Here is a 72089-nt window from a genome sequence, read left to right as displayed (position 1 = left end):
ATTTCTTCAAGAAGAGTCAGTTTAACCAATGAATCTCACGAGAATAGATACCAATGTGGAGGAATCACAAAGAAGGATTAATTCATCAGAATAGGAGATGAAAATTTATAATAAGGACATAGGAAGCAGCTAAGACTAAAAAGATTGAAGGAATAAGAATGATGATCGCAGACTAATAAAGTCTGAGATCAGAGAAGGAATCTTCAGGCATCCAGAGTACGCAGTATGGCTCGTTGGATAACTCCATCACCTTGTAGAGAAAACAAACACACCAGTCTTGGGTTGCTTCGTCTAACAGATCCACAGTGTAATCATCACTTGGTCTATTGAACCATCGTGAAACTTGAGTCTACTCTTGGCCAACTTGTCTATAGCTTGAGCAGGATTGAATCGAGTTGAAACTACCATTGTCCCTTCCTTGTGGCATCAAGTTCTCCACGCGTTCGGGGCGTTCACTAGGTTGTGGAGCAAGTTCAATATCACCATCATGATCGCGTTAAATCCGGAAAACACCACGTCCATGTCCACCTTCCTTCATCTTCTTCGTCGGAGGAAATAAAAACAAAACATAGATTCAATGCTAGTCATTGATTTTGCAGGAACACATAAACTAACATTCAAGTCCTTATGGTTTCTACCCATCTCTCATTAAATCATTTATTTAGTCAAATCATTTATTAGGCATTTTCCTAAAGATCAATGTGTGAGCGTCGGGAGCAAATGATGCTCGATACCAACCGTAATCCCCTATAAAATCTAGTGCAAAACAGTGGCGGAAACACTGTCGAATGGGATTAAATACACAAAGAAAAAAGTTCTAATCATATAAATTGAGAATGTATAAAATTCTCAAGGATAAAATTAAATGGTTAAGTCTAAACAAATGCCACTTTTATAAAAAGGGCGAAAATAAAATTCCTCAAAAGTGTTAAAACTAAAAACCATAAAAGAAAGCAAAAAAGAGTAGGATCTCGCAAACTACTCGCTAGCTCACACAGAAAATCCCCAAAGCTAATACCTTGTCATGTTATAAACATAACGACCACAATCATGGGGAGTAACTCGACATTCTCCCGACCATATCACATGATATAAATGTTACAGATGCAAATAATATATCAAAGTAAATTGAAATGTTTATAAAACATAAGTATCAAAATATGATTACCAAATCACGTTAACCAACGTCTTTGCATGCTTAAAAGCAAAATATTCAAATGATAGAATGGAAATTATATAGTTCAGGCTAGATATTCACTTTAGCTATACTCCTTGACACCGCAAAGATCTTACACTAGTTTCGGGAACTCGGTGTCACGCAAAGGTGACCAACTCCAAGTTCGCTCACTAGACAACAAGCTATAATAGGACACGTCTTACCACGCAGTCGAAGTCCTAGTCTAAGTACATGTACATGACTCTACGACAATCTGCATGCCCCGCAGGATACCCAATCTTATAGCCGTATAAGAACCCGTATGCCTTAGTTTATTATTCTTTGCCTTTACTTTCATTATTCCAAACTTAAAAGTATTCCAAGTGATATAGTATATTATTCAAATGGTTCGTAAGTGAACTACACTTTTATTTTCTTCGAATTAGAAAACTTAAACTTAAAACCAAAAGTATAAAATTTATTTAAGGACTTTAAATAAATTAAGTTACTGAAATTAAACTTTAAAGACCATCCTTTGACTTAAGGTACTTTAGTAAAGACTTATTACTTAGGCTTTAATGAGACGGAGTTCTACATTAGTTTATAAAACTGAACAGCAGTATTGTAAAATTCATAATTAATTATAGAAAAATCGAAATGACGCAAGGCCAATTTTCATGGTTTCCTGTAGCTTTTATCTACAACTTTCATTTTTTGACAAACTTTAAATTACGAAAGTATCAGGGGTCTAAAAATTGATTTCTAAAAACTGTCAGAAAACGTCACCCATAATATTTCAGTTCATAAATCCACTTTTAGAAAACATTTTAAGGCAAGGCATAATTTTAAACATAATTAAACATGATAAATATTCATTGAGAAAAAGATTAGCTACTGTATCAAAAGCAAAATATCTTTTAAAAATGAATCTTTGAGAGAAGTCAGAAACGAGTTTTACAGGCGAGCTGTTCACAAATATTTAATTCTGACCAAACCGTAAGTCTAAATCTTATGAAAATTTTTATACAGATTCTACACTTTAAAATAACAGGAGTATATTCTTTACACTTTTGCAAATTCGAAATAAAAACAGGTGATATGAATTTTACAAACAGACGAACATATTTGACAGATTTAACAACGGTTTTCATCAAACTTGTAAAATACACCATAAATCGAAAATAATGATTGAAGACCTACAAATTTATACACAACCTAATACTCCATGTCTCTGCCATATACTAAAATATTGTAAATTTACAATTTTATTTAGTATTTTTAACATAATTAAAACCGAATGAAACGCTATAATCGCGAAGTGCGTCAATACTTTAAATTACGAAATAAATACTAAAACGCCAAAATAATTACCACAAAAATTCATGGCATCTTAAAATCAACTATTAATTCCAGAAAAATAATTTACATCTGTTTAAATTATAAAAACGAATTATTAAAACCCTAATATCAAAACAATCGATTTGATCATAAAACTTGTAAATCAACCAAAATAAGTTCCTATTGACAAAATAAAATTTATACATAGTCAAAATAGATTATGGATATCGAGAGATCAGAAAGTAAAGGTTTCGAAAATCATATGTATCAATAAATCTTTATAAAACCACAAAAAAAGCAATAATACATACAATTACAACAATTAATCAATGCAATACCGAGTAACGTCGTAGTTACCTTGTTACGAATCCGAATCCACATATGCTAGCCTTCAATATCTCCTCTACAAACCCTTAGAAAAAGATGAACGGATGATGAGGGAAGGTCGATCGAAATAAAGAAGCAAGAAGGCAAGCACGTACGTAGATTTTATTTGTAAACCGGAAATAAAGAAGCAAGAAGGTAAGCACGTACGTAAATTTTTTAGAAAGAATGAAACGTAGCAGCTGCTGCAGGAATATGATTTTTGTTTGAATGAAACCCTAATGAATAGGTAGGGTTTATAAGAGACTAAAATAAGAAATAAAGCTTTTTAAAAGTTTTAGGTTGATTGGCCAAAATGGGTGTTTAAACAACCAAAAATATCTTCCCATGTTAAATAAGAATAAATATTTTAAATAAGAATAAGCAAAAAGGAATGATGTAAATATTATCACATAAGTTTTAATAAATACAAAGTGTATAAAATGCTTTGTATTAAAATTACTATTAACATTATCCAAAAAGGTGATGAACCAGAATCATTTTCCCATTTTATAAAAATGTGACATATAATTAAAAGTCGGTCCATTTATAAAATAGGACTAAAATTAATAAAAATGGTGTTAAATAAAACATTAATCCAATATTAGAATAAAAAGAAATAAAAATAAACTTCTTTAACGAAAATCAAATAAATGAGATTTATTAAAATGGTGGGTGTTACACTCACATTCAAATAATATAAGGCATAACTCTTGCCATGAATGATATATGACAATATCTATAGCCAATCAAGACCTTTACTACTCATTAAATATAATTCCCCTGGTAGGACGACAATGATATGTTAGGATTCATTAATTCCATTAGTATACATATTCATATATGAATTAATTTATTTGGTCATAAAATAAATACAAGATCTTATGCATGCAAACATAAAACAAAGTAGAGAAGAAATCGACACTTCTTACATTGATGTTTCGGATTTTGGGCACCAACAAGATCTCCTACTTGTTAGTTCTTGAGCTTTCCAACAATGGAAGAATAAGATTCAAGTGGAGAATCTCTCCCAAGGAATTATACCCAAGGTAACCCCTTAATAATTTTCATTAATATGAGACTAGTATTAATTAAAACCTTAACTTAAAATTGACATAAAAATTGATTCTTGTTCTCCTCTATTTCGGTTAAGAGGAGAGGATATTATGAAGTTTTATTTCTCTAAAGTTTCACAAGTTGTAGAGAATTATTTTAGAACACTCTAAAAATATTTCACACATATTTTTGTGTGTTCTCATAGAAAAAAAATGAATAATAGGAAGAATGAGAACAATTCACATCATTAAGGGGGAAGGGGGAACCGGTTTTTGGAGGGAGGAAAAGGGTGTCAATGCATGCACATTTGCTTTTTAGGTTGTTCTATTCAAGGTGTAGGCATGCAACCCTATCATGTAGAGGTTAATCATGATGCCTTTCACTAAACAACTCAATTAAGGCACACTAACCCTTATCCCTCCATGTTCGGTCACCCATATAATATGGTGGTCTATTTTATTTTATTTTGTCATTTGTCAATTGTGACATATGTGACATGTTACATTATAATGCATTTTTAACACATTAAAAATCATCATATTTATAAAATATGTCACATACAAAAATAACAAGTAATTAATAATTACTTGTACCAAAATGGGTCATATGATTATAAACTACAACAACTTGTATTTATAATAAATTATTCATTCTATTTTTAATTGTTTCATAAACAATAAATTAATCAAAGTAATAAAACAATTTGATTACTTAGACCGTATCTTATTTAATCGAATTATAATGAGATACGTTAATTTTACTCGCAAAATCATCCGTCAATTTTAAGCAATTTAATTAACTCGTATCGGCATACGATTAATTAAATAATCAATTAAGAGTATTACCCTATAGGTATGACCTCAGGTTATCAACTGATCACCACCATCGCACGACAGTATTACTTTCCCTCATGTATTCTTAATATGAGATTTAAACATGTGATCATTATGATCGACAATTGTGATCGCATTATTGTCGGGGACACTTACTCCAACAATCTCCCACTTGTCCTCGACAAGTGTGCGTCACCAATTCTCTTGTCCTATTACTATCTCCCACTCAATGCAAGGTGTCTTTCGGGTCGTACTTGTAAGTGATCGTATCGAGAATGGTTTCCTCGATTTGGAGAATAACTGATTGACCGGAGTTATCTACCATAGATATCTTCCGAGCGTGGCCACGCATTTCCAGTTCATTACTCCTAGAGTGGCCCTGAGATATTGTTTTAACTCTGACAAGGGGTGGACAATTTCTATCGCACTATTCCCTTCGATTAGCCACAGCCATCATAACCCAAAATATGTCCATTTGACCCCATTTACGAAGGTCGTAGTAACATAAATCAAAGTTAATCTAAAACTGTGCCACCTTAGGCGAACAGTCTTTAGTGAAAAGAATCGACTCATTAGAATACTATAGTAGCTCTCGCCACGACCAGGCTATATAAATTTGCCAGAACTCTATAAGCGGTCATAAGGCCCGACAAAGTGTTCCTAACAGTCTGCCTATGTGATCGACTAGTCATCTCATATGACTCTATGGCACTTGAACTTGCCATCAATCGCATCACACTCTAGTCACTTCGAGACGTCACCTCATACAAGTGACTATGGGCAAATACCATGTTAATCCGGGTTCACTTTAACGGGGTTCAATATTGTCTCCACAACCCGTTTGGATGTAACAAAGTATAAAGGAGTTTTTAGATAAAAACTCGAACGACAAATGTGATTATCACATATGAATAGTCAATACCTGATTACTACTTCATATTCTTATAATCTAGTTTGATCATGTATGTAGTTGTTCATCTCAATCCAACTGAAATGACATGACTCATCATGTTAAGCCTATGAGAAGGCTTAGGTTAGTAGGTTTTTTCAACTTCTTGTACCTTACTCAACCTTACTGCATACTCGTTTTTCCTTTGTAATGTATACATTTGCATTACAAAACTTTCTGAGTACGTGTCTAGATCCAATCTAGACATAGGCTCTCTAGCCTTAGAATAGCTCCCACTGTTTTCACAGTGTGCGGGATCCATCCTCTTGCACATCTCATGACTGCAAGTGTACTCAATTTCCGTTGTATGCATCTCTCATTGTTCTTTATTGCCTAGAACGATTCTAGCAAATTCATTTCTTAAATAACATAGCCGCAATGGTTCTTTAACCATCTTTAGGTGTTTCGAATATGGTTTCGTCCGAAAACTTATGCAATCTCAACAGTCATTAGTGTAAGCCTTTACACAAATTAGTGAATTGCATCAAAACACTTAACTTTACACCCTTAATACTTCTACAAGCATTTAAGGATAATCTATATGGCTATTTGGTAATTATTACTTAAATTCGATTTTGAAACAATTCATCATACTCAAAGTATATGAAGTGTTATACATCATTACTTATTTAATTGATCCGGCAGCGGAAGCAAATGGAATCAATCAAATATGTTAAACTCGATTGAACTAATCATGAATCTTATCATCATAAGACTTCTTATTTGACGCTAATATCATGTAGATTTATCTTCATAAATCCGGATATTAAAGATGTATTATAATACTCTAAAAGTCTTAAATCATTCCCAATGATCAATATTTCATCCACATATAAGACTAATTAAAATTACCGTGACTCCCACTAAACTTCATGTATAAACACAACTTCTCGACCCATTGAGAAAAGTTTTATCACATGATCAAAATGTAGATTCCAACTCATTGATGTCCTACTTAAGACAATCTCTTAAGTTGCACATTATTTTAGGATTGCAAGAATCTACAAAACTCATGACATGTATTGAATACATTCCTTCTAATTGAAGAAGTGAGTTTTAGATTCACTCGCTATATATCATCATAATGAAATACAATCCCTAAGAAGATCTGAATAGTGCAAAACACTTTGCAACTAATCAAGTTTTAATATCTCTCTTTGATATCCAACAATTCCACTTGGAATTTATTTCGGATTTTTCATGGCTCTAAGCCTTGTATTGAGTTGTGACTTAAACACTCTCATGTAAGTCATATATTCATTACTTTCTAGAAGTAACTTAAATCAAACAATTTCTTTGTAAGTTGTAAGCTCTTTACTTTCTTAAAAGTAACATGAATTCATTATCTTCAACAAGTGATGAATTTAACCTCCTAGGTTTCGAAGAAACAACGTTACGTAGCCAAGAAAGACCAGTTTCTTGCGACATATAATTTTTGACACAATTCTTTTGTGGCTCTTGAATATTTTCTCCCACTCTGTCTTCTAGAAATAAACTTGTATTCTAGAATGACAGCTTCACGAGCCACAAACTTGTTATACTCGTGATTATTGGAAGGAAAAATGAGAATTTGTTTCTTGTGAAAACTTACAAGCATGGTACCCTACTTATTCATATTTCATATGAATCATTTTAGATTTAGTGGAAAAATAATTTAGGCAATATGATAGAATCCCCAAAATAAGATCAAGTAACTGAAAGTAACTTGATTAAAGTCCAAACCATATCGAATAGGGTTTGATTTCTTTATCCAAGCACACATTATCCCATAATGCGTGCTAAGAGAGATTAACTTGTGATACTATATCACATTTCCTTTGGCTTATATCAATGTCTTCTCTTCGATAATCCCATCACGACTAAATCGTGATTCCTGGAACTCTTTGAACTTCTTCAAAGATTTCTCTATGTACCTTATTAAGTGAACAGATTAGTGTCAACTTAAATCGTTGGTAAAAGAAAATGATCAACCTATTCTGAATCAATGATTTACAACCTCGATCTCCTTTTCAACCAAAAGGAATGAGGCATCTTGCTTTGAATACAAGATACACATATACCATAAGATTAACAATCTAATGGTTCCAAGAGTACTCGATAACTCTTTGCGTTCATCATTCCAGAAATTTAGGTTTAATCTTGGGTTACCAATTTGAGTCTTGCATCATCTACATGATATATCATTCTAGTTTGGTTTGGAATATAATCACCTTGATAATGGGCTAGCCATACATCAAATCATGGTGTATAGGGTCACAAAAGTGAAACCTCTTTTGTATCTTAACAAGTTTATATTCTTATTTAGAGTTTATTCACTTAATAGTCATAATTAAGGTATAAATATAAACCCAAAACTAGATTGAGTACACAATGACTCTATCTCTCGACATCATTGTTGTTAGTCTTCATATTCTAATCATCCTATGTATCAAATACAATGATGAAAACCACCACCGGTTTCTAATATTGACGAAGTAGTACTAGCAAAATTTATGTCAATCAAATAAACATTTAAAGAAGAAGGTCTCATTAGATGTCCTACAACTAACTTGCTGATTCTTCAATAATTTGGGGTAGTTTCCTTTCTAGCGTCCAACAATTAAGACAATGGAAACTTTATCGGTCGGGATTGATAGGTTTAGTATCGTTATTCTCAATAACTTTACTTTTACCATTACCATGTATCAATTCCATTCTAATTTTACTTCTTTAAACCTCATCCTTTTCTTAACGGTTTAAGAGAATGCTCCCACTCATTTCAATGAGTCTTTGCTAAGAGAAACAAAATTGAAATTCATGAAGACTACTCTTCATTCGTTTGTTTAGTCTTAAAACTTTCATTGAAGTGGCTGCGGTATTTTGGTCAATTACGATTTCCAACAAATCTAGTTACCAAAATGATTTAACGTTTCAGAGTACTTAACTTAATTAAGCACATGAGAAACAATTTATTGTAAGTAGATATGTTAGTCAAGAATCAAAAACCCTTTTGATCACGAATAACTTTTATCTATACTCTTCACAAGAGATCCTTCCAATAGATAACACGAGGTTTTAGAAGAAAATTCATATTTGTCTTTAGTTACGATGTTTTAATGGAGATGTGAATCGAAATGATATCGTATATAAATTGTGGTGAAGAAATAGAACAATATGATTAACGGAATAATGAAAACAAAACATTTATCGTTATAATAATACTTGTAAATAATTTAACAATTTAACAAGTAAAGCATTTACATAGTGACCTCTACCCAACTATGATAAATGATTCCAAGATCCAAATTCATATTAACTTGGGCACGCTTTGGCGATACAACCCTCATCAATATAACTCGGTGGATTAACTCTTTAATCGGTTCTACTTTTAGAACTCTTGGTCGATAAAATTACATTAATATTTATCTTTAGCCCAAAACACATCCGGCTATGGTCGAGAATACTTTTGTTGAGTTCAACCCAAATTTCGAATAAATGTGTCCATGATCCAAATTCACATTAACTTGGGCACGCTTTGGCGATACAACCCTCATCAACATGAATTCGGTGGATAGACATTTATCACCCACTTCCCCTACGTAACAAGGTTTGTACCCCGGTTTGGCCTAGCGCACTCCCTCACGAAATAGGTTTTCATGGTTTCTAATTTTTGGTAAGGCTAAGTCTCAATTGTTTATTTAGCGAGAGGTCATGTCAATTTATTATCTATCACGTTTTAAGTGAACTAAAGCGGTGAACTACGATAATTGTAATTGACACAGTCGATAAACTCGATTTAAAATGCATGTTTAGTTATGGCGATTTAGCGATGCATGCAACATATAAATAAAATGCAAAACATAAAAATAAAATCCTAGTATGGCCTTCCTAAAATAGTAAATCTAATAAACTATTACAAATTCGGAAACCAACTTCATTGGTTCCTTGAACTTCGGTCTTGGCACGCATCTCGAGGTAACACTTTCTTTGATGGACTGCCTTCTCGAATGGCACCGTCTTCAAGGAACTCCGGAATAATTAAATTACAAAATGAATTACATAATTACCTATTATACATTTGTAATTAAAATTTAAATCTATTAAATTACAAAACGGTGATACGAGATCATAATAATTACAACCGAATCGATATTCCCATACATTTCGGGTAATACCAATTAAAAAACTAAGGCCATACTAAGTAAAATTACATAATTCAAAAATTATATAAACTAAAAATATGACAATCATAAATAAAATGCAGCATTATAATATGTATGAACATGCTTAATTTTATGCTAAATCGCCTTTTAAGAGCCAATATCGTATAAGTTATTGGTTTTTATGGATTTGCGTGATTATAACTTGTTAAAATCACAATAATTACATAAATTCATATTTATGTACAAGTTAATTACCCTAACCATCTTAGGACTCAAAACTTAGTCTTCACTAACCTTATGACAATAATTCAACTTCATTTCTTAATATTGTTCATTATGGACTTAAAATTACAATTTTATAACATAAACTTCAAATCAAAATATAAAAATTTCAAATAATTTCAAAATTTGAAATTTAAAACTCATGAATATTCTGTAAAAAATACCATGACACTCATAATGTTCAAAAATTAAGTTAAAAATTTCGAAAAAATTTCGAGAAAAACAATGTTGCGGTTTATCGGTTTTAACAAATATGACCATTAAAATATGAGAAAATTTATTTTCATCAACTTTTCATTTTTAGATATGAAATATATGATAAAATGCAACATGTGATGTTTTTCTTTAGTCATGAAGTATGTTTTAGCATTATAACTAATTATAGTCACTATTTATGTGATTTTTCATCAAGAATTCATAAATCATGCAAAAAGACTTCACTATAGCCAAGAATTTTACACACATCTTGTAAAATTGCATGTGACAACATACTAAATTTACATAACCAGATTCGAAATATAACTCATATTAACCTATTTACCCATTTAAATACGATTTTAATTTATAAAATTCATATTTCGAGCAAAACAACTTATTTTAACATGAAAATTTACAGGCCATCAGTATGTATTACATGTGAAAACATATCCAAAAACCACTGGAAAATTCGAGGTTTAGCTATTTTTCGTCCAAAAATAACATTTTTCTCATAAAAATCATATTTTAATACCAATAATATATAAAATGAACAATAAAATCCATAAATGAACCAAAATATCCCAAATACATTTTAGGACTAGAAACTTTAACATGCAAAGTGATTTCTTGATATATCATAATAAACACAAAATTACAAGTTTTATTTGTTAATAAGATTAACTCGGAAAAAAATAAACTGATTTGCATGCAAACAACCTAAGGCTCTGATACCACTTGTTAGGATTCATTAATTCCATTAGTATACATATTCATATATGAATTAATTTATTTGGTCATAAAATAAATACAAGATCTTATGCATGCAAACATAAAACAAAGTAGAGAAGAAATCGTCACTTCTTACATTGATGTTTCGGATTTTGGGCAACAACAAGATCTCCTACTTGATAGTTCTTGAGCTTTCCAACAATGGAAGAATAAGATTCAAGTGGAGAATCTCTCCCAAGGAATTATACCCAAGGTAACCCTTTAATAATTTTAATTAATATGAGACTAGTATTAATTAAAACCTTAACTTAAAATTGACAAAAAAATTGATTCTTGTTCTCCTCTATTTCGGTTAAGAGGAGAGGATATTATGAGGTTTTATTTCTCTAAAGTTTCACAAGTTGTAGAGAATTATTTTAGAACACTCTAAAAATATTTCACACACATTTTTGTGTGTTCTCATAGAAAAAAATGAATAATAGGAAGAATGAGAACAATTCACATCATTAAGGGGGGAGGGGGAACCGGTTTTTGGAGGGAGAAAAAGGGTGTCAATGCATGCACATTTGCTTTTTAGGTTGTTCTATTCAAGGTGTAGGCATGCAACCCTATCATGTAGAGGTTAATCATGATGCCTTCCACTAAACAACTCAATTAAGGCACACTAACCCTTATCCCTTCATGTTCGGTCACCCATATAATATGGTGGTCCATTTTATTTTATTTTGTCATTTGTCAATTGTGACATATGTGACATGTTACATGACATGTTACATTATAATGCATTTTTAACACATTAAAAATCATCATATTTATAAAATATGTCACATACAAAAATAACAAGTAATTAATAATTACTTGTACCAAAATGGGTCATATGATTATAAACTACAACAACTTGTATTTATAATAAATTATTCATTCTATTTTTAATTGTTTCATAAACAATAAATTAATCTAAGTAATAAAACAATTTGATTACTTAGACCGTATCTTATTTAATCGAATTACAATGAGATATGTTAATTTTACTCACAAAATCATCCGTCAATTTTAAGCAATTTAATTAACTCGTATCGGCATACGATTAATTAAATAATCAATTAAGAGTATTACCTTATAGGTATGAACTCAGGGTATCAACTGATCACTACCGTCGCACGACAGTAATGTCAAACTCTAGTCAGACAATCATTACCGATATGTGTGGACCAGTTGACTGTAAAGTATTACTTTCCCTCATGTATTCTTAATATGAGATTTAAACATGTGATCATTATAATCGACAATTGTGATCGCATTATTGTCGGGGACACTTACTCCAACATGATAATCACAAAGACTCAGTCCTAGTCTAAATCTGGCCAGACTCTTGGGACAAGACAGTTCCCGATTCGACATGCGGCAGGATAGTTCGCATCCAAGACTCGAACGACAGATCGGAAGTCGAGTACCCACATTCGGCAGAACGGTCCGAAAGAGGCGGAAGAAATGAGATGAACCCATACTTGGCAGATCGGCACAAGTAGGGCATAAAGATAAGTCAAGCAGTAAGGTGTAGCATTATGGCATATCAAGAATATGACTCAACCAAATAAATATTCAAAATGGCATGATTCAATTTGGAAAGGGAAGAATAACGTAATGGGAAAATAATAATCCAAGTAGGGCATTCCAAACCAATTTATACTCATTAACATGAATTAGTGATTTATTTCTTAAATACGTGTCACTTGAATAAAAATGTAAATAAAAGGAATTGAACCATTTATAATGAGCAAAACAAGAATTGAATTATAAATGACTCAAATATAAGATAGATCATTTATTACTTACAAAGCATAAATGATTAAATTGGGCTCATATAAAAATGAAAGCACTATTGGAATATGTGTCCTCCGACAATAATTCAATCACAACTGTCGATCATGATGATCACATGTTTAAGTCTCATTTTAAGAATACATGTGGGAAGTAATATTTTACAGTCAACTGGTCCACACATATCGGTAATGATTTGCTGACTAGAGTTTGACATTACTGTCGTGCGACGGTGGTGATCAGTTGATCCCCTTAGGTCATACATAAAAGATAACACTCTTAATTGAATATTTAATTGATCGTATGACGATACGGGTTAATTAAATTACTTAAAATTGACAGACGATTTTGGAAGTAATATTTACGTATCTCATTATAATTTGATTAAATTAGATACGGTCTAAGTAATCGAATTGTTTTAATACTTGGATGAAATTATTGTTTACGGAAACAATTGAAACGGAATGAATGAATTATTATAAATACAGAATGTTGTAATTTATAATTTGAAAACGCTTTTTGGTACAAGTAATTATGAATTACTAGGTTGATTTTATAAGTGACATATTTTATTAATATGTTGATTTTTAATTGTTAAAAATTCATTTTATACACATAATGTCTTGGAACATGTTACATGTGACAAATTGACAAAATAATGTGTAAAATGGACTTTCCATTTTACACTATAAGTGCCGAAAAAAATGGAGGAGTGTAATGTTTAATTTGTGTTAATTATTTGAGTGGAAACAAAATGATTACTACACATACTAGCCATGCACACCTAGTTGCTTTTGTGAAGAGCATCTTAGTCATGCATTGGCCCTTGACACCCCCTATACCCGGTTTTCCTAGAGCAAGGCCAAGGGTTTTTGCTCTATATTTTCTAATATACACTTCAACATAATGGGTGTGTATTATTATTCATTCTTAACATCTAAAAACAATATAGTTTTAGAGAGAAACTTACTCCTTCTTCCCTCTTCTCTTGACCGAAAAAGCAAGAGACCAAAACAATATTTTGGGTCAATTTTATTAAGATTAGTATTATTCTAGTAATAATAATATTAGTCTTGAAGAGATTGTCTTGGGTATTCATCTTTGGGAGGGATTCTACCTTTGAATCCTTGTTCTTCCATTAGTAAGGAAAGCTCAAGAACAAGTGAGTAGGAGAACTCATTTGTGCCCATATATCCGAAAACTCAAATGTAAGAATGACGATTTCTTCACTTTTCTAATTATGTTTGCATGCATAAGATCTAAATTAATTTTATGACTAAATTAATTGAAACATATATGAATATGTTGTATAATAAGATCATTAATTTCTAACAAGCGGTATCATGAGCCTTAGGTTGTTTGCATGCAAATCGGTTATTGTTTTTCCGAGTTATACGATTAACAAACAAAACTTATAAATTTGTGTTTATTATGAAATATCACGAAATTTATTATGCATGTTAAAGTTTCTGGTCCTAAAATGTTTTAGGATATTTTGGTTTATTTTATGGATTTTATTGTTCATTTTATATAATAATAGCATTAAAATGTGATTTTTATGATAAAAATGTCATTTTTGGACTAAAATTAGCTAAACTTCGATTTTTCCAGTGGTTTTTGGATATATTTTCACATATATTATATACTAATGTCCTATAAATTTTCATAATAAAATGAGTTGATATACTCGAAATATGGATTTTTCATGTTAAAATCAAATTTAAATGGTTAAATAGGTTAATATGAGTTATATTTCGAATCTGGTCATAGAAATTTAGTATGTTGTCACATGAAATTTTACAAGATGTGTGTAAAATATTTGGCTGTAATGAAGTCTTTATGCATGATTTATGAATTTTTAATGAAAAATCACATAAATAGTGACTTTAATTAGTAAAAATTGCTAAAACATACTTCATGACTAAGGAAAAACGTCACATATTGCATTTTATCACATATTTCAGATCTAAATGTGAAAATTTAAGAAAAATAGTTTTTCTCATATTTTTATGGTAATAATTGATAAATCGGATAAACCGCAACATTGTTTTTCTCGATAAATTTTGAAATTTATAACCTAAGTTTTGAACATTATGAGTGTCATGGTATTTTTCCAGAATGTTCATGATTTTAAATTTCAAATTTCAAATTTATTTGAAATTTTTATGATTTATTTGAAGTTTATGACATAATATTGTAATTTTGAGTCCATTTATGAACAATTTTAAGAAATATAAGTTAATTATTGTCAATATGTTAGTGGAGACTAATTTTGAGTCCTAAGAAGGTTAGGGTAATTAACTTGTACATAAATATGAATTTATGTAATTATTGTGATTATAAAAGGTTAAATCACGCAAATCCGTAAAAACCGTTTAATATACGATATTGGCTCCTTAAAGGCGATTTAGCATAAAATTTGGCATGTTCATACATATTATAATGCTGCATTTTATTTATGATTGTCATAATTTTAATTTTGATTTTAATTTTATGTAATTTTGAATTATGTAATTTTACTTAGTATGGCCTTAGTTTTTTAATTGGTATTACCCGAAATGTATGGGAATATCGATTCGGTTGTAATTTATTGTGATCTCGTATCACCGTTTTGTAATTTAATAGATTTATTTTATTTTTAATTACAAATGTATAATAAGAAATTATGTAATTTGTTATGTAATTTATTTATTTCGGAGTTCCTTGAAGACGGTGTCACTCGAGAAGGCGATCCATTAAATAAATTGTTGCCTTGAAATGCGTGCCAAGACCAAAGTTCAAGGGACCAAAGGAGTTGGTTTCCGAATTTGTAATAGTTTATTAGATTTACTATTTTAGGAAGGCCATACTAGGATTTTATTTATGCTTTGCATTTTATTTATATGTTGCATGCATCGCTAAATCGCCATAACTAAAACATGCGTTATCATTAAATCGAGTTATTCGACCGTGAAAACCTATTTCGTGAGGGAGTGCGCTCGGCCCTACCGGGGTACAAACCTTGTTACGTGGGGAAGTGGGTGATAAATGTCTATCCACCGAATTCATGTTGATAAGGGATGAATCGGCCCTACCGTGCCCAAGTTGATGTGGATTTGTATCATGGACACATTTATTCGAAATTTGGATTGAGCTCAACGGAAGTATTCGTGACCGTAGTCGCATGTGTTCCGGGCTAAAGATAAATATTAATGTAATTTTATCAACCAAGAGTTCTAAAAGTAGAATCGATTAAAGCGTTAATCCACCGAGTTATATTGATAAGGGATGAATCGGCCCTACCGTGCCCAAGTTAATATGAATTTGGATCTTGGAATCATTTATCAAGTTGGGTAGAGGTCACTAGATAAATGTTCATATCTTGTTAAATTTGCAAGTATGATTTAAAAAGACAAATGTTTTATTCCTTCTATTTTCGTTTTGTAGACCACTTTAATTTCTCATAACAAATGGCCGCACCAAACACCAACGCCACACCTCTCACTAATGCTTCATGGCTCCGATCCTTCTGGATCGTTGTAAACTTGAAAAGAATGGGTCAAATTTCTCCGATTGGGATGCCCAACTCAAATTAGCCGCCCAAGGTGACGACAACCTTCGTTACCTCACCGAGGCCTCTCCACCCGAACCTAATCCTAGGTCGAGTGTGTAGGGTAATATCCGTATAAAACCCATAATTTGAAGGATTATAACGCAAATTTAATACGTGATTTATAGTCATAAACGAAAACAACAATGAAACGATAAAGATAAGAATTAACCTTCGGTCCTAGTGCAAATTGGCAATGAGAGATCAAAGTAGATCTTCTCCTAAATGATGCACCCAAGATCGTCCGAGAAATGCCCTTGTGCTAGAATGAATCCTCTAATTGCCTTGCAATATTGAGAGGATTGTTTTGTGAGTTTTCGTTGGATGAGAGATCCGAATTTTGAGAGGCAATTTTCTCAAAACCCTAAATTTTTGTGTAAAATGAATTAGGTTACAAAAGAGAGGAGAACCTCTCTTTTGTTCTCTCTCAACCGGCCGGCCATGGGCTCTCTTGGGAAGTGGGCTTCCACTTCCTTTTAGTTTTAGCTCATGGTCTGGTTCGCAAATCGCTAAAATGTATATGACGCGGTTTTGTTATAAATCGTCATCGGTTATCGGTTATTAAAGCATCAACTAATAATACGGATTAGTTGAAACATTAATACATGTCCGACAAAGACGATATTGTATAATTATATTCAATATACATTTAATTAAATATAAAACGCTTATATTCAATTTACGAATTAACTGCTTAATTCGCCTTAGCCATTATTATTTAATCCGTATTAAATAAAATATCTCAACATCACATTTTGACTAATTATTAGTCAAATAACTCAGACTAACTGGTTAGTCAAATTTGGCATCTACATGACTGTATTTTCATACCGTCACATCTCTCAAACGTATCCTATAGGTGTGACTTTTAGGGACCAGTTGATCACCGCCATCTGTATGACAATAACGTCAAACTTATCTAGCAAGCCAACCGTTATTGATAAACGTGGACCAATGATTATGATACAAAAGTATACCCTTTGATCCTTTTAGAGATTTATAAGTCCTTGCACTAACTGTAAAGGACACCAGCCCCAACAAGCTCCCACTTGTCCGTACAAGTGTATGTGCAATGACGTTATCCGCACTCACTGGAGGACACAGCTCCAACAAACTCCCACTTGTCCGTACAAGTGTATGTGCGATAACCGATTCTCATATTCATTTAAAATTTCTCCCACACAATGTAAAACAATTTGCAGATCCGGATCCGCAAAGGTCGTATTTGTAATACTCCGTATTTATAAGTCTTGGGGTACTCTATCGAGTAGGCCTTACTCTGTCAAGTAAGGGTAAGTTGCGTTTTAGAAAAGTTTCTGACCTGTAGGGTACTCTATCAAGTAGCCTTAGGTACTCGATAGAGTAAGGGGGTACTCTATCAAGTAGCCTTAGGTACTCGATAGAGTAAGGGGGTACTCTATCAAGTAGCCTTAGGTACTCGATAGAGTAAGGGGGTACTCTATCAAGTAGCCTTAGGCACTCGATCGAGTAAGGGGGTACTCGATCGAGTACCTTGGGTACTCGATCGAGTGTCCGGTTTTACGGGGAGTTTTCTCGGGTTTTGTTAATTATGCGATTAAGGTATTTATACATAATCGTCATTGTTTTAAATCACTTTTACAAAACCTAAAACCCTGTTTAAGAGAGAAAGCAACCAGTTCATCTTCCTAATCGCATTCTTAGCAATTCCCGGAGTTCAGACGGTCAGTTCTTGTCGTTGTGTATACCGTTGAGTTCCTTGCGTCAAGGGTAAGTCCTACATACCAATTTTATAGCGTTTGGTTGACTTTGTTTAAACCCTAATTTTGGGATTGGGGGTTTTTATGATTTGTTGTGTTGGTAGTGATTATGTGATTATGTGTATAGGAGAAGGGTTCGTAGAGGAAAGGTTTTGAGACAATTTTGCTAGATCGTCCTGGTGTTTGTGTTGCATTCCGGTAGGATTTCCTACTCGATTAGTCCCACAATGGGATGATTGTTGATGCGTTGAAATTGATTGTTTGATATAGTAATTATATTGTGACGGCTGTGATCGTGATTGTACACTGTTGATAAATTCAGACGGTTGTTGATATGATGATTATACTGTGTTTGTGGTTGTGATTGATGTTGATGGTTCTCGAGATGCGTTCTCGGCTGAGTGGGGTCACTTGCGGGAGTGACCTCACGCCCTAGTTTCGCCCTTCGTGGAACCCGCCACGGAAGGGGATGTGCACATTAATGGACAGGGTTATCGCTCGGTATGATGAGCGGGGCTTAGGTGGGAACGGCTGCGGTCCCCCATCGGCGGGTAGGGTCCAAAGGGACAATCGGGATTGAGATGATGGGAATTGGTGGTGTGTGTGTGTGTGATTCAAAATTCGTCTGCTTTATCTTGTTATTGTTGTCTATATTAATTGTGTGATTAGTATCGACCCGTTTAAATGTTTTAAAACTGTGGTGATCCATTCGGGGGTGGTGAGCAGTTATTGAGCAGGTATGATATGATGCGTATGGGATTGCTGGGATGAGTCATCACGTGGCAGTTAGAAGTCTTCTGCTGTGTCAGACGATGTTTCGTAGCTTTGATAGTTGTAGCAGTAGACCGTCTGAGAATGTTGTATTTCAGTTTAGCAGTTTTGGTTTTGATCATGTAATCACTTAAACTATATTTACTTTTAAAGTACGTTTCTTTATTGTCTTATGATTATCATTGCCTCGGGGAACCGAGATGGTAGTACTTCCATGCCTTAAGTGGTCCTGGTAAGGCACTTGGAGTATGGGGGTGTTACAAATGGTATCAGAGCGACGATCCTGAAACCTGTAACCAATTAATCCAATGAATATAGGGAGTCAATTAAAATGAACCCGGGGTAAAGGTTGTAGGAGCTAATGCAAAGACTTGGGAGACGTCCTAAAGTCGCGAACTCGCCCTACAATTTTGAACCGGTCACCATGGGATATGTGTCGGGATCGTTATGTGCATATTGTGTGCTGTGTGTATCTATGTAGTAGTATGTTGCATGAATTGATTATGATGACGTGAATTATATGTTGGTTGATTGTAAAGCATGAAAGTATAATGATGGATACATGTAATTTGGCATGTTATAGTTATGTAAGGAAAAGTGTTTTGTCTATATATATATATAAAGCGATGTGTAAGTATACATGTTGTTGTTGTCGTGTTGAGTAAAAGTACAGAAGGTTGGGAGTGTGAATTGAACAGTCTTTGGGTGAATGTGTTGAACGAATATGGTGGGTAAATATGTGGTATGATGGATGAATTAGTGGGAAAAGATGAATCATCGTGGTGTGATAACATGGTTCCTGATTAAGCATGTTATATAATGGAAGTTATTTTATAATGTTGTTATGCTAGTAACATGTGAATAGGGGACTTGATGTCGTGTATTTGTGATTTTGTTTACGAAAAGTGATAGAATAAAAACATGTGGGTAAGTCATAATTGGCAAGTTATATAAATTATGTGCATGATGAATGTTGTTGTTTGGCTTTTGAAAATAGTAACATATGATTATGAATACTGATTTTATGAGTTTTGTACTGGTTTTGTTTGCTTGGTTGTTGTTTAAGTTGTTTGGAAGTAAAATCAAATAGTTGTGTTTTTCGTTTATAAAGAGGTTGTCTTTAAACTGTTATAACTTGAGATGCATAAATGATTTTGATGTGATTCCAATTGGAGGTGATAGCTTGTTCTTTTACGATTCTAACGATAGGTCACACGCCCAAAACGACCAAGAAATGAGTGAGTTATGACTGTTTTACGAAAACTGGACAGTGCTGAGAATTGGGGTACTCGATCGAGTATCCTTGGTACTCGATCGAGTAAGGGGCACTCGATCGAGTACGTTAGTTACTCGATCGAGTAGCCCTGGTGATTTGTTTTACGTGCTTCTGATCTTCACCTACTCGATCGAGTAAGTCCCTTACTCGATCGAGTGGCCTGTACTCGATCTAGTGACCCTTGTTTTGGGTCATATGCTTATCTTTTGACTTCGTTGCATATTATGTTTAATTCAAAGGCGTTATTTTGCTTCTTTATGCATTGTTTTACATGTATGTTGGTCTTGACGCGTAAGTTACCCAATTTTGTGGTGTAAAGAGTGGCACCTATGATGAGTATGAGTTCGGTGGGGAGGACATGATTTATATGTGTTGGGATTGGTAAGACTTAATTGAGGCATAGAGCATGTTGTGTGAGACGAGATGAGTGACATGATTGTATGTTGAGTAATGAAAATGTAAGTGAATGTGGGCAAGGCATGATGTAAGTTTAAGGAACGTGAGAATGAAAAGATTGAAAGAAAGGATGTGGATAGTAGCAACCCGAGATGTATAATAAATTATGGAGGGAGATGGCTAGAAATAGTGTTGAGTAAGAACATATGTAATGAAAGGTCGTTTGGAAATAGTGGTATATAGCGAACTTAATGGGACATGTCGCGACGTGGATTTGCAGGTAGTGACTGAGTTTGGAAATTTGTGTTATCGAGAGACGAAACTATTGTGTGATTTCCTTGGGTAATTAACGGTATTAAATGAATTCGATTTCGGAGATGTAAAAAGGAGATGCAATTGTTTGAACATTAAACGTTGATTCTATGGATAGATTAGTGGCAAGTGTGAGTGATAGCATAATAAGAGAAGATCCATGGTAAGAAAGAGTGAGATGATGTCGATAGAAAATAATGGAATTTGAGTTTTGGAGCAACGAAGGGGTAACTGGATTTCTAAAGAGTTAGCTAGAAGGAATAAGGAGTTGAACTATTAATTGGTATTATTGAGTGTAAAGAGAAAAGAAGGATAAAAGTAAGCGGAGGAAAATATTCACCGGAGTTATGTGATATAAAGGTAAGGAATCATTGAAATGTGTGATAGCGTCACGAGGATGTTAGCTAAAGGTAATATAGGAGTTTCAGGACAACATGATTGATAATGAGTTTCGAGGAATTAAGGGAGCAAGAAGTTGGTGGAGTATTGGCACGATACGAGGTATTTGGTGGAGAGTTGGATGACAACACAAATAAGATAGTATTGGGAATAATGTTGAGGTAATTTTGTGGATGGGTTTGATGTTCGTTATTTGGAATGATAACCAAAGATAGGAGAAAAACCGTGTTATTTTGATATGAGTGTAAGAGGTTTGATATACGAGCAGTGGTGGTATTGTGGTGTTGTCACTAGTGGTTAAGAGTGATGGTATATTAGAAAGGTAGCAATTCTAAAGAGGTTGATTTGGTAGGGACCTGGTTGTTGTGTATGATTGTGAGAGGGTATAAGAGGTGGTTAGATGCGGCGGATGCTAATAGTTGAATAGTAAAGGTATGGTTATATTTGGCAGGAAGTGATGGTTGTGCGAATGGGGGAATATGTTATGAGGGGCTTATGAGTTAAACTCGGGCGACAGGTAACCTTTATCGAGTGGTAACTTACGTGGTCAGGATTGACTAGTTGGTTGTGATTACGGGTCTATGATATGTGTAAATGTTTGTGTGAGGTTCTGAACTCACAAGAAGTGGTATGGTGTGATAATTATAAAGTTGTTTTATGAATATTCTGTAATATATATGTTGGACACGGTAATTTAATTGAATGATATCAAAAAAGGTAATAATTTGATTAATTTGACATGGTTAGTTATAATTTTATGTGTATTAATAACACATGTGTATTCCGTGAAATGGTAGAGATGATGTTCATGAGATGCTTATCTGTTTATTCATATAATATGTTGCGTTGTGATTGAGTAAAGTGGATTTGAGTAAGTTTTCTTGTCCGAAAGGTTATTTCCGAGTCAGTATTTATGGAATTGTATGTAGTTGTGATGTCTATCGATGTGGTAGTGGTGCCTCGGGTGGTGATCCGGGCACGATATTTAGTGTTGTGATACGGGTATTTTCGCATCACGGTGTGGCTGTTGGTGGCGGTGTTGTGATGCCGTCACCGGTTGTGGTGGAGTAGGCGGGATGATTATGATACGAGTTTTCGAAAGTGCATACCAGTTATACATAGATTGTTGTTTTGTTTGCTGTTGTTCTTTGTGAGTTTTGGTTGAACATGTAGACAGTTGTCTTGCTTATTGATGTTCTCTTTACCAGGTTAAGTTAAGAATGAGGTAGAGTATGATATGAAATAGAGTTGAATATTTTTTCGTTGTTGTCATGGTATAGTGATGTTCTATTGATGGGACACGGTTGTGAGAGGTTGTTACAGTAATTTTGATCTTGTTTTCAGATGAGACATGGTAATGGAAAATGATTCGCGGAACATGTGTTGTAATGATCTGAAAGCGGCAGGTAGTTCATAATCTTTTGTTGAGACAATGAGTGTAGGGTGTTGGGGGAATTAGTGTCATGTTAATTTGTGTGTGAGTTTTGCGGTAATGAAAGGAAGAACTTGAGGATCTAGTGTTCGTGTACGTAACGAGTGCGGATCGTGAGTTATGCTTCTGGGAGATAAGTGCCTTACATAGAGAGGTATGTTGTTTGGCAGTAATAATGAAGAGTGGGTATGGTGATTTGCTACGAGTTTATGGTATAGGTTAGGTGCTATGCCGAATGAGTTGAGGAATGAGAAATGTTTATGTACGGGAGCCTTGGATATAAGAATAGTGAGTGTTTGGTTTATAAACGGTTATCTTTGACATGTGGTGGTAAAGAGGGTAATGAGGTATTGATAAGGTTTGGTATTAGTGAGTTACGAGGGCGTAACATTTGTCTTAAGAGGAGTAGGATGCGATAAAACAGATTTTGATGGTTGTACATATGGTAATATATTCGGAAGTTGAGTCTTGATGTAGAATAAAGATCGATTCGTGTTGTGGGTGATTTTATTAAAGGTCATGACCGTGCATGTAGTAGCGTGATGTTTAGGAGTGTGAGAATATTTCGCTAGTGTTGACAGTTGGATGATGAGGTTACGAGTGTGAGTAAACTTCGAGGACGAAGTTCCTTTTAAGGGTGGTAGAATGTAACATTTCGTTTGATGTCTATGAGTGTCTTGGTATTGGGTTTGATAGTTGATGATATTATGGAGCTAGCAGCATTAGAGGATGGTAGTTGATTATGTATGGAGTTGGTGTCGTGAGAGATATATATGTGGTAGATACGATATAGTGATCATGTTGTGGAAGTAAACATAGTTAGTAGAATGGGGGTTAAGAGTTCATGTTTTATGTTTGGTCGAGTTTTTGAGTTCTTAGTTATGTTGTTGTGTCTTGGTCGAGTTAGTATGGTTGTTTTTAGAGTATGGGTTGAACTTCGGGGACGAAGTTCTTTTTAAGGAGGGAAGACTGTAATACTCCGTATTTATAAGTCTTGGGGTACTCTATCGAGTAGGCCTTACTCTGTCAAGTAAGGGTAAGTTGCGTTTTAGAAAAGTTTCTGACCTGTAGGGTACTCTATCAAGTAGCCTTAGGTACTCGATAGAGTAAGGGGGTACTCTATCAAGTAGCCTTAGGTACTCGATAGAGTAAGGGGGTACTCTATCAAGTAGCCTTAGGTACTCGATAGAGTAAGGGGGTACTCTATCAAGTAGCCTTAGGCACTCGATCGAGTAAGGGGGTACTCGATCGAGTACCTTGGGTACTCGATCGAGTGTCCGGTTTTACGGGGAGTTTTCTCGGGTTTTGTTAATTATGCGATTAAGGTATTTATACATAATCGTCATTGTTTTAAATCACTTTTATTTACAAAACCTAAAACCCTGTTTAAGAGAGAAAGCAACCAGTTCATCTTCCTAATCGCATTCTTAGCAATTCCCGGAGTTCAGACGGTCAGTTCTTGTCGTTGTGTATACCGTTGAGTTCCTTGCGTCAAGGGTAAGTCCTACATACCAATTTTATAGCGTTTGGTTGACTTTGTTTAAACCCTAATTTTGGGATTGGGGGTTTTTATGATTTGTTGTGTTGGTAGTGATTATGTGATTATGTGTATAGGAGAAGGGTTCGTAGAGGAAAGGTTTTGAGACAGCTGCTAGATCGTCTGGTGTTTGTGTTGCATTCCAGGTAGGATTTCCTACTCAGTATTAGTCCCACAATGGGATGATTGTTGATGCGTTGAAATTGATTGTTTGATATAGTAATTATATTGTGACGGCTGTGATCGTGATTGTACACTGTTGATAAATTCAGACGGTTGTTGATATGATGATTATACTGTGTTTGTGGTTGTGATTGCTGTTGATGGTTCTCGAGATGCGTTCTCGGCTGAGTGGGGTCACTTGCGGGAGTGACCTCACGCCCTAGTTTCGCCCTTCGTGGAACCCGCCACGGAAGGGGATGTGCACATTAATGGACAGGGTTATCGCTCGGTATGATGAGCGGGGCTTAGGTGGGAACGGCTGCGGTCCCCCACTGGCAGGGCTGGTCCAGTGGACAGTCAGGATTGAGATGATGGGAATTGGTGGTGTGTGTGTGTGTGTGACAGTTCAGCTGTCTGTTTATCTTGTTATTGTTGTCTATATTAATTGTGTGATTAGTACTGACCCCGTTTAAATGTTTTAAAAACTGTGGTGATCCATTCGGGGGTGGTGAGCAGTTATTGAGCAGGTATGATATGATGCGTATGGGATAGCTGGGATGAGTCATCACGTGGCGCTTAGAAGTCTTCCCGTTTGTGTCGACGATGTTTCGTAGCTTTGATAGTTGTAGATGGACCGTCGAGAATGTTGTATTTCGGTTTAGCGATTTTGGTTTTGATCATGTAATCACTTAAACTATATTTACTTTTAAAGTACGTTTCTTTATTGTCTTATGATTATCATTGCCTCGGGGAACCGAGATGGTAGTACTTCCATGCCTTAAGTGGTCCTGGTAAGGCACTTGGAGTATGGGGGTGTTACAGTATTTTACAATCGATCTGTATCCAGAGTGGTTTCCCCGACTAGAGAGTAACTTAACTGATAAAACGAATTCGTATTCGAGCATGGCCATGCATTTCGATTCTGACTCCTCGAGTGGCCCTGAGAAATATCGAGTACCTGATAAAGGCTGAATATTTCCTTCAACTCGAACTCCTTCCGATCTAAGCACAGCATGAAATGACCCAGAAACAATCTACTTGGCCCCCTGTTACGGATGACCGTGAGAAAGAAACCAAAGTCACCCAAAATCTGTCGTAGTCTCAAGAGACAGTCGATAGTCAAAAGAATCGACTCTTAGGATCACCATGGAGGTCCTATCCACGACCGGGCACCGAATGTTATAAAACATTTAGGACTCCACGTTGATGTCACAATTGTGTCCTACGAGATATCCGTATAAATCGCCTCTGTGATTGGTCGATCAACTTTGTTGACTTATGGCTCATTGAACCCACCATCAACCAACGTCACAAAATAATTACCTTGAGTTATCAGCTCACGTGGGTAATTAAGGACCATAAAATATAATGTTTGTTCAGTTCACTTTGTGGTGTTCAAAAATGTCGTACAAAACCACATGAAAAAACAAAATATATATAAATATCAAAACGATGATGTCGTATAGAGTACAAAAGAGAATGAATCTAATCCATAAAAGAGTACTACAACTTAGGAACACGTTTAATTCCCATGGAATTAACATGCCCTTCATGCTTATCTTGTCGTAATGGTTTAGTGAGAGGATCTGCTATGTTATCATCTGTAGCAATCTTTTCTATCACTACTTCCTTTTGCTCCACGTAATCTCGAATTAGATGAGCTTTCCGTTGTACATGTCTAGACTTGTTGCTAGACTTTGGCTCCTTAGCTTGGAAGATGGCACCTCTATTGTCGCAATAGATGGTGATCGGGTCATTCGAACTAGGCACTACAGATAGTCCATGTAAGAATTGACGCATCCATATCGCTTCCTTTGTAGCTTCGAGACGCGGCATAGTACTCGGACTCGATCGTAGAATCTCTTTATAACAGTTTGTTTGGAACTCTTCCACCGATCGCAGCGCCATTAAGAGTAAAAACGAATCCAGACCGAGATTTCGAGTCATCACGATCCGTTTGGAAGCTAGCATCTGCAGAATCCGGTTGCGCATAGCTTTTGTTCGCCTCCATAAGTCAATGCCCAATCTTTAGTCCTCCGTAGGTACTTAAGAATGTTCTTGACAGCCATCCAATGTGATTCACCTGGATGCTGTTGGAATCGACTTGTCATACTCAATGCATATGCCACGTCCGCACGTGTGCATATCATGGCATACATGATTGATCCTATAGCCGAGGCATAAGGAATCCGTGTCATGCGCTCTTTCTCTTCCGGTGTCTCTGGTGACTGAGACTTGCTCAAATGCACCCCTGGAGCCATAGGAAGAAACCCTTCTTGGAGTTAGTCATCTTTGAATCTCTCTAGGACTTTGTCTATGTAAGACTCTGATCGAGAGATAACATCCGTCGTGATCTATCTCGATAGATACGGATGCCTAGAATTCTTTGTGCCTCTCCCAGATCTTTCATCTGGAAATGGTTTTTCAACCATACTTTCACCGAAGTTAAGAGAGGTATGTCATTCCCAATCAGGAGTATGTCATCGACATACAATATTAGGAAGACAATCTTGCTCCCACTCGACTTGATATAAAGACATGGTTCCTCGACCGATCGAGTAAATCCATTTTCTTTAATCACATGGTCGAAGCGATGATTCCAACTCCGAGATGCTTGCTTAAGTCCATAAATGGAACGCTTAAGCTTGCACACTTTCTTAGGATGTTGTGGATCGATGAAACCTTCGGGTTGTACCATGTACAACTCTTCCTCCACAAAACCGTTTAAGAAGGCGGTTTTCACATCCATTTGCCAAATTTCATAGTCATGAAAAGCGGCAATCGCTAAGATAATCCGAATGGAACGCAACATGACTACGGGTGCGAAAATTTCATCGTAGTGCAAACCTGGCACTTGGGTGAAACCTTTAGCAACTAGTCGTGCTTTATAGATATCTTGTTGACCTTCCACAGAATGCTTTATCTTGTAAAGCCATTTGCATTGAAGGGGACGAACCTTAGCAGGTAAGTCAACAAGATCCCATACGTTGTTCTCATACATAGAGTCCATCTCGGATTGCATGGCCTCAAGCCATAGCTTTGAGTCGGAACTAGTCATGGCACCTTTATAGGTTGCGGGTTCACTACTCGTTAAGAGTAGAACGTCATCTATGTCATGTTCCTCGACCATACCAATGTATCTGTCCGGAGGAATAGAGACTCTTCCCGACCTCCTAGGTTCCTCAGGAATATTCACCGCAGCCGGGATTGAAGGAATTGGTTCCTCCAATGGTTGCTCGGTATTTGGTTCTGGAATCTCCGACCGGTCGAAGGTTCTATCACTCTTTGCATTCTCGAGAAATTCCTTCTCTAAGAATGTCGCACTAGCCGCAACAAAAACACGTTGTTCGGTTGGCGAATAGAAGTAATGACCAAGTGTTCCTTTAGGATAACCTATAAAGTATGTCTTGACCGATCGCGGGCCGAGCTTATCCTCGTGTCTCCACTTGACATAAGCCTCGCAGCCCCAAACCCGTATAAAGGACAAGTTAGGGATCGTTCCCTTCCATAGCTCATATGGAGTCTTGTCAACAGACTTTAGACGGACTTGGTTAAGTATTAGAGCAAAATGACAGAAGAGCATAACCCCACAATGAGTCGGGCAACACGGTGTGACTCATCATGGATCGAACCATATCAAGTAATGTTCGATTTCTCCGTTCGGACACACCATTCAACCGAGGTGTTCCAGGTGGAGTTAACTGTAGGGCAATCCCACAATCTTTAAGGTGTTGATCAAACTCGTGAGAAAGATACTCGCCACCACGATCCGAACGCGTGTTTTAATCTTTCTACCCAATAGGTTCTGTACCTATATTCGGTATTCCTTGAATTTCTCAAAGGATTCACTTTTGTGCTTCATTAAGTAGACATAGCCATATCTACTTAAATCGTCCGTGAAAGTGATGAAATACCTATAGCCTTCTCGTGCGGTGATTGACATAGGACCACATACATCCGTGTGTATGAGCCCTAATAGGTCAGCAGCGCGCATTCCAACACCTTTGAAGGAAATTCGAGTCATTTTACCGATGAGACATGATTCACACGTGCCAAATGATTGAAAATCAAAGGCCGAGATAGCTCCATTCTTTATGAGCTGTTTTACGCGTTTCTCATTAATGTGTCCCATACGGCAGTGCCATAGATACGTTTGATCTTTGTCACCAACCTTTAACTTTTTATTCATTACGTGTAATATTTCGGTGGTCTGATCTAAAACATAAATTCCGTTCATGGAAACTGCCTTGTCATAAGTCATATCGTGTAAAGAGAAAATGCAAGTATTATTCTCTATTACAAATGAAAAACCAAGTTTGTCAAGTGCAGAAACTGAAATAATGTTTTTCGAAAGACTGGGTACATAATAGCAGTTATATAAAAGTAACTCAAATCCGCTAGGAAGCTGGATCACATATGTTCCCCTTGAGACGGCAGCCACTCGTGCTCCATTCCCGACACGCAGTCCACCTCACCCTTTACGAGGGGTTCGATGTTTCGAGCCCCCGCACATGATTACAGAGATGAGAACCACAACCAGTATCAAGTACCCAAGTTCCGTAACTTGCGTGGTTAATCTCAATCATATGAATAAAAGTAGAAGAAGAAGACATACCAACAGGTTTAACACGACCTGCCTTTAAGTCCTCATGATAAACAGGACATGTACGCCTCCAATGCCCAATCTTGTGGCAATGATGGCATTCCATGTTTTCATTCTTGCTCTTTGTCGCGCCGATGAGGTGCTCGACTCACCAGGCCCACTCTTACCGAACCCGACTTCTTAAACTTCGGTTTGCCTCTTCGCTAGGCCTGGCTGAACTTTGCCCTTACCCTTGCCCTTGTTTGACACAACGAGAACATCCTGTTTCATGCTCCCACTGAACTTCATGTCCTTCTCGGTCAGTACGAGAAGGGAGTGCAATTCATGGGGACTTTTCTTCAAATCATTCATATAGTAATTCGCTCTAAATTGCGAAAAACCATCGTGGAGTGAATGAAGCATGCGGTCAATCACGATGTTCTCGCTGATTTTACAATCAAGCGTCTCCTGGTTCTCGACATTCTCAATCATGCTGAGAATGTGTGGGCTAACCGGTTGGCCCTTCTGGAGTCTCGCATCAAAGAAGCAAGTGGTATGCTCATAGGTCACGATTCTCGGTGCTTTCGAGAATTCCTTGGTGAGCGTGGTGAAAATCTTGTTTGCACCTTGGGCTATGAAGCGTTTCTGCAAATTGGGTTCCATTGCAAAAATGATTACGTTTTTAATTGCACCCGCTTCCAAGGCAAAATCGTTATACTTGTCGATCTCGTTAATTCCAGCCGTGGGGCCTGGGTTTGACGGCATGGGCTCAAGCGAGAAATTTGAGCTTCCCGTCGTCGGCGGCGGCGATTCCGTAATGCTTTGCCTCCCGGTCCATGAAAGTTTGATCCATCATTCTTCAGTCGAGTTGGCTGATTCATGAAGATCCGAAGCCAGGACTCACGGTCCAATGTGGCACTTGGCATTGGGTCGTTCAAGTGCCCAGCCATATTGTTATTAGCAGTTTATGTGAACGTGATCTACACTGAAAAAGAAAGAAAACACAAAACGAAATAAGCAACTCATCGAGGTGATTTAAGTCTATTAAAATTTATTTTAATCGTGTAGACTCATTGCACTTGTATAATTGATCTCCCTCAAGAATAATACAAGTGATCCCAAGACTCAATTTCCGTAAATTGATAAGCCAACTGTTTAGCTAGTTCTTCCGTAAAAACTCTTGGTCGATAGATTTCCGTAAATCCTATCTATAGTCCACCATGATCACAGGATCGTACGAGTGACCATAGTGTTGAGATAAAATAAGTCAATCGGTTCCAACTTACCCGACGTAGAAGGGGTCATATTATGCCTACCGACGAAGAAGGGATTCATTGGGGTTTGACCTATAAAGACCGTTCTCAATTTTTGTTTATACGAGGAAGATCCCATCAACTAAGTTTCAATTCATTTTAAGTGAACGAATAACTAGCAACTGCGTGAATGAATTAATTTAGATGATGGCTTAAATCGTGTGACATGAGAATGTCAAAGAAAACTAACTCGTGACCTCTATATGTGTCAGTTTTCATGCAATTATTAGGTGGTTTGGTTTTTGGTTTTAGGCGGAAAATGATGCATACTATCGTTACGATAAAATAAATAAATGAATGCAATACGTAAATAAAATTCCTAGTGTGGCCTATCCTAGTAAAAAGAACATAATACAACTTTGGAATCCACCGTTGGACCCGAGAAGCTTGTCTTGATGTTCCATCTTTGTCCATGCAGCGGGAGTGAGCATCCGATCTCCATCTTTGGTCTTCTCAAAATTACAATTAAAATTTACAAAATATAAACCTATTTACATTCTAAATAAAACTGTAATTAAAAGAAATAAAAGGAGATACGAGATCTCAAAATACAACCAAGACCGTGTTCCATCATTACGGTAACACGTTCTACTAAGGCCACACTAAGTTACAACCGTTTGCAAAATAAAATAAATACGTAATTAAAAGCATTCAAATTAAACAAGAACGATAAATAAAATGCATCAACTAAATTAAATTTATTCGTGACATAATTCCGTAATTATGTCAAATTATCCAAACCACCTTTTAACAATTAAAATTATGTGACAAAACCGCTTCATCAACTTAATTTTAATTCGTGATAATCCGTTACTTTAAATTGTTTTAAAGTAACTAAATTGTTCGTGGGTGAACCGTTTCACTATCAAGCGAGTGCATAAATCCGTATTATGCAATAAATGGCCGAAAAAAAAAACAAAACAAAATTTTTTTTTTCCACTGCTGGGCGTGAACAGTACCCACGAAAATTTTTTTTTTTTTTTTTTTATATTGGAGCTAAAAACCGAGAGCTCAAAAAAACAATCGGCTCAAAAAAAAACGTGAGCCTCATCAAGACAAACAAAATCGATTTGTAAAAGCCAATTGTAAATTAAACATAATCCGTATTGAAGCAAAATTACAATTGACATGATCTTCACAAATTGTTATAATTATCGTTTAAAACAACAATTCGCAAAGAACAAAACGAAAACAAAAGATCGTCACAAGGTACAATTTCCAATGCACACAAAAAAAATTCAGCCGTGTTAAAAAAAAACAGCCGTGACAAAAAATTTTTATGTGTCGCACGAAATTTTATGCAAACAAAAGATAGATCTTTAACATATTGTAATGAATATCGATTACAAAAACAATATGCAAAGATCAAATCGTAAACAAGACGAACAACAACCAATACCGTGTATACTTGACACGGTTCCCAAGACAGAAAAAAAACGCAGCAAACGCAGCAAAAAAAAATTTCTGCCGAGAGCAATAACAGGCTGCCGCACGGTTTTCCAAGCAAAAAAATATCGTTTCAAATTCGTTTGATGAAAAAACACATAGAAAAATTTACGTGGCCTCGCTCTGATACCACTTGTAGGGTAATATCCGTATAAAACCCATAATTTGAAGGATTATAACGCAAATTTAATACGTGATTTATAGTCATAAACGAAAACAACAATGAAACGATAAAGATAAGAATTAACCTTCGGTCCTAGTGCAAATTGGCAATGAGAGATCAAAGTAGATCTCCTCCTAAATGATGCACCCAAGATCGTCCGAGAAATACCCTTGTGCTAGAATGAATCCTCTAATTGCCTTGCAATATTGAGAGGATTATTTTGTGAGTTTTCGTTGGATGAGAGATCCGAATTTTGAGAGGCAATTTTCTCAAAACCCTAAATTTTTGTGTAAAATGAATTAGGTTACAAAAGAGAGGAGAACCTCTCTTTTGTTCTCTCTCAACCGGCCGGCCATGGGCTCTCTTGGGAAGTGGGCTTCCACTTCCTTTTAGTTTTAGCTCATGGTCTGGTTCGCAAATCGCTAAAATGTATATGACGCGGTTTTGTTATAAATCGTCATCGGTTATCGGTTATTAAAGCATCAACTAATAATACGGATTAGTTGAAACATTAATACATGTCCGACAAAGACGATATTGTATAATTATATTCAATATACATTTAATTAAATATAAAACGCTTATATTCAATTTACGAATTAACTGCTTAATTCGCCTTAGCCATTATTATTTAATCCGTATTAAATAAAATATCTCAACATCACATTTTGACTAATTATTAGTCAAATAACTCAGACTAACTGGTTAGTCAAATTTGGCATCTACATGACTGTATTTTCATACCGTCACATCTCTCAAACGTATCCTATAGGTGTGACTTTTAGGGACCAGTTGATCACCGCCATCTGTATGACAATAACGTCAAACTTATCTAGCAAGCCAACCGTTATTGATAAACGTGGACCAACTGATTATGATACAAAAGTATACCCTTTGATCCTTTTAGAGATTTATAAGTCCTTGCACTAACTGTAAAGGACACCAGCCCCAACAGAGTGCCGCCACTAGGGAAGCATATGAGGCTTACCACAAAGAGTCCGCCGCAATGAAAAATGTGTTGATTTTTGCGATGGAGGCGGATCTCCAAAGGAGAGCCTTTAAAATGGGCACCGCTTATGAAATCTATTCCAAACTTGTGACAATGTTTTCACAAACACCGAGGATCGCCCAATATGAGGCGGCCTCGGCATTCTTTGATCTCGATTTTAAGGAGGGCCAAATGGTTAGCCCTCACGTGCTCAAATTGTTGGAGCTAGTCGAGACCTTGAAGATTCAAAAGGTTGAAATCCCCAAAGAACTCATTGTAGATAGGATTCTACACTCCTTATCCAAAGTCAAAGCATATGTCCAATTCCGGGTGAATTTTAACATGCAAGACAAGGACGTGTCTCTTGAAGAGTTGCACAAGTTACTTGTGCAAGCCGAAAGAGACATGGGGTTAAATGTTAACCCACCTAAGGATGTGCTTAACATAAGCACCAAAAGCAAGGGGAAGTTCAAGAAGAATGGGAAAAAGGGTAAGAGGCAAGCTCCCATGTCCACCAAAGCTAAGACTTTTGAAGCTAGCACTTCCAAAATCAAGAAGGGTCCTCTTGACAAATGCCATTATTGTAATGGTGTTGGACATTGGAAAAGGAATTGTTCCAAGTACCTTGGTGACATCAAAGCTGGAAAGATTACTCCAGTAGGTAAATGACTATCCTTTCTTTATGTTTCTAATTCAACTATGGTATTTTGATACAAAGTTGTGATAATGTAGCCCCTTTTTATTGTAAATAGGGCCTCCTCCAAGCAAAGACAAGGGAAAGGAAAAGCAAGCTTGAGAAATCATCAAGGTGCTAGGAGTAGCTTCCATGAAGCTTGGCTTTTATTATTGTCTTATTTTAAATTGTGTTTCGGATTTTTAGAACTATTTTGATTTCCGTGTTCGACATGGAAATGGTTAATCCTTTCGAAACAATTGTTGTATTTTGGATTATGGTGGCTTGGCTTGCAACCCAAGTCACCCCTTTTATCGTATTTCTTTATTCTAAAAATTCGTCTTTTTATGCTTGCACATAGAAACATATGATCATCCACTTAAAGTGATCAAATAGACAACTATAATGATGGAATTCATTATATGTCCACAAGCTTAAGGCTTGTGTATGATCAATTATAAAGAGATGTTGAGTTGATGAACTCTCCTAAAGGAATGTAAATTACCAAGTACACTCATCAAATCTAAAACTATTAGTCAATCTATAAGATAGTCCTCCTTATACTTCAAAAATCATTATTTGTGTCTCATAAGCTATCTTTGAATCTCTAGTGTATTTATTCCAAAGATAGAGTGGGAGAAAAATGAAGACACAAAGAACACAATGCAAATTTGTAGTAAATGAGATCTACGAAAGAAATAATAATTTGTATACCTAAATAGATAGTGTACACGAATAGATGAGATCTATGGTCTCGAATAGATGAGATCTACATGACAATAGAGACCAAGTGAAGTAATCAAAAGAATATGTTCTTAAGATTACTACACGAGGAGACCAAAAGAAAGTTTTGGAAGAAAATGACTAAAGTAAAGTCTTAACAAGAGATTTGGCTAGTTTATGAACAACATTTGACCAAGAGTTTCAATATTGATATTTACTTGAGAGCCTAAAATGAAACAAAATTGCATCCTTAAATATAAATGAGATTTATGATTAAAAGTTAGAAAGAAAGATATGCCGATATCTACAAAAGCTAAGTTAATTGTTAACCACGCTAGTGTCATTACTTAACCTCATTATGAAGATGAAATGGTTAAACCTCCTTCCGGAAGAGGGTATTTTGAGAAGGACGTGTATTAAAGAAATTCAAATTTAAATAATGACATTGCTACGCATCATTATAAAATGAATGAGTTAGAGATTAAAAATCTCTTTCCATAAGTTTAAGATTGAAACATTTTCTAAATAGGTATTTTGAAAGGATATGCTGGGAACATATGTGGTTATAATCTTAATAACTTGGCAAAGCAAAATGTATTTCAATTCTTGAAATGTTTGGATTGAGTAGTCAATTGCGAAACATATGGAATTGAGTGGGAGTTTGGAATTATCATGTGAAGACATGGAATTTAGTGGGAGCAATCATTTTGTAAAATTTATAACTCATTGAGAATGATGAGCTAGTACTATCTTTTACAAAGAAGTGTTTAAGTTTTTCAATTCTATATGAAAATGGACTATGGTGAATCCAATCACATCATGGGATGTTGGATAAGTATTGAGATATACACATCAAATCAACGAGAAACGTAGGTTATTTATATCGATAAAAATGGAATTACCATAAGCAGTCATTGTCATTCATTGAACCTAAGAATGGCTGATCACATGATTAAAGATTACTAATGTTTCCGCCATTAGAATAATCATGCACATGTCCAATAATGAATCATATGCTTAAGAGCATGATGAGTCATTGGCAAACCATAGAAGAATCGTCATGAATTCTCGAGGAGAACTAATGAGCTATTCTAGTGTTTGACACAACACTCTGTTATGTGACAAGAAGTTGCACATATTGAAGTTCGAACACACATAAGGATTTATGAAAATCCTAAGCTATTCAAGCTAAAAGGAGGAATAAGAAGTTTAAAAAGATACTTGTTATAGTAAGAAGTTACTCAAAACTAGTATTTTCTAATATGCTAGGACTTATGAGAAGTGCTAGGCTAATCATCTTGACAATTGTTGCAAGACGTTACAAAACGTATACCTGGTGCATTGCGAGTTGGTAGAACACTTGACCAGTGCAAGTTATATCATCCACCACAATTCGTTGGTTATGTGATAAACAACAAGAAAGTTCTTTCAAGATAAAGAAGCTAAACCTAGGTTGGGAACCTAGATGTGTACTTGGTAAGGTTCATGCTATGAGAGATAACATGAATATAAAGGAAAGTGCAATACAAGAAGTTTGAACACATGGACACATGGTATGATAAACTTCTATTGCAATCAACTAGTGTTTACACACTTACGATATACATCACAAGGTTGTAATATGGTATTGACTACCCGGATGTGATGTCGACATTCGTCGTTTGAGTTTTCATTAACTCACCTTATACTTTGTTATATCCAAACGGGTTGTAGAGACAATTGAACCCCGTTAAAGTGAACACGGATTAACATTGTATTCGCCCATAGTCACTTACATGAAGTGACGTCTCGAAGTGACTAGAGTGTGATGCGACTGATGGCAAGTTCAAGTGCCATGGAGTCATGTGTGATGACTAGTCGATCACATAGGCAGACTGTTAGGAACACCTTGTCGGGCCTTATGACCGCTTATAGAGTTCTGGCAAATTTATATAGCCTGGTCATGGCGAGAGATACTATAGTATTCTAATGAGTCGATTCTTTTGACTAAAGATTGTTCGCCTAAGGTGGCACAGTTTCAGATTAACTTTGATTTATGTTACTACGACCTTCGTAATTGGGGTCAAATGGGCATATTTTGGGTTATGATGGTTGTGGCTAGTCGAAGGGAATAACTGCGATAGGAACTGTCCACCCCTTGTCAGGGTTACAACAATATCTCAGGGTAACTCGAGGAGTAATGAACTGGAAATGCGTGGCCACGCTCGGAAGGTATCTATGGTAGATAAATCCGGTCAATCAGTTATGAAAATCCTAAGCTATTCAAGCTAAAAGGAGGAATAAGAAGTTTAAAAAGATACTTGTTATAGTAAGAAGTTACTCAAAACTAGTATTTTCTAATATGCTAGGACTTATGAGAAGTGCTAGGCTAATCATCTTGACAATTGTTGCAAGACGTTACAAAACGTATACCTGGTGCATTGCGAGTTGGTAGAACACTTGACCAGTGCAAGTTATATCATCCACCACAATTCGTTGGTTATGTGATAAACAACAAGAAAGTTCTTTCAAGATAAAGAAGCTAAACCTAGGTTGGGAACCTAGATGTGTACTTGGTAAGGTTCATGCTATGAGAGATAACATGAATATAAAGGAAAGTGCAATACAAGAAGTTTGAACACATGGACACATGGTATGATAAACTTCTATTGCAATCAACTAGTGTTTACACACTTACGATATACATCACAAGGTTGTAATATGGTATTGACTACCCGGATGTGATGTCGACATTCGTCGTTTGAGTTTTCATTAACTCACCTTATACTTTGTTATATCCAAACGGGTTGTAGAGACAATTGAACCCCGTTAAAGTGAACACGGATTAACATTGTATTCGCCCAGTCACTTACATGAAGTGACGTCTCGAAGTGACTAGAGTGTGATGCGACTGATGGCAAGTTCAAGTGCCATGGAGTCATGTGTGATGACTAGTCGATCACATAGGCAGACTGTTAGGAACACCTTGTCGGGCCTTATGACCGCTTATAGAGTTCTGGCAAATTTATATAGCCTGGTCATGGCGAGAGATACTATAGTATTCTAATGAGTCGATTCTTTTGACTAAAGATTGTTCGCCTAAGGTGGCACAGTTTCAGATTAACTTTGATTTATGTTACTACGACCTTCGTAATTGGGGTCAAATGGGCATATTTTGGGTTATGATGGTTGTGGCTAGTCGAAGGGAATAACTGCGATAGGAACTGTCCACCCCTTGTCAGGGTTACAACAATATCTCAGGGTAACTCGAGGAGTAATGAACTGGAAATGCGTGGCCACGCTCGGAAGGTATCTATGGTAGATAAATCCGGTCAATCAGTTATGAAAATCCTAAGCTATTCAAGCTAAAAGGAGGAATAAGAAGTTTAAAAAGATACTTGTTATAGTAAGAAGTTACTCAAAACTAGTATTTTCTAATATGCTAGGACTTATGAGAAGTGCTAGGCTAATCATCTTGACAATTGTTGCAAGACGTTACAAAACGTATACCTGGTGCATTGCGAGTTGGTAGAACACTTGACCGGTCAAGTTATATCATCCACCACAATTCGTTGGTTATGTGATAAACAACAAGAAAGTTCTTTCAAGATAAAGAAGCTAAACCTAGGTTGGGAACCTAGATGTGTACTTGGTAAGGTTCATGCTATGAGAGATAACATGAATATAAAGGAAAGTGCAATACAAGAAGTTTGAACACATGGACACATGGTATGATAAACTTCTATTGCAATCAACTAGTGTTTACACACTTACGATATACATCACAAGGTTGTAATATGGTATTGACTACCCGGATGTGATGTCGACATTCGTCGTTTGAGTTTTCATTAACTCACCTTATACTTTGTTATATCCAAACGGGTTGTAGAGACAATTGAACCCCGTTAAAGTGAACACGGATTAACATTGTATTCGCCCATAGTCACTTACATGAAGTGACGTCTCGAAGTGACTAGAGTGTGATGCGACTGATGGCAAGTTCAAGTGCCATGGAGTCATGTGTGATGACTAGTCGATCACATAAAGCGATCTTAGAACACCTTGTCGGGCCTTATGACCGCTTATAGAGTTCTGGCAAATTTATATAGCCTGGTCATGGCGAGAGATACTATAGTATTCTAATGAGTCGATTCTTTTGACTAAAGATTGTTCGCCTAAGGTGGCACAGTTTCAGATTAACTTTGATTTATGTTACTACGACCTTCGTAATTGGGGTCAAATGGGCATATTTTGGGTTATGATGGTTGTGGCTAGTCGAAGGGAATAACTGCGATAGGAATCGTCCACCCCTTGTCGAGGTTACAACAATATCTCGGGGTAACTCGAGGAGTAATGAACTGGAAATGCGTGGCCACGCTCGGAAGGTATCTATGGTAGATAAATCCGGTCAATCAGTTATGAAAATCCTAAGCTATTCAAGCTAAAAGGAGGAATAAGAAGTTTAAAAAGATACTTGTTATAGTAAGAAGTTACTCAAAACTAGTATTTTCTAATATGCTAGGACTTATGAGAAGTGCTAGGCTAATCATCTTGACAATTGTTGCAAGACGTTACAAAACGTATACCTGGTGCATTGCGAGTTGGTAGAACACTTGACCAGTGCAAGTTATATCATCCACCACAATTCGTTGGTTATGTGATAAACAACAAGAAAGTTCTTTCAAGATAAAGAAGCTAAACCTAGGTTGGGAACCTAGATGTGTACTTGGTAAGGTTCATGCTATGAGAGATAACATGAATATAAAGGAAAGTGCAATACAAGAAGTTTGAACACATGGACACATGGTATGATAAACTTCTATTGCAATCAACTAGTGTTTACACACTTACGATATACATCACAAGGTTGTAATATGGTATTGACTACCCGGATGTGATGTCGACATTCGTCGTTTGAGTTTTCATTAACTCACCTTATACTTTGTTATATCCAAACGGGTTGTAGAGACAATTGAACCCCGTTAAAGTGAACACGGATTAACATTGTATTCGCCCATAGTCACTTACATGAAGTGACGTCTCGAAGTGACTAGAGTGTGATGCGACTGATGGCAAGTTCAAGTGCCATGGAGTCATGTGTGATGACTAGTCGATCACATAGGCACTTATTAGGAACACCTTGTCGGGCCTTATGACCGCTTATAGAGTTCTGGCAAATTTATATAGCCTGGTCATGGCGAGAGATACTATAGTATTCTAATGAGTCGATTCTTTTGACTAAAGATTGTTCGCCTAAGGTGGCACGATTTGGTTAACTTTGATTTATGTTACTACGACCTTCGTAATTGGGGTCAAATGGGCATATTTTGGGTTATGATGGTTGTGGCTAGTCGAAGGGAATAACTGCGATAGGAACTGTCCACCCCTTGTCAGGGTTACAACAATATCTCAGGGTCACTCGAGGAGTAATGAACTGGAAATGCGTGGCCACGCTCGGAAGGTATCTATGGTAGATAAATCCGGTCAATCAGTTATTCTCCAGATCGAGGAAACCACTCTCGATATGATCACTTGCAAGTACGACCTGAAAGACACCTTGCATTGAGTGGAAGATAGTAATAGGACAAGAGAATCGGTGACGCACACTTGTCGAGGACAAGTGGGAGATTGTTGGAAGATGTGTCCTCCGACAATAATGCGATCACAACTCTCGATCATGATGATCACATGTTTAAGTCTCATTTTAAGAATACATGTGGGAAGTAATATTTTACAGTCAACTGGTCCACACATATCGGTAATGATTGGCTGACTAGAGTTTGACATTACTGTCGTGCGACGGTGGTGATCAGTTGATCCCCTTAGGTCATACCTAAAAGGTAACACTCTTAATTGAATATTTAATTGATCGTATGACGATACGGGTTAATTAAATTACTTAAAATTGACGGACGATTTTGGAAGTAATATTTACGTATCTCATTATAATTTGATTAAATTAAATACGGTCTAAGTAATCGAATTGTTTTATTACTTGGATGAAATTATTGTTTACGGAAACAATTGAAACGGAATGAATGAATTATTATAAATATAGAATGTTGTAATTTATAATTTGGAAACGCTTTTTGGTACAAGTAATTATGAATTACTAGGTTGATTTTATAAGTGACATATTTTATTAATATGTTGATTTTTAATTGTTAAAAATATATTTTATACACATAATGTCTTGGAACATGTTACATGTGACAAATTGACAAAATAATGTGTAAAATGGACTTTCCATTTTACACTATAAGTGCCGAAAAAATGGAGGGAGTGTAGTGTTTAATTTGTGTTAATTATTTGAGTGAAAACAAAATGATTACTACACATACTAGCCATGCACACCTAGTTGCTTTTGTGAAGAGCATCTTGGTCATGCATTGGCCCTTGACACCCCCATATACCCGGTTTTCCTAGAGCAAGGCCAAGGGTTTTTGCTCTATATTTTCTAATATACACTTCAACATAATGGGTGTGTGTTATTATTCATTCTTAACATCTAAAAACAATATAGTTTTAGAGAGAAACTTACTCCTTCTTCCCTCTTCTCTCTGAAAAAGCAAGAGACCAAAACAATATTTTGGGTCAATTTTATTAAGATTAGTATTGTTCTAGTAATAATAATATTAGTCTTTAAGAGATTATCTTGGGTATTCATATTTGGGAGGTATTCTACCTTTGAATCCTTGCTCTTCCATTAGTAAGGAAAGCTCGAGAACAAGTGAGTAGGAGAACTCATTTGTGCCCATATATCCGAAAACTCAAATGTAAGAATGACGATTTCTTCACTTTTCTAATTATGTTTGCATGCATAAGATCTAAATTAATTTTATGACTAAATTAATTGAAACATATATGAATATGTTGTATAATGAGATCATTAATTTCTAACAAGCACGTCATTTTACATATAAATGAGATAATTCAATAATGAATTCCACAATTATGAATCATGTGAGAAAAGTATACAAATGAACGATATTTAACGAATTACGTTATGTAAAACACGAGACGGAATTTCAAATAAACTAATCCAACATGAATATATATATATATATATATATATATATATATATATATATATATATATATATATATATATATAGAGAGAGAGAGAGAGAGAGAGAGAGGGAGAGAGATAGGTTCAGGTATGTCCTTTATTTTGGTTGAGTCCCTAAGTCCTATTCTCAGCCACACATTTTTTGAGTGTAACTCTACTGCATTATAAGTGTAACTTTATTCATTTAATGATTTTTGAGTGTAACTTTAACTTTTATAGTGCAACTTCAACCTTTTCAAGCCATTTTTTTCACAAAAATTTGAATTTATGTAATTTTATGAGTGTAACTTTACTGCCCTACCAATATAACTTTAGTCGTTTTAGGTGTAACTTTTGTCGTATGATGATTTCTATGCATAAATTTGAATTTATATACTTTTACGAGTGTAACTTTACTACTATCAAGTGTAACTTTAGTCGTTGGAATTGAAACTTTAGTTTTTATAGTGATTTGTATGTAAAAATTTGAATTAATATAATTACTATTGTAACTTTAGTCCTTTCAAGAAGTATAACTTTTGTCCTTCAAAAGTGTAACTTTAGTCTGGAGGAGTAAGTTTTGTCATTAGAGGTATAATTTTATTGCCTTACGATTGTAACTAACTCTAGTCATTGAAATTGTAACTTTAGTCCTCGGAAGTGTAACTTTATAATAATTCTTCTTTCTTAACCACCACCATCCTACGACCTCCTACCTCAACCACCACATCACCACCACCCCAGTCCCACCACCACCTCCAAACCGCAACAATCAACAACACCACCAACCACTTATTATCTCAAATCTGGAAAAAAAAAAGAGGAGTGGGAGGCGGCAGACCCACCACGCACCGCAACACCATAACCACCACCACCACCAACACCATCCCTAACCCCAACCCCAGCGGCACTAGTAAAAAAAAAAACTGAAAAAATAACCACAACAAACCCACCATGGCACCACCATCCAAAAACAATCAAAAATTGAAAAACAACAACCAAAAAGACGGCACTAACTCACCCATCAACAACCAACAACAACCGCCACTTCATTTATTCAGATCTGAAAAAAAAAACAAAAAAGAGAGAAAGGAGAACGGGAGGAAGGCTACTGCTGAGTGGTTGTCGGCGTGGTTGTCGGTGGGGATGGTGTTGGTGCGGTGGCAGGTGTTGCGTGGTGGTGTGTGGTTGGTGAGGTAGCAGCGGCGGGTGGAGGGCAGCAGGCGATGGTTGTTGGGGGAGAGGAGAGATTTAGGGTTTGTAGAGAGGTGAGGGTTTAGAGAGAGAGATGATGAGTGAGAAGGAAGAAGGCAGAAAATAAGAAACAAAATATGGTTTTTTTCTTTTTATAGGTTTAATCTAGTCCACATATTTTGTTATAATCTCAGCCATTCATTCACTTTCTAAGATCTAATCTTGACCCTTTATTTCACTCATCCAAAGGTCTAGATAAGGACTTAGGGACTCAACCAAAAAAGGTGGACTTACATGATCTCTTCTCTCTCTCTCTCTCTCTCTCTCTCTCTCTCTCTATATATATATATATATATATATATATATATATATATATATATATATATATATATATATATATATATATATATATATATATATATGGCACCAAATTCAAGCTATACAAACATGGTTCAACTAGACGGTAAACGATTTAAGACAACACCACAACCCGTGACCAAGGCCGCACCCAACCAGCCATGACCACGCTGTTGTCCACCGCCTGTGCCTAGCCAGGCCACTGCCCAGGCCAGCCGTGCTCAACCCAAACAGCCTCTTACCCTCGCCCAAACAGCCACCATCAACATATCACCATATGGCCCCATATCGAAGTAACAACTTGCATTTTGAGGCAACATCGGGCATATTTACGGCATAAAGACAGAATCTCAGATCAAGACTCAAAGAGAACAATGAGGTGGTTTCCTGTCCTATTTAAATCAAAAGCAAAAGAATTGACTCCCAAAACTACTTGCCCAAAGCACAAGGAACAGCGCTAGCAACTGGATTTCAGCATTAAGTACTATGTTACCTCTGACTGAGCTTTCAAGTATTAGACAATCAACTCTAGAAAGAGGCATTTCATTTTCTCCTAAAGTTATACTTGTTTGTATCGGAAAGTTAAATGGCTGCAGTCCAACATATTTAGCCACACAAACAGTCGCATAAAACCGTGTTACACAGTCCACCGAGACAACCTGAAAAAGGCCGCCAAAACAGACCTAACCAGGCCGTGACAGGCCCCCAAACACGCGCTACAGCAGGCCCCGAGCAGGCCGTAGACCGTCCCATACAACCACCACTTTTGACTGTCGAAAACAGTCCATACAACCCTTATTACGACTACCCATAACAGAGTATAAAACAGTCCAAATTAAGAGCGCATTGAGATGGAAATCACCATACAAATAACCCATATTATTCTTGAATATACATTTGAGACGGAAATAATAAAGTTGGCTCGAACCACCAACCAAACATTGACCAAAAACCGTGTATAAGACCGTCTCATAGTCCCCTATTAACGTTTTGCGCAGCCCCATGTAAGTTGTATTTCGACCCCCATTAAGACAAGGTTTAAGACGGAATTTAACACGATAAATTCGAGCATGCAAGTGAGAAAATCATAAAGAACCACTCTTTAATACACAAAAGCATGTAAAACAACCCACAGGAAGAAATATCGACATTTTTGTCTAGTAACCTATCACCGTTTGTAACAATACGGTTTTCCTAAGCTGGTACTCGGCCGAGTATGACCTACTTGGTCGAGTAAGGGGTGTCGTGTATCCTGGTTTGGCTACTGCCCAGGAACACTGGGCCGAGTAGGTGGAATACTCGACCAAGTAGAGGGTACTCGGCCGAGTATACTCTATACTCGACCGAGTATCCGGTCTGACGGGTTTTATTTTCCGCGGTTTGATTTAGAAAGGATTAGAGTTATATTAAGACGCGTTTTACAGTTTCTAGTCATTTTACAAAACCTAAACTACAGAACGTAACTCTAATCCTCTCCAAATCTCTCTCTCAATTGCGTGGATCGTTCGTGAGTCTAGTTCATCTTTCCTTGCGTCGATTGTGTTGGTAAGCCTCTGATTTCATAAGTTTCATTAATTTGTCTTTTAGGGTTTTGCCCTAATTTGTGATTTGGGGGAAAGGGGTTTTGGAATGTGGTAATTAGAATTATGTGATTATTATGTGTAGGTGACGGTGTCATGGGGAATTGCTATTGATTGCGTGTGTGTGCTTGGATTACAGAAAGGTAGGGTTTCCCTACTCGGTCTACTGTTTAATTGATTTAGGATTATGTGTTAATTGTTGTACGTCGATATTGTGATTATCTGATCATTGTTGGTGTGTGGAGTTGGTGTGGTTGTTGTGATGGTTGTTGATGATGTTCGCGAGGTGCGTCCTCGGCTGAGTGGAGTCACTTGCAAGAGTGGCTTCACGCCCTAGTTTCACCCTCTGCGGAACCCGCCACAGGAGGGGATGCGTACATTAATGGACAGGGTTATCGCTCGTTGATGTACGGGGCTTAGGTGGGGATTGGCTGCGGTCCCCCACTGGCGACGAGGATTACCTGTTGCGATGGGTAATCTGGCAGGGCTACACACTTCAGTGTGTAGTCTGTTACTATGTGAGATCGGGAGTTTGGAGGTGGATGATGATCAGCAGTTTGCCTTTTGTACTTGTCTTATTTTGATTATGCAGTGAACTAACCTCGTTGTTGTTTTGTAAAATATGTGGTGATCCATTCGGGGGTGGTGAGCAGATTGTGACAGGTGATGCAGTTCTTTGGCTATGGGACAGTTATAGGGAGTCATCACGCGAGTCTAGCTTCCGCCATCAAGAGACTTAGTTTTCATTCTTTGTAGTTGTTAGACATTCCACCGTGTACTTTGGTTTTTGGTTTTGGAGAATATGTAAGCTTTATTCATTATACTTTAATAAATGTGTTTTGGATTGTTAACTTTGATATACAACTTCGGGCAACCGAGATGGTAACAGTCTTTCATGCTAGGGTAGTCCTTGGTAAGGTACCTTGGTATGAGGGGGTGTTACACCGTTACCTCGAAAGCTCTTTAATATTCAAGTAAATGGTCCACAAAGCACGAGTCTTCCCCCGGGTCTTCAAATCCTTCACCTATAAGCAAGGAAACGAAACATTGAAGCAAAAATCGAAACGTTTGTAAGATGGCCGAAAATCAAACTTCCACAAGGGTGGGACTTTCTTACCTAGAAAGTTGAAGGACGGAAAGGGGAAGAGAATGGCGCAAAAATCAAAGGGAACGGTTGAAAAAGGGAGGAGAAATCTGAGGTTGAAGGAGGGAGGGTGTTTAAGGTGTGTTCATGGTTTTTGTTGTTACAGTAAATGTTCGAAAAATAGAAAGGGAAGGAGGATGGGTCCGGTTGAAAAGAAATGTGAGTGAGGGATATAAAAAACAGTAAGGATTCTCTGTCCCACTTTTGTGTCCCATTGTGTGTTCCACTCCACTCACCTTTTGACACATCACTTGTTGCAAAATAAAATATTGCAATAATTATATTAATTTGTTGATGTGTTAGAAGATGATTGAAGTGACACACACATTGGGACACCAGATGGGACAGATGATCCTCACTCTAAAAAAAGGGATTAATTTAAGTGAGGTGTAAAAAGGTAGGTGAGTGTGTTGTCGACTTATGATTGGTCCGGATTAAACTAGTCTTACATGAGAAATGTGACGATCTTTTACTAGACGAAAATACGTCTCAAATATACTATAATTTAAGACGGAATTTATTATTATTATCACTATCATTACTATCCGACCAAATATATATATATTTTTATATAAGCTAAGCTTTAAACATATAATCTTTATAAAAATCATGCTTAAAATGAAATTAATTAAATTAAGTAATTTAAAAATATATATAAGTAATAGAATGGTTAATTAAATTATAAATGCTAAAATGGGAAATTCGCGGGTGCTACAGATCGAGTCAACGCACTCGATCGAGTGTTGCTTTACTTGATCGAGTAATAACTGTTGTAGGTCTTCTTTTGCTCCGATCTTCTCCTAATCATTCCTTGCACGTTGCACGTATTTATTTCATTCCTTTAAGCTTCAAATGCGGCTTATATCGTACAAAAATGGGAGAACAAGGCGGTAGAAGCGATATTTCACAAAACACAATGCATTCGACAATTTTAAGCACAAATGACGACATGAAATGCACTTTAATATGTGAATAAATTGCATATAAAACATACTGTACTTATCAGTCATTTTCATGATTAAAGTATATTTATTTATATATAATTTGTCGATTTCGTAGTATTTATGTTTTACGTTAATTTGTTGAACATATGTTTTTCAATTTCATGATTCGTAATATATGCGATATAATGGGATATTTGGTCGATCCTTGTAGTTTTCATACTAAATGTACAACAACGCAATCATAACTTTAATTGATTTTTTACGTATATTTATTGATATATCTATTGGGAAAATTACACAACTGTCATGTTACCGATTCAAATTCACAAGATGCCAAGTTAACGACTTTATCTTTTGCATAATTATTAATAATGAATAATATGATATGGAGTATATATATATGAATATGATATATGATATTTCTCATTATTTTGATGATATGCATGCAAGAATTTTGTTTTTCATTTATAAAATCCAAAAAGAAAATATCTAGATTAGGGAACCGAGAAGACTGGGTGACCCAAGTCTAACTATTCCAATGTTATTTCTTAACCCATCTTATGTCATAAACATCGTAGAGTATAAGACGGAATATCTGCCTTAAACTTAAAATAAGTCAAATATATTAAATTAAATAAGATAAAAATAAAATGCTACGAATTGAACTAACAAAGTATTGGTCCTATTAAACATCTAAAGAGTATATGAGAGTGATATTATTTAGGCCCTATTTGGTAGATAACGGATTAATATTGGCAAAGCAGGTTGTGAAAGCAAATTATATTTAGCAGATTTGAGTAAAATAACTCCGCCTATCTCGGTCATTTATTTGCCTATTCCATATTGGTATCTTAGTTAATTATTTTCCTTTCTATTTTAGAAATGTCTTTGATGAGCAGTTGGATCCTTCACACTCAATTTGATCTACTTGTCATCTACTAATTGGCTTCCTCCTCTTCCTTAATCTTTGTCCCAAAAATTAAAGGCGAACAAATAACCGGGACGAAGGGAGTATAATTAGCAGAGTTTGATAATCAGCTGTTTCGGATTAACAGATTGACCATTTATTTTGTAAAACGACTAATATGGACATGAATCAATCATTAATAACTATGGTAAGATATCTTCTCAAGGATAAAACTGTCAACTTATATCCTTTGTAATCTACTAATTGAATATGCTACGTAGTGAAATATCCAAATCTATTACGGAGTATTTCAATATGCTGTCTACCAAACACCCCAAACAACATTTTGATTGGTCAAACATGCGAAAATGCCTTAATATGCAAAAAAAGCTTATCGATTTATAGTTTACCAAAACCCTTTTAATCCGTTTTAGTTTTAAGTGAAATATATTGATTTTGAGAGAGATTAAGGCCCTGTTCTTTTGGACTTAATTTCAGTTCTAATAAGTTCAGTTCAGCTCTATTCAGTTCAGTTCAGTTTAGTTCAGTTCAGTTCAGTTCAGAGTAGTTTATTTCAACATTAATATTATTATTCTTATTTTTTATTCTTATTGTTATCATTATTATTATATTAATTTATTTACTATTGTTATTATTTTATTAAAATTTATTTTTAATATTTATTATATTACTATTTATATTTATTTATTATTATATTATTATGATTAATGTCAATATTAGGGTATTAATATTTATTATTATTATTACTACTACTACTCCTACTACTACTACTACTACTACTACTACTACTACTACTACTACTACTACTACTACTACTACTACTACTATTATTATTATTATTATTATATTGTTATATTATATTTATTATTTTATTAATATATTCATATTTATTAATATTATTAATAACATATTTATTATTATTATATTAATTAAGTATTATATTACATCTATTATTATTATTATTTATATTATTTATTATTATTTATAATATTTATATTATACTTATCATATTTGTTTTTTAGTTATTATTATTAATATATTATATTATTTAATATATTATAATATTATTAATAATATTATTTATAATAATAATATATTTTTATTTTTATTTTTATTATTATATTACTACTTTATTTTTTATATTACTTATTAGATTATTATTATTATATTTTATTGATATTTTATTATTATTAATAATAATGAATAATATTATTATAACATTTATTATTATTCGTATTATTGTTATTATTATTATTATATTACTCTTTTATTTTTTATATTTCTTATTAGATTATTATTATTATTATTATATTATATTGATATTTTATTATTAATAATAATAATGAATAATATTATTATAACATTTATTATTATTATTATTATTATTATTATTATTATTATTATTATTATTATTATTATTATTATCTTTTTATTTTTATTTCGATTCATTTAATTGATTCGATCGATTGATTCGTTTAGTTCAGATTGAGTTGAGTTCGATTCGATTCGATTCATCTCTATCTAGGTAGCACGGACACTCCTCCTAAGTAGCCGTCCCGTGTCCGACACCGTGTCCGACACCCGGACACCCGACACTCGTCGGACACCTGCCTAAACATGTTATAGTTTAGACGAGCAATAAAATGTCAAAAGAGATTGATTAGAAAATGGGTTTGGCTGAAAAATGAGAATTAGTTATATTAAAGGTCAAAGTTTACCTTCACTTATTTAAATTTAATATCAAATACATTAAAAAGATAAAATCATTCGTTATTTATAACCATAAAATATATATTTTATTAAATTTAAATAGCGTGTCCCGTGTCCTAAATTTCATGGGATGCCGTATCACGTGTCCGTGTCGTGTCCGTGTCCGTGTCCGTTTTGGTGCTACCTAGAGCTCTATTAAGTTGATTCGATTCGATTCGAGATCCATTAAGTTCGATTCGATTCGATTGGACAATTTCGGTCCAAAAGAACAGGCCTAAGACCCCGTTCTTTTCGCTTTTCAGTGAACCGAAATGAATGGAGCCGAATCAAGAGAATCGAGCTGAATCAATGAATCAACATAACGAGAATGAAGCGAGCGAGTTTGAATTAAACTGAATAGAGCTGAACTAAACTGAATAGAATTGAGGTAAACTGAACTGAAATAAGTTGAAAATAAACGAGGAAGAATATGACCTAATTGTAGTTGACGAATCCTTTATCTATAAAAGCTGAAGCCAATAAAGCTCTCCTATTGGTCCATGGTTTTTAAGGATTAAAAAGAAAAAAAATTAAGGTAGGACCCCCATGTTCATCCTACACATTTAATTACCCTCTCTCCTATATTTCATTTGATTTGCTTTTCTTTTACTCCTTTTCAAACTACTGAGTTTACGATATTTTAATTTTAGTTTTAACTTTTTTTATAATTACATATACATATTATACATATATATTTTCCTAAAATGTTAGGAATACATCTGAACGAAAACAATTTAAAAAAATACAATAAAATTACAAATTATTTGTACTGATTTTCTGATTGATAGGTACCCAAATAACATTCCTATACAAAAAAAAATGCAAGTCTCGATCAGAATTAAAGCACATTCATATAATTATAATTCATAATGTTAAGAAATATACAAAATTTAGCAAAATTTGAAAAAGATTCATATAATTATAATGTTAAAAAAAAATACACATGATAAAGATTTTAATGATTATAAAAAAGTACCAGCACTAATTTGCTCATCTTAAAAAAAAAAACCAAAGTCTTACAAAGCATTATTATGAGACAAAAACATTTATTTAGTAATCAGGCATCTACAATATCATATTTACAGTTTCAATACCGTCATTTGAATTTAACATTTGAATAAAGAAGCTCAATTCATTATATGTGGTTACAATAATAAATAAGAGGCCCGATTAAATTCAATACCGTCTCTATGGACAATTTATATTATTACGATATTGAACACTTAACATCTGTTGTTACGATCCGTGCATTTTTTTTTTGCACGGGTGTAAAACTAGTACTCCCTCCTATTCTAAATAACTCTCCCTATTTCTTTTTTCGTCTATTCACAATACTCTCCCCATTTCCTTATTTGGAAAACTTTTATACTTATTTTAATCACCTCACCCCACAACAATACCCCACAATATTCATACTTTATCTTATTTTAATCACCTTACCCATAACAATACTTATTTTAATCACACAATACATTTTCTCTTTCCAATCTCCTACCCCACTACAATACTTTACCATATAATACTCCTCTCCCTTAATTCCCGTGCCCTCTATAAAAGGGGGTGGTTATTTAGAATAGGAGGGAGTATCTTTTGTAGTTTAATAATTGAATATGCCTTTTTCCAGTATTCCCTCTTTTGGGCATCACATCTACTCACCCCACGAATTCCTGTCCTAGGGCATTCTGTTCAGATACCAACCCAAAACCAGAAGTGCATCAAAACATTCACTTCTTCTCTTTTCTGAAAATTCCTTCATATTTATCTCCTCCTTTCCCCCCTGTTGTATGAGGTCAGCACAATTACTATCACATCATATTGTCATGTCATAAAGTTTTCTCATTGATTATGTCGTAAATTAAGATTGGAATGTTATACAAATAATTAATCACAAGTTTATACTGTACATTACATGTTCAATATCAAAATCAGATCTATTACATGTAAGCTGTAAATTTAAATTTGGTTTTTAAGCATTAATTTAATATAATGTTTTTTTGTATTGATTTTTTTTGTTTTCATCTGATGAATCTAATGTTTTATTACAGGAGTATCTGATTCTGGGTTTGATAGATAAAGAAGAAATCTTTTGTGGGTTTAATTTAAATTTGTGTGATTTTTACTGTCTTTCTAGTAATTTGGGTGATGGATTTAGATGATGTAAGAAGAATTCTGTTTAATTCAGAGATTGATATATGGAGTTTGATTGATTCTGCTATAAAGGTAGCATCTTTAGATTATGGTGACCAACTTATAGCTCATAGAGATAGTATTGTTGCCAAACTATACTCAAATTGCCCAAATTGTGATACTGAAACTAGAGTTGAAACCTCTAATGCCAATGGGTTTATGTCCAATGCCTCGGTAAAGGCGGTTTTTGGGACGGAGGAGGAGGAGGAGGATAAGGAGGCAGTGATGGTGAAGGAGGAAGAGGAGCATCACCAGAAGGAGTTGGAGTTGGAGCAAAGGGTTGTTGATGATGATGATGAAGAATTTGAGTATGATGAGGAAAAAAGAATTTTTTCTATTAAAGAACAACTTGAAGATCCTAACCAGGTAGCCCTCCCTCAGTTTCATCATGTGTGATATCTAAATGAAAAAAAAAAAAAAAAAAAAAAAAGTTAAACTGGTCGCCTTGGTGACTGCGTAAAGTCAGATGAGAAGAACACTGTGAAACAAAGGAATGACTCCGTATTAGTAGTTAGTTTATTGGTTTTCTTTCATTAGTAGTTGTGAAAAGATTGATTTTGTTTTTTGGTTTTGCAATTGTAGACTGAGGATTCACTAGTTGATTTGCTTCAAACTTTAGCTGATATGGATATTACCTTCAAAGCTCTCAAGGTTAGTATGTAGCTCTATATATAGTTGCATAAATGATCAAACTTTTTAGTCCTTTACAAAGTGTACTTGGACAAGTCTTCCTTATATGTCGATTTGGTTTTGAAGGAAACTGATATCGGGAGGCACGTAAATCGATTGAGAAAGCACCCATCAAACGATGTTAGGCAATTAGTTAAACTACTCGTCAGGTTTTGTTCAGCTCTATTTCAAGTTTATTTTAGGACATCTTGAACAATTGAGAGTTTATATATGTAGCAGGTTATTGATTTGGATTGTTTTTGTGTTTGTTTTCTTGGTAGGAAATGGAAGGATTTAGTTGATGAATGGGTTAGGGCAAATACACCTGGTGGAGTTCATTCCTCCACCAATCTCATTGGTCTTTTTCTTCTTTCTTTTGTTAAATTTAATTTAATTTATGCATGTAATAGAAAAAACAATTTCTTACATGGCCCTGAATCAGTTTGGTTTCTTTGTAATGTACGAATGTAAATTAATGGCTTCAGCCGATGGAGATTCGCCACAGCAGAACATTTCCAAGAATCATCCGAGTGGTCATCACAATCAGGTATAATATTCTTTTGCTATGGCAGTGTGGCCTAGGAAGAATATGAATATGCTTAAAACCTTTGACCTTGCTTCTTTGTTCTCTTTCTGTAATATTTCTATAGAGTCCAAAAACTATAATGCATAGCCTTAAGGGTCCTACAAATGGCGGGGTATGGGGGATTGGATATCTACACCTTTACCCTATGGCCTATGTTAAACTAAACAGGAGTTTGTTCCCGTGCGATTCATGATAAAAAATTATTCCAAAGTTGCATTGAATGACCACTACATCACAATAAAAAAGAGTAACCGTCGGTTTAATGAGCCCATTTACTTAATTTTGTTATAGTATTCCCGTTTGAAACGAGAATTGCTCTAAGATTTGTGCATTGGCATATATTTCTTTTCAGGTTCCTGATTTTGGCTACTCACCAAATCCACACAGTATGAATAGAACCTGATTCTCTAAATGCTTACAGTTGAAGGATATTCCAATTCTGCCTGTTACTGTTTACTATTTTTTTTCTTGCAGATGGAAGTTCCGGGTCTGATAAGTCGGAATATAAGCCTAAAGCTGTCCCGGCTCACACCCCTCCTGCACAAAGACCCCCACCAGCTAAACAAACACCAGCTCTTCAACCCAATGTAAACCTTTCAAAATTTCAGTATTTCTTATAGCGTCGTGTTCGCATTTTCGCAGCTCAGCATTTCCGAAAATGTTAAATCTTATTTCCTGTACCATCTTAAAAATCATAAAATGTGTTTCTAGCTGATGAAACTTCTATGATATGTTCAAAATGTTTTCAACCAAAGATGTATTTCAACAAACGAGGAATGCTTTGAAATAGTTATAAATTCTAATTTGAGAACCCTGTTCCTCCAGAAAATACTATCGTTTGCTGCCTACTGAATTTTTTTGTGTTATTTTGAAAATTTAATGATCCAACTTTGATTGGGATATTCAGATGCAGAAACAAGTAGCAGCTGATCCCGAGAGGCTGGCTTCTGCTAGGAAGCGGCTTCAGGAGAACTACCAAGAAGCGCAAAACGGTTTGATACTTTACCTTTCTCAAAACAAACTGAAAAAAAGATCTGGAATACTTGTTTTCCACCTAGAAAGGTTCTATGATTTTCTTTTGAATCTGATGTTTCTGGTTGTTATTTTGCAATTTTTGTTTCATCTTTGTTGAAGCCAAAAAGCAACGAACAATGCAAGTGTTGGACATCCACGAGCTACCGAAGGGTAAGGCCAAGAATTCCTTCTTTGGAAGGAACAAAGGCGGTTTTCAGAGGCGCTAGTGTTAGGCGATAAACGACGTATGTGAGATACAAATCCTCTTACAGTTGATCAGTCCCACAACAAAACGGGTTGAAATCATCAAATTGAAAAACAAAGCTTGAAAGAAATGAGTATGTTTTTTCGCCTCCATTGGTCATTCGTTGTATGCTAATGCAAGATTAAAACAAACTGAATCATGGGCCAATAAGTACGGAATTTCTTGAACTTTTTTAGAAGTTCTGTTCAATTTTGGCGGTAAAATGAAGGTCTTTGTAGACTTGGTAGTCTATGATGTGTAGATTTTGTACCGGGATGGTCAAGTTCTTACCCAACGCAAGAATGCTTTGGTGTGTGAGTATCATATTGCCCTAAGTTGTGTGAAATGGTGATTGAATTAGGCGAAAATTGAATCTACAATTACGCTCCCCTGTTGAGAGGATAGTAAGTAACATGAATAGGTAGTTAGATCGATGTAATTCCCGAATGAAGTTTACTTTGAATCACTTTGAGTCATACAGAAACAAATTCATTATGTTTAAATATAGGTGTCAGTTGACTACCTTACCTCGCCATTTATAAGAACCCTTGAGAGTTGAGACATCGGATAGTGTTCTTGAATGCGAATCATGAGCTAGGTCCAAAACACGGTTAGGATTGAGTTAGAGAGCAGTTGAGCATGATCAATTAATCATCAATTACTTATTACTTCCTTCGTCCCAGTCACTTGTTATCTTTTTCATTTTTAGGGTGTCTCAGTTAATTGTCATCCTTTCTATTTTAGAAATGCATTTGAAGAGGAATGTGGTCTTTCAAATCCAATTTGACCCACTTGTCATTTAATAATTGGTCATCTCATCTTTCCTTGGTTTTGATACAAAACCAAAGGATACAAATGAGCGGGATAGAGAGAGAGTAGTTTTCAAGGTTTCGTTAGTGCTCACGTAATTTTGGCTAGCTTGACCAAATGTTTGATAAGCTTGTTGTCGTGTTAGTGTTGCTAGAATGCTAGATACTCCGTACTAGTTACAACGTTTCAAGAGATTTACAAATTGTTCTCGAAGACCTATTTTAGAATAAGACCAGCCCAATTAAAAACAAGCCCAAACTTTATTCACCTCTTTCAACCTTTATAGTTTTGTAATTCTCTTATGGGACCGTCCTATAACATAGGACGGGTCGAATAAAGGAGGCTAGCCTAACCAGGGGAGTGATAAACCAAAATGGAAAAAAAAAAAATAGAAAACCCCCGCCCTCAACTATTCTTTCAAGCTACGTCTTCCATATCCTTTGAAACCAATGGCCTCAACACACCAACTCCTCCATCACCAGTGCAGTCCGTCTTTAATGCCGGAACAAGTTGCATCCTCACCCACTTCACGGTTGTCGTTCCTATCAGCTTCTTTTTGCTCTTTCTAATCTATCTCTCCACCAATCAATTAAAACTCAAGGTTGTTAAGATCCGACAATCGTTGACGGCGACTTCTCGACGCCGACCACAGGCAACTAGGTTTCGTATCTCCAATTTTTAAAATTGACTACCTGTGTTTTCACATGGAAAACTTGAGTTTTAAGCCGATTATTAAGGGTTGTGATTTATGCTTAATTGAAGTTTTGCACTTCCCCATATACATATTTTAATTATCTGAAAGTTTGGATTTCAAACTCACTATTTTAACTTGAAAACTCATAAAAGAACAGTGAAATCTCAAGGTTTTTAATTTACTTCTTTTGTTTATTTATTTTAAGGTTTTAGTCTAATGACTACACTAAATTTAGTTTGAAAACTTAGAGTGGCATGTTAAAAAATTATGGCTTTGAGTCGAACAATTGCAAAGAGGTTGTGGTGGGTTGCGCTTCATCGAGCCGGACGGGAGACGGTCGTTGGTGGCATCAGTGTTGGCAGGGACTGGATGTTGGTTTCCTATGTTTTGGAAGATGACAGTCATCATTCGGAAATTAGTACTCTGAATTAAGTGTTTTGTTTATTTTGGGCTTTAATTCATATAGGCTGATCTTATACTATGAGACAGGTCTTATTAAACTATTTGTAGTTGATAATCAATTATACTAAAAGACAAGTTTACCTATTTCAGAAGTCTCCTATTTACTAAATGAATAGGCGAAACTCTTATTTTTCCCGCCTAAATAATATTTCCTAAAATAAAGTGTAGTATTTTTAGCATATATTATCTCACAATCTTTTCATGTCACAATCTTTTAATAAATTGAATATTTAAAACATCCCCTATTTACTAAATGAATAGGTGATTCTAGGTTTTTTCCCGCCTAAAATATTAACTTCTATTTGGGCTTTTAATTTTTGCATTCTACTATGGGCCAAGTCTAACGTAAAAAATGATTGCCAAAAAATATGTATAACATTCTTCTATTCTACTATTGGCTAAATCTAGATCATATCAACTCTTACCCAAAAATAACGTAAAAATTGATTGCCAAAAAATAAATATAAAATTCTCAATCATTGCAAAAAAATAAGTATACCGTCAACCATTGCTATCATTGCCAAAAAAAAGAGAATAAAACTTATTAAATTTTTCCCTCCAAACTCCATCTATTTATATAAGGAAAGTAATGAGATCTTTTTCCAAACTATTATCTTTTCTTTAATGTATACTTTTTTTCATTAAATTCTCAATTATAACTAGTATAGATCCCGCGCAATGTGCGGTATATATAGAGTATTTATTTTTTAGGGTGTTATTTATAACGGAAAACTAAAGTTATGAGAGGTGTATTTTTATGAAATCTATATTTTTTTTACCATAAAATTAAGGATTTCATTTTATAAATTTTCTCCAATAATTTTAATGAATTTTTTTTGTCACAAAGTTAATTGTAAGTAGGGATGGCAATGGGTAGGGTCTGGGTCGGGTCTACCAAGACCCGGACCCGAGATTTTCCCTTTGGACCCGTACCTGACCCAGACCCGCAAGGGTCTAAAATTTGGGGACCCATACCCGGGCCCTATGGGTAAGGGTCGGGTCTGAGTCTACACGCGGGTCCGAGTTTCAGCCACTTTAATAGTAGGGTTAACAGCTATGGGGAAAAAAATTCATACTACTTTAACATTATGTGTTTATTAATCTATATTGTACACTACCAAATCCAATATACATACCAAAGAGATTAAGAAAGACAAAGAAGACCTAAATTAATTTTACCTCCAAATAAATATGAAAGAATCAAACTCGCAACCCTAAAATCAATACCGTACTTGATAGCCATTTTCATCTAACCGTCAATGGCTGCCGTTAATGGTGGTTGTCGGTCGCCACCTATTAGAGAGGTGGTTTCCAGTCGCGTATCAGTGTTGTGGTGGTGGTTTCCTTGTATCAGTGGTGGTATTGTTAGAAGAGTTTGGTTGAGTTTTTATCACTTTATGGGATGAGGAAAGATAAAGAGACTTTAGTTGCTTTGGTTTCTACGGTCTGCCAGTATGAATTCAGAAAAGTTATGATTTTTTTTTTTTTTTTTTTTTTTTTTTTAAAGGGTCTAAGGGTCGGGTATGGGTCTCATAACTTAGACCCGGACCCGGACACGAAATATTTTCTTAAGACCCATACCCGGCCCATACCCATTAGGTCTGAAAAAATGAGACCCATACCCGACCTATTAGGGTCCGACCCTCAGGGTCTGGGTCAAGTTATTCTCTAAATTTATAATTATTGTATTTAATGAAAAATTTACCAACTTATAGTTTATAGTTTAACATCAAATTTATTTTATTTTGATGAAAAAATCATAATTTTTTATTTAATTATAAAATTAAAGTTTAATTATAAGATTATATTTTAATGAAAAGATAATAGTGTAAAGAAAGAAAATTTTACTTGTTTCTTTATTTAGATAGAAGCACTAGTTTGGATGCCCGTGCGTTGCAACGGGGTAATTAACTTAATAACAAAAAAATGGTTATAAGGCCTTAATATTTACATCTTATGTCTAATCATTTATTTAGATATGATCAAAAGTCAACACATCTTATTTAAGAGACGCAAAAGATGTTGGGTTGATACCTAAGTTCCAAGGATGCCTTATATTTTTAATCATAAGACCACCACATCTTATGTTAATCTTTCGATGTTGGACAATTACATTATTTTTATATAATTCTACATTATTTTTCAATGTGAGGCATATAACATAATCAGAACTACACAATTTTATATATGTACAAATTATATGAAATCTATACGCTAATGATAACATTTTTACCACGAATCAAATTATGTTATTTTCATAATTTTCTTAACGATATTTTTTTGCCAAATGAAATGTAAAAGTTTTTATATAAAAATTAGAAACATCACTTCAATATAATATAGGAAATAAATATTATAATAATTAAAAGATTCTCCACTTTATTTTTTACATCAAAAAATATTATTTATGATACTTTCCCAAACTAATTTTTAAGATCACCCCACATTATGATAATTTTCTGATATGGGATTCAAGTATTTATATGTAGTATATTTACCACACCTACATTATTTTTCAACGTGGGACAAATAACACACGAAAAAAAAAGTACACCATCTTTTTTGCAACTATTTCGATATCCAACCCGATTTAGTAATGAGAAAATACTGTACTATCTATTTATATTCGTACATTTTTTTTTTCATTTTTTCTCATAATTAAAATATGTACAAATGATATGATTTAAATTACATTTTTTTTCCTAGCACGACTTTTAAGATGTAATTGAGGGAGCAATGACATGTATAAACAAATGCAAAATATTTTCTTTTTCTGGTGGGATTTTGATTAATGGTTATAAATTATGATGTGTTTTAGTTACGTACTCAAATATAATGAGGCATAATAATTATCGATATTTGAAAGTTAAAAAAATTTAATTCTACTATTTATCAAAGTAAAAAAGCTCGTTATTGATTTGTCTGTGGATTCAAGATCTTTTTATGCAACACTTGATTTTATTATAATTCATAAATTTTTTATTCTAGTGCAGAGATTATCGTTATATATGACAATTAATAACCAATTTATGTATATTTAGGAGTTAGGGCCCATTTTATTTTTTAATTATGATTTTGTCTTAAATAAAGTTATTATACTATCGATTGTCTTAAAATAAACTTATTATACTATCGCTAATATAGTAATACCTAATCGCTTTTATAAATATCTACGTGATTAATATTTGTATGGTATTGTTGTTGTTAGGCCCAAATTTTGGATATGGGCTGAGACAAGGAAGCAGGTCAGGAGGCTGAGCACTCGGAAGGCAGAATGAGAGCAGCGCGCGTTAAGGAAGCGGATGCAGACTTGGACACCCGCTTATTCACGGATGGAATAAGGAAATTCTATCACTTACCATATTCCGAGAAAGGAAAGTCCTACCTTGTGCCAAATTAGGAATACTTGGTGAAGAAGCAAGGAACCCTAGACGGAGGAGCCCCACTATATAAGGGGCATCAATGCAAGGCAATGGGGATCATTCAGATATACATAAGAAAAATCCTAGCCTCCATAATATAGCATAATCGTCCACATTGTACTTCCCGTCGAATTATAGTGCAAATCTTGGTGGGATTCCGTCTCCCTCCACGGTTGTTTCCCATATCGGGTTTTCCGCGTAACCAAAATTGCTTGTGTTATTCGTTTATCTTCGCATACAATCTAACGTACATACAAAAATACAATAAACCACCAATCACAATATTGACTTAACGTTAAGACCGCTTTAACCCTAAATTGGTAGAAATTTACCAAAACAGTTTGGCGCCCACCGTGGGGCATAATGGTCGTCTCCGTTAGTCAGTATACAGAACGAAGCAGCATGTCAGGACAACCAGAAGCAAATCCAGGTAAGACAGACAGCGTCCCAACAACACGAGCACCGCCTCCCTCCACAACGACAGCACGCACAACCTCAACTCATCTAGCCGACGCTACACAGATACCGGCTGTCAAACAGAGCCAAAATTCCCAGACGCCAGCAAGTCAACAACAAGCAGAAAGGGCACATATCAGAGACTCGGGTGTCGGCCAGGGTAGACAAGGGACGGGACAACCAGATAAAGGAGGGCAGCCCAGACAACAGGCCCCAACCCCACCAAGTCCTACTAGTATCATGATAAGCGGACTAGATACCCTGGCAAGGACCATCCGAACAATGCAAAGCGAGAATAAGAGCATGAGATCCTAGATGGAAGAGGATAACAATCTACTCCGGGCCCAGATCAACGAATTGCGACACCAAACTTGCAGTCCAGCGGCCTGGATGCGGGATGCCAGATCCGGAGCGGCATCAGAAGGAGACAGTGAGAGGAGGCAGATGCGCACGCTGCCACATGATGTGATAACTCCGCTAGACATGGAAACCACACCACAACAGAGAAGAGGCCTGATTCCAGTAGGGTTGGGGGCACTAACACTGGATGACGAGCCAGCACGCCAGGAACCAACACCCATATCAGGTACTCTGCCTCCGAATAATTTGATGCGTTCTGACAACCTCTCTGCCGCAGGTATATGGGAGCATCAGCAGGACAGGTTGACATCCTCAGCCTCGTTGGCCAGAGGACCAGTCCCGAACAGATCAGAATATACGCGGACGAGTGGCTCGGATCCAGCAGCATCGCAGATGCATCAGCCGGCAGCAACTGGACAATAGAATTTTGCAGGAGTTATGGACCAACAACCGCAGGCGCATCAGCAGCTCACCGGAAGTGAGGCGTATATAGAGCAGCAGTACCAAGAGCTACGTAGCCTTCTCCGGAGAGTCCCAGGAATGCCACTACCTATGGAGATGGCAGCGCCAGAAAGCTACGCTGATTTGCCCTTCACCGACGCTACAGCTGCTATCGCTTTGCCAAAAGGATTCAATGTCCCGACAATGACTCTTTTTGATGGGACCACAGAACCCTGTGATCACATTAGCCAGTATAAGCAGAAGATGATGGTGACTACAGCAGCGGGAGCCTCGAAAGAGGCGTGTATGTGCAAGGGATTCGGATCAACCTTGTCAGGGGCAGCATTGCGATGGTTTGTTTGCTTACCCAACGGATCCATATCCTCATTTGCTGACCTAGTCAACGCCTTCAACCAACAATTTGCCAGTAGCCGCCGAACTCCAAAGCAGCCAAGTGATCTATAGAGGATTGTCCAAGAAATCGGGGAATCGATTAAGGACTACGTCACCAGGTTCAATACAGAAAAGGTTGCCATACGGGTTGTGACACATCTACGACCATTAACGCCTTCAGGCAAGGCTTAGATAAGGATTCGGATCACTACAAGGAGTTAATAATGCATCCCTGTGAGAGATTTGAGGAAGTTCAGCAGCGAGCTACAGCGGCATTGAGGTTGGAGGAAGATATACAGTCTAGAAAAGGAACGACAACCTTCGACAAAGCAAGCACAAAGATCCCAATAGAAAAGAAAGACGAGAGAGCCAGGCCGTACAGCAGACCAAACATCAGCAAGGTAGCAGAGAAGACCCAGCAAGTGGAGGATTCTCAATATCCCCCAGATTAGCTGAGTATGGATTCAACACAGGAATGGAAGGTTTGTTGAAAGCACTAAAAGAGTTGGGTGACCAGGTAAGGTGGACTAAAACGCCTACGCAAAGCCGGCCTAACGATGACCGGGACAGTAACAAGAGGTGTGAATGGCATCAGGATATCGGGCACCGGACAGAAGATTGTTTCAGACTACGAGTAAGATTTCAGGTGCGCAGAGGGAATCTGGACCACCTGCTATCACGTGGGGGCAAACAGGATAAGAGGGAAACAGCAAACCAGGTGCTCCCTTCTGCTCCGCCCATATGCACCAAAATTATTAACGTGATAACAGGTGGATCCGAGCTGTCAGGTTTAATGTACTCTGCGGCCAAGAGAAGAGCTACTGAAAGTAAAGGAGACCATCCAAAAACTTCATGCAGAGTAAGCCAAAGTGACTTGCCCGTGGTTACGTTCGATGAAACTGACGCAGGGAATGAGACAGAGCAGCATCATGACACCCTCACTATAACATTGTCCGTTGGAAACTGCACCGTGCGAAAGATGTTGGTGGACACTGGGAGCTCCGTGAACCTCATCATGTTTGAAATTATCAAAGTAATGGGCTTCGACAAGGAACACTTGGTAAAGAAATATGTGCCACTAGTGGGATTCAGTGGTGAGACAGCGCATTCGGTAGGCGAGATAACCATTCCAACTTATATTGAAGGAGTCAACAAATTGGTGAGATACTTAGTCATCGAGGGTCCAGCCACTCACAACGTAATATTGGGAAGAACGTGGCTGCATCAGATGAAGGCGGTCCCCTCAACATATCATCAATGTCTCAAATTCCCAACTCCGTGGGGCGTGGTTACAGTGTAAGGGAATCGTGAGGAACCCAGAAGCTGTTATAAGCAAGCCCTAAAAGCCACAACTAAGCTCCCCTCATAACAATTACAGGACCGGGGTACCTCGGAAGAATACAAGGAGCCACCTTCGGAGGAGTTAGACTAGGTCCACCTGGATGAGGTACACCCGGATAGAGCAGTACTAATTGGAGCAACCTGCAGTGGAGAGCTACTTGATCAGCTAATTCAATTTCTAAAAATGAACATGGACTGTTTTGCTTGGTCCCATGATGACATGGTCGGCATAGATCCATCTATTATCTCACATAAGTTAAGCGTAAATCCAGGCTGTACCCCAGTGCAACAGAAGAGAAGAAAATTCGCGGTAGAACGGAACGAGGTTATTAACAGGGAAGTAGACAGTCTCCTGGAAGCAGGAAAAATCAGAGAAGTCAGCTACCCTGAGTGGCTCTCTAATGTAGTAGTAGTGCCCAAGAAGAATGGAAAGTGGAGGGTATGTGTGGATTTTACGGATCTAAATAAAGCTTCTCCCAAAGATCCTTTTCCACTGCCACATATTGATGCAATGGTGGATGCCACGGTCGGCCACGAGGTGCTTACCTTTCTAGATGCCTGGAGTGGCTATAATCAGATCAAGATGCATCCGCAAGATCAAGAGAAGACAGCATTTATGTCAGAACGAGGCATATATTGCTACAATGTCATGCCCTTTGGCCTAAAAAACGCTGGCTCCACCTATCAGCGCCTGGTAAACAAGATGTAAATAGCAGATAAGAAAGACGATGGAAGTGTACATAGATGATATGGTGCTAAAATCTAAGAGAGCCAATATGCATATGGAGCACTTGGCTGATACCTTCAAAACATTGAGGGAGTATAAGATGAAGCTTAATTCATCCAAGTGCTTATTTGGAGTGTCCTCCAGAAAGTTCCTAGGATACATGGTAACTCAGAGGGGGATTGAAGCCAGCAAAGAGCAGATCAAGGCAGTCCTCCACCTGGAGTCACCACAGGGGCCGAAAGACGTGCAGCGGCTGGCAAGAAAGGTAGCATCCTTGAGTAGATTCATCTCACGGGCCTCGGATAGATGCAAGATATTCTATGATATACTAAGAAAGAGCCAGAAGTTCGAGTGGACAGAGGAGCATGAGTAAGCATTCAAAGAACTTAAGCGCTATCTGAGCACGCCACCACTATTGGCAAAGCCAGAACAGGGAGAGCCACTGTTCTTATACCTGTCAGTTACAGAAGCAGCAGTAAGTGCGGTTCTGGTCAAAGAGCAAGAAGGGTTGCGGCATCCAGTATACTACATCAGTAAGTCTCCGCTTCCTGCAGAGACTAGTTACACATCTTTCGAGAAATTAGTCTTAGCTCTGGTCACTGCTTTGTATAAATTGCGCCCGTACTTTGAATCTCACACCATCCACGTAGTGACTAATTATCCACTGAAAACTATCGTGAGGAAGCCTGAACTATCTAGAAGAATGACCAAATGGTCAGTACACTTGAATGGCTATGATTTAAAATTTGAACCTAGGACGGCAATAAAGTCCCAGGCGCTGGCGGATTTTGTTTTAGACTTCTGTCCCGCTACCCGTGTGGAGGCAGAAAAAGGGATGTTGACATTATTAGGAGACCAGGAAAGCAGAGTTTGGACCCTATACATAGATGGAGCCTCTAATGCTCGGGGAGTTGGGGTAGGTTTGGTCCTTAGGTCCCCAAAAGACGATATGATGGTACACGCGGTTAGGTGTGAATTCAACGCAACTAATAACAAAGCTGAGTACGAGGCACTTATACTAGGGATGCAAATGACACAGGGGATCAAAGTTAGGAACCTAAGGGTGTATAGTGATTCATTGTTTGTGGTGAATCATGTGAACAATGAGTACGTGGCATGTGACTCGAAGATGATAGCCTACCTGAAGATAGCCACTGAGCAAAAATTGAAATTCAGATCCTTTAAAATTACTCAGGTACCAAGGGATCAGAACGTGAAAGCAGACGCCTTAGCCACGCTGGGAGCCACCTTCCAGCCCGCGGAACTCTCCAACATACCAATTACTCATGTACTAACTCCAGCTATACAGAAGGAGTTAGAGCAGGGTCATCCAGAGAGAGAAGCACACATACGGCACGTAAGTAGGGAAGGAGTCCAGGTCTCAGGTGGAAATCAGCAGGGGGTTCCAGACTGGAGAACACCTTATGTGGAATGGCTAAAGGATGGGAGACTCCCAGAAGACAAGAAAGAAGCACAAAGTTTCAGAATAAAGGCCTCCAGATTCATTCTGATAGACAACGTTCTTTTTAGAAAATCCATGGTAGGACCTTATCTCAGATGTCTTAGTAAAGGGGAAGCTGATACAGTACTACAGGATGTACATGGCGGAGAGTATAGAAATCACGCTGGAGGATGAAGCATGTCCAATAAAATCTTAAGACAAGGATATTTCTGGCCCACTATGAGGGCAGACGCTGTCAATCATGCCAAACGCTGTGATTCATGCCAGAAGGCGGCTCTAGCAATTTATCAGCCAACAGAACCAATGCATCCAATCATCTCTCCATGGCCATTTATGATGTGGGGGATGGACATAGTAGGGAAGTTGCCCAGGGCTCCAGGCAACAGAGTATACATGCTTGTCATGACTGACTATTTTTCAAAATGGATTGAAGCTGAGGCTATGACAGAAGTAAAAGAGGCACAAGTGATTTCTTTTATAAAGCGCAACATCATTAACAGGTTTGGGATACCATCTGAAATCATATGCGACAATGGATCCCAGTTCATATCAGATAACACAGAAGGATTTTGTTCACGTTGGAACATAACGCTAAGGAAGTCAGCTCCACGATACCCACAAACCAACGACCAAGCAGAATCCAGCAATAAAATCATTGTGGAGAACCTCAGAAAGGGGATGGAGGAGCTAGGAGGTAAGTGGGCAGACGAATTGCCACTGGTACTCTGGTCAGACAGGACAACACCGAAGGTGGCAACGGGCCAGACACCGCATAGCCTAGTATTTGGGGCAGAAGAAGTTATTCCGTCAGAAGTTCTGGTACCCACACACAGGTACGACTGCCAGACAGCAGAGCAAAACCAAATTGAAATGGCTAGGAGCCTGGACACCGTTGATAAGTTAAGGGAAAGTGTTTACATACGTATGGTGTCATACAAGCAATATGTAGCCAGAACGTATAATAAGAACGTCAAAGTAAGGACCCTTGTGGTAGGGGACCTGGTACTCAGAAGAGTATTTGAAAATACTAAAAATCACAAGGCAGGAAAGTTCGCTTACAAGTGGGAAGGACCATATCAGGTTGAAAGCATTGTCAAGAATGGGGCATACAGGTTGATGACCATGCAAGGCCAGATCCTGAACAAACCCTGGAACATCCGTCATCTGAAACAATACTTTGTCTGACAAAGTGCTGAACCTTTAGTGTACAGAGGACCTTTCAACAGTCCGTGAAGCAAAAAAAAAAAGGACGTGAAGCAAAAAAAAGGGGAGGGGGGGGGGGGGGGTTGGGTTAGTATATGCTTTAGATGTTGGTTTGTTTTTTAATTTTCTTAAATTTTAGTTTTTCATTTTACAAAGCAAATTGAGTCGTTTTTAAACCGAGTAGTCCAGCCTGTGGCTTCCTTCCAGCTGTTGCCTTGGAACACCATGAGATAGCACCAGGTAATTTGTACTACTTTGGAATTTTACGCTTCTAGGAAGAAATGCTTTGAATACTCAATTTGGTTGCTTGTCAGGCAAGGGAAACTCTAAGGTTCCAGCCCCTGCCATGTGGGCTACGAGACATTTACTAAGTCAGCCACATGGAGAGCAAACGGTAGGATGGAGGTAGCAGGGCACGGCGATACTAAGACCACCTGTACCTCACTGTTAATCTCAGTAAATCTGTAGCTACGACGTAGGGCCATATACATAGGTGCATGCACGAAACTACAAACGCTGAACCACAAGGAACGCAACATTCCTTGTTAACCAGAAAAGGACAATGAGAGGTACGCTTTAATTAGCTATCCTATTGATAAGATATTTTACGTCATGGGTAAAATATGTTATCAAACATCTGCCACCAGGGGCAGAGGCTGTGCACCTGGGGCCAGGTCAGCCTCCTGGGTAAATCAAAGTGAGACCAAACTTCGGACAACGAAAGCACAACGCAAAGATATAGCAAGAGGAGCCTAAGAGCTAGGCCGAAAAGTACTTCAAAATAAGGACACCTGCTACCTATAGCAGGTGCCACAGTAGTTTCAAGCCTGCACATCAGCATGCGCAAGCAAACGCAAAAAAAAAAAGAGCAATAGAGTATAATTACAAAACTTGCACCACACAGGGCCAAGTCCCCAGAAAATATGATTATTTTTTTTAAGAGAGGTCAATCCTCTCAACAGCAGCACTCTGACCGTTGCCTTGCTCCCCATGTTCCATCTGCTCCTCTGATGTAGGTACCTGAGCAGCCTCCAAAACCATAGCAGCGCCACCACCAGCTTCCTCTACCAGGATCTCCTCTACAGCATCAGCCCCAGAGATAGTTCCAGAGATGTCCATTGCAATAAAATCGGGTTCAGGATTGGAAACCTCAGCACCAGCAGGGAATAGGGCACTCAGATCCATACCATTGGGGAAAGCACGGGCAAATTCCGCCTGCTCCTCCTCCAGATTCCAAGAGGTGTGCCTCCCTTCAGTATAGGCCTGGATGTAGTCAATCCTCCCTTCAAAGGCGGTATAGGCTCCCACGTTTCTGGCTAGTTCATCCATCTCTTCAGCACGGGCCTCTGCCTTCGCCAGACCGGAGGTCAAAACACAGTTGGCTTCCTGCGTCCTAGCAAGCTGGTCCTTGGCTACCTCCTTCTCCCTCTTGGCCGCATGAAGCTGCTCCCTCAGTTTCGCACATATGGCTGTGAGCTCCTTGTTCTTCCCCATAGCTGCCAGGCATTCAACCTTGGCTCTCTGCAGCATCTTACGAAGGTAAAGAGACGATTGCAGGGCCTGGGGAACAAGAGAAAGCTGTCAGACAGGAAAAGAATGGGATGTTGTGGACAATAGATAGAGGCAGCAGAAAGTAGACTTACAAGGAAGCAATGTTCAGCAGCCAGATCGGTCATCTCCTGGGGATCCGTCTCGTCAAACATACGGGTGCAGGTTGGTGTCAAGAGCCGCTCTAACGAGGGCCAGTAGCTGACACGTTCAGCATCCCCAAAGCCAGCAGGAAGGCAAATTAGTTGGTCATCAGCACGGGTAGGGGAGCCAGGAGCGCGTGATATGGGAGTAACCTCGACAGGCTCTGGAGCAGGTCTGGGGGCAGATCTCCTTTTGGATGAAGCGGGTGAGGGTGTAGACTCATCTGTCCTTTTCCTTGCTTGGCGCATCAGGATCTCAGAAGCAGAAGGGCGGGTACTTCCTACAAACACGCCAAAACACAAATATGGGTATTCAAGGTGGATGGTTGCGGGACCAACCAAGAGTCAGAAGGAAGCACTTACCAGAAGACATGGTTTTTTCAGCAGTGGAATTATCTGGAGCAGAGAGTAGAGTAGGAAACGACCTTTGTCCTTCAGGGATAGAGAAGAGCTTGGCAACGGAAACGTGCTCGTCCTCAGATTTCTCAGGGTTCTTGAGTTCTGCAGCAAACCACATAGTAATAAAAGTAAGTAGCAGAGGGAATAACAGAAACAAACATGCAAGAATACTTACTCTTGGCCCGGATCCAGTGCTCATAGAGATAGTTAGCGTGTAAAGGAAGGGATTCAAGCTTGATGTAAAAGAAGTCCTCATACTAACCATCGTCTTTGCCTTTGGCCGCAGACTGAAGAACGTTTTCAGTCTTCTTCATGGCCCTAAAGGTACATTGGCCATTCCCAAGTGACCGACACTCAAACCTGTGGGCCATATCTGGTAGCCCGATCTTAGCACCCAGGCTGTTATTGAGAGTAACAATGGATAGAAGGATCCTCCATGCATATGGGGCAATTTAGACCATTGGAATGGAGTTCAGATGAATGAACTCTTGAATCATTAAGGGGAAAGGAAACCTGAGACCAAGGATGAAGGGGTACGTGTACAGGCAGATCCACCCCTCGCGGAAGGCGTCAGCTTTCTGACCGGGTTTTGGGATGTGAATCACCACATCATCGCCTAGATCCAAGAGAGCTTTGATTCTAGGGATGTCATTTTGGGTCAAATGGGAGTCGCAAGAATGAGGTTTTTTGAGCACCCCCTGGGAAGGAAAAACATCGTCCTCAACAAGGTCGATGGTGGCAGATGAAGATGTGGTGAAACGAGTTTTTGCCATGGAAAAAATGAAGAAAAGAACAGAATTGAAGTACCTGGAATATGGAAGAAGAGGGCGGCGATGACGGCGAAGGGAAAGTGGGGAGACGAATTTTGGGAATCGAGGTTTTGAGGGTTTTAAGAAGATGGAAATGATTGATGAGAGAGAAAAAAAGGGCGGGTGAGATTAAATAGGAAAAAGTAGGTGGGAGTTTAAAATGTGAAGAAGTATGCGAAAAGTCATTCAACGATACACTGCAATTTCCCGCTCAAACATCTAGGGTTAGACTTTCGCGAAAAATTGGGGCCAAACTGTTAGGCCCAAATTCTGGATATGGGCTGAGCCAGGGAAGTAGGTCAGGAGGCTGAGCACTCGGAAGGCAGAATGGGAGCAGCGCGCGTTAAGGAAGCAGATGCAGACTTGGACACCCGCTTATTCACGGATGGAATAAGGAAATCTTATCACTTACCATATTCCGAGAAAGGAAAGTCCTACCTTGTGCCAAATTAGGAATACTTGGTGAAGAAGCAAGGAACCCTAGACGGAGGAGCTCTACTATATAAGGGGCATCAATGCAAGGCAATGAGGATCATTCAGATATACATAAGAAAAACCCTAGCCTCCATAATATAGCATAATCGTCCACATTGTACTTCCCGTCGAATTATAGTGCAAATCTTGGTGGGATTCCGTCTCCCCCCGCGGTTGTTTCCCATATCGGGTTTTCCGCGTAACCAAAATTGGTTGTGTTATTCGTTTATCTTCGCATACAATATAACGTACATACAAAAATACAATAAACCACCAATCGCAATATTGACTTAACGCTAAGACTGCTTTAACCCTAAATTGGTAGAAATTTACCAAAACAGTTGTAACTAAGGTTTGCCGTTTATACAAACTCTTATAAGAACTCTCTAAGATAATATTTAAGCGATTCAAAAGATTTTGGGTTGATACCCCTAAGTTTCAAATATGACTCCTATTTATAATCACGTGATACCTCACCACATGATAATCTTCTAATGTGGGACAATTCAACTATTTAATATGTAGTATATTTACCACACCTACATTATTTTTCAATGTGGGACAAACAATATACTTAGAAATACACCATCTTTTTCGCACCTAATTCGACATTTAACCCAATTTAATAATAATAATAATAAGCAAATACTATACTATTTATTAATATTCGTATAGTACATTTTTTTAACTTCTTATCATAATTAGAATATGTGCAAAAAATATGATACTATATTCTAATGCTAACATTTATTTATCACTAATATAATTATATAATTTTTCAAAAAAAAATTTATGTTACTTTTTTGCTAAATGAGATGTATAAGTATTTATATAAAAATTATAAACATCACTTGGATATAATATAAAAAATATATATATCATACCATGGAGATAATGATATAAACTCTTAAGAGCTCTCCAAGACAATGCTTAAGAGACTCGGAAGGTTTTGGGTTGCTATTTAGGTTATAAGGATGCCTTCTATTTATAATCATATGATCTCCCACCTTATGCTAAACTTTCGATGTTGGACAATTTTATTATTTATACGTAATATATTCACCACACAAACATATTATTCAATGTGGGACAAATAACATACTTAGAAATATACCATATTTTTCGCACATAATTTGACATCTAACCCGGGTTAATAATAATGAGCAAATATTATACTCCCTCGATTCAAGACCAAATACAACATTCTTTTTTTTACACTATTCATGAACGAATAGAATCTTTACGATTCTTTGCAATATGTAAGACAAAATATGGTCATGTGGGATCATATTTGATTCACCTATAAAGTACAATGAGAATATCAAAATTTTAATTTTTTTATAATGTAAACTTAAAGATATTTACGTTGTAATTTGTGTCTTGGCAGGTGTGTAAATGAAAATGTTGTATTTGGTCTTTAATGGAGGGAGTACTATTTATTAATATTCGTACGTTTGTTTTAATTTTTTTTATCATAATTAAAAATATATGCAAATAATATGATACTATATTCTAATGCTAGCATTTCTTTTACCAAGAATCTATTATAATATGATTTTCATAATTTTTTTATAAATACTTTTTGGGCAAATGAGATGTATAAGTTTTTATTTAAAGATTATAAACATCACTTCAATATAATACATAATATAGAAAATATATATTTATATATCATACTGTGAAGATAATGATATAAACTCTTAAGAGCTCTCCAAAACAATACTTAAGAGACTCAAAAGATTTTTGCTTGGTATATAAGTTCCAATGATGACTCCTATTTATAATCATAGGATCACCCACCCTATGTTAATCTTTCGATGTGGGACAATTCTATAATTTATACGTATTATAATCACCACACTAACATTGTTTTTCAATGTGGGACATATAACATAGTAAGAAGTACACCATCTTTAATATGTGCAAATCATATGAAATCTAAACTCTAATGAAAGCATTTTTTACCACGAATCTAATTATATTATCTTCATAATTTTTATAACGACATTTTTTTGTCAAATGAAATGTCAAAGTTTTTATATAAAAATTAGAAACTTCTCATGAATATAAAATAGGATATATAGATATTATAATAATTAAAAGATTCTCCACTTTATTTTTTATGTGGAAAATATTATTTATGAAGCTTTCCTAAATTAGTTTTTTGATGATGTGGACGCTCTAGAATCGCTCGAACAAAACTCTCTTATATATATATATATATATATATATATATATATATATATATATATATATATAGAGAGAGAGAGAGAGAGAGAGAGAGAGAGAGAGAGAGAGAGAGAGAGAGAGAGAGAGAGAGGCAAGATCCGGCGAGTCCACATATATATTTGAGTCCATGAGTCCATAAACAATATCACGCACTATACAAAACAATATCACAAATTTTTTTTCCGAAAAAGTTTTTTTTTTTTTTTTTGGTATGCTTTGATATTGTTTAGTATAACGTGTGATATTGTTTATTGTATTACAAAACAATATCACGATTTTTTTTTCGAATTTTTTTTTTCAAAAACTTTTTTTTTTCCAGTTGTGATATTGTTTAGTATAACGTGTGAAACTGTAAGCTGTGATATTGTGTAGTATAACGTGTGATATTGTATCATGGACTCACGGACTCAAAAAGATAGGGTGGACTCATGTGATCCTAATTCTATATATATATATATATATATATATATATATATATATATATATATATATTCAAGATTCGGTGAGAACGAACACTCGGTTAGAACGACTATCCAATAGCCAATTACGCCCCCACCTTATATATCATCCGCATATTTTTCAATCTAATTATTTATTGTTGATTTTTCACCGCTCATTTCTTTCCCTTCTCCCCAACAGTTATGATTCTCTTCTTATTCTTCATCTTCAAATATCCCTTTCTGCAAACAAATCGTCAATCAATTCAACAAATTAAAATTACAATT

The 72089-nt window shown here is 36.4% G+C and overlaps 3 protein-coding genes across 4 annotated transcripts; all 3 read left to right on the top strand.

Annotated features, from left to right (window-relative positions):
- Nucleotides 1–50928: 50928 nt before the first annotated feature.
- On the top strand, nt 50929–54201 carry LOC141623325 (putative mediator of RNA polymerase II transcription subunit 26c). Of its 2 annotated transcripts, none has more exons than XM_074439437.1 (10): nt 50929–51080; nt 51337–51844; nt 52061–52129; nt 52235–52317; nt 52429–52505; nt 52633–52694; nt 53086–53119; nt 53208–53320; nt 53641–53725; nt 53868–54201. In XM_074439437.1, exons 2-10 carry the CDS (start codon nt 51434–51436, stop codon nt 53972–53974), a joined length of 1041 nt encoding a protein of 346 aa, XP_074295538.1. In that variant the 5' UTR covers nt 50929–51080; nt 51337–51433; the 3' UTR covers nt 53975–54201. The 2 variants fall into 2 exon arrangements, with proteins under 2 accessions (XP_074295538.1, XP_074295539.1); XM_074439438.1 differs by having other exon boundaries at nt 51078–51231.
- A 7303-nt stretch (nt 54202–61504) lies between these two features.
- Nucleotides 61505–62329, top strand: LOC141617428 (uncharacterized). The gene has a single exon (XM_074434629.1). It carries the CDS (start codon nt 61505–61507, stop codon nt 62327–62329), a length of 825 nt encoding a protein of 274 aa, XP_074290730.1.
- A 769-nt stretch (nt 62330–63098) lies between these two features.
- Nucleotides 63099–64733, top strand: LOC141617427 (uncharacterized). Its single transcript, XM_074434628.1, has 2 exons — nt 63099–63362; nt 63522–64733. Exons 1-2 carry the CDS (start codon nt 63099–63101, stop codon nt 64731–64733), a joined length of 1476 nt encoding a protein of 491 aa, XP_074290729.1.
- The last annotated feature ends 7356 nt before the right edge of the window (nt 64734–72089 follow it).

Source organism: Silene latifolia, chromosome X, assembly GCF_048544455.1.
Source record: "Silene latifolia isolate original U9 population chromosome X, ASM4854445v1, whole genome shotgun sequence".
NCBI classification, from domain to species: Eukaryota; Viridiplantae; Streptophyta; class Magnoliopsida; order Caryophyllales; family Caryophyllaceae; genus Silene; species Silene latifolia.
The sequence above is the reverse complement of the archived record's forward strand: the minus strand, read 5'-3'. Positions and strand labels throughout refer to the sequence as shown.

Coding starts and splice junctions, on each gene's coding strand:
- LOC141623325 (XM_074439437.1), top strand. CDS start 51,434: ATGGATTTAGATGATGTAAGAAGAATTCTGTTTAATTCAGAGATTGAT. Junction 51,845..52,060: donor AACTTGAAGATCCTAACCAG/GTAGCCCTCCCT, acceptor TTGCAATTGTAG/ACTGAGGATTCACTAGTTGA. Junction 52,506..52,632: donor TTCCTCCACCAATCTCATTG/GTCTTTTTCTTC, acceptor TAATGGCTTCAG/CCGATGGAGATTCGCCACAG.
- LOC141617428 (XM_074434629.1), top strand. CDS start 61,505: ATGGAAGGTTTGTTGAAAGCACTAAAAGAGTTGGGTGACCAGGTAAGG.
- LOC141617427 (XM_074434628.1), top strand. CDS start 63,099: ATGGAAGTGTACATAGATGATATGGTGCTAAAATCTAAGAGAGCCAAT. Junction 63,363..63,521: donor TGCAGCGGCTGGCAAGAAAG/GTAGCATCCTTG, acceptor CTATTGGCAAAG/CCAGAACAGGGAGAGCCACT.